Source organism: Vigna angularis, chromosome 8 (genome assembly GCF_016808095.1).
Source record: "Vigna angularis cultivar LongXiaoDou No.4 chromosome 8, ASM1680809v1, whole genome shotgun sequence".
Lineage (NCBI taxonomy): Eukaryota > Viridiplantae > Streptophyta > Magnoliopsida > Fabales > Fabaceae > Vigna > Vigna angularis.
In genome coordinates, this window is record NC_068977.1 from 32916495 (window position 1) to 32988583 (window position 72089).

A 72089-nucleotide genomic window follows, 5' to 3' on the forward strand; every position below is an offset into this window, starting at 1 on the left:
ACAGTTTAATGTAGGAACAAATAAAACATCAGGAATCGATAAGGAGGGTGAGGGGGATATAGTACCTATACCTTCAATAGGAGATGAGACCCCATTGGCATTAATAATAACAGTTTTAGAACAATTAGAGGAAAAATTAGTAAATATATGAGGATCACAAGTCATATGATCAGTAGCACCCGAATCAATTATCCAATCATTATCCTTAGTAACAACAGAAAGATTAAGGGCAGAGTTAGATATACCTAACTTGGTCACAAATCCGACAGCCGTAGAAATATAACTCTTGGAAGCAGCGGAAGTTCCAGAATCATGTTTCTCCGATTGATTGTCATTGGAAGAAGCCATCAGAAATATTTAATGAAAAAAAGCATTGATTCCTATATGTTAGAGGATATCAGTGTTGGCTCTGATACCATAATAAAAGACTTAAAGAATAATTATGATGTATTATTTCAAAGAGTAGAGTACCATATATATACATTTAAGGATCCTATAATCTTTCATCTATTAAAGGAAGGTGCACAAATTTGCACAAATTATAATAATATCTAAATTATAACTAACACAATATTTGATTGCCTAATATCCTTTAATAGAATATTTGGCATATCTTAACATGAATAACTTGCCCAATGTGCATTGCTAGACTGGTATGATCAATTCATCGACAACTCATTTAATCAAAATATTCATAAATTCATCTAAAAATCATTATATTATATTTTTGGTATTATTTAAATGATTTGATTATCATATAAATGCTTTAATAATAAAATACATAATCAAATAATTTGAAACTAAAATTAAATATTATTATATAAAATAAATTGTAAACATTATTCAATACAATTAATTGTGCAGTATAAGAAATTACATTGTCTAATAATAAAAATTAAAAAAAAAACTTGTTCAACAACAATCATCAAATTTTGTTTTTCTTTATTATCTTTATCATTTAATACACTTTGTTGATCGATATTTACGAGCATTAATTTCAAAAACTTTAACTGGACAAGGACAGAAACCTGTAACTCTTGGGTTCCTAAAGCATATAAGTCAATGAATTTAAACTTGATATTTCTTTTGATTAAAATGATGATATTGTTGTGGATTCATAGGATTCAATATTTTCCTACGTACAACTTTTAATAAAAAAAACTAGTGAAATTGTCTAACATATTTTTACTAGCTATAATAAAATAGAAGAAATATAACAAATTGAATGAAGATGAGAATTATACAAAGTAAAAGGAAATTAATGTTGGTAGTACTCAATAGAAAGCATGCATGAATGATAAATATATATGTTCAATGCATAAATATATATATATATATATATATATATATATATATATAAACTTATATATTTATATCATATTATATGGATTTTTTTTCATACTTTAAATATAAGGAAAGTTTTATAAGAAATAGTATCAATTTTTTTTTCTCAACGAAGCACATATAAAGATATCGATAACACACATACTATGGGATCAATGCCTTTAATAGTCAATAATGTAAATCAAATTAATTAAGTGCATCAAAACGTGGTTTAGGTTAAAATATAATACTTTAAACATGTATTATTATCCTATGTTCATTGCACGCGTTGATTAAAAAAACTAAAATTGTTCAAAGTTTAAAATGTGCGTAGAAGAAATTGTAAAAGTTTATGGTCCCTTTTAGATTCGTTGATTAGCACAAAGTTTTTATTTTATAATATGGTTCGTGGAGGATGAAAGAGCTTGTATAAATCCTTGCAGGCTTATTATTATTATTTTATCTTAAATATATATAATGATATATTATATACTATGTCACTTTCGAATCATCACTTAGTGATCATCAAATCAAAATGGTTTTAATGTAATTTTATATATCACCTTATCTTTGGGTAATATATGATATTATCACTGTTGATAAAATTTGGTTTAATACTCTATTTTGTCCCCAATTTTGCTAAATTAGTCCATCCTTTAAAAAGTGCGTCAATTACGTCCTTACTTAATAAAATTTATATCAATGAAATCCCTTCCGTTAAATCCGTACAAACGGCGTTAATTATTTTTCTTTCTCTTCTACTTCAATAATTAACGTCGTTTGTACGGATTTAACGGAAGGGATTTCATTGATATAAATTTTATTAAGTAAGGACGTAATTGACGCACTTTTTAAAGGATGGACTAATTTGACATTTTCGAGCGAAACTGGGACAAAATAGGGTATTAAGCCATAAAATTATATAACAAAAAGTTAAGTCATATTATAGTATGAATCGTCACATAGATAAATAAAAAAAAAAACAAATTATGTGAAGGAACTAATATAAAAATGTTGTTTAGCAGAACAAAATCACTTTGAATCAACACAGATGATGACTCAAGAACAAACTTGTGAGTAAGCAGAAACGTAAGACTATTTATATAGTGATGAGTAATTTATAAAAAATGAGATATATTATAGTAGGTTGAGGTGTCATAACGAAATAAAAAATAGTATTATTCTGTATTGTGTTACTTATTTACTAATCTAATTATTTTCATTTTTATTTATTTATTGATTTACTTTTAAAATTCATTTTTCTAATAGTGCAATAGTGTTTAAGAATTTGTTTAGAAGTCAATGAAATAAAATGGATTTTTTTATATATAAAATAAAGTTTATGGTAACGTTAATTAATCAGCAAAGATATGATAGTAGATATTTTTTTATGTTAAACTATGGTATAAAAAAACAAGAGTTCAAGACTAGTGCTTATAATAATACATAGATTACTGTTACTGAAAAAATTATAATTTATATATGATTATATGTCACGATTATTATCAAAGGAATCATAGTTTATTTTTGAAAAAATCGTAATTTATTTATGATTATATGTTACGATTATTATTAAAGGAATCATAATTTATTCATGATTATAATTTACAATTATTAGTGAAACTGTAGCCTCTGACTATGAATAGTTTATAATGTTTTGATGAACCGTAATTATATATGGATTTTTTTAAATAAATGTTTTTTATATTGTAATAACTCTACATTATTAAACAGCTTTAAAAATTAAACAACGAGCATCAAATACATTGTTCAACAAAAAATGAAAAATATAACAATCCAATTTTCCCCATTTGTACTTGTTTCAGTATAATTGTTGGGATCAAGATGTGAACTTTGTTGATGATGTGTTATCTCTCCTATACGGCTCGCAGCCTTGCTCACACTTCTCGCACCGTGTAATATGTCCTCTTCAATGGAAATGGGGGTACCTATGAAGATACTCTGATGCCAAAGTCAGATATGAGTGGTAGAACTTTTGTTCTTTAATCAGTGAATTTCTCGTAATGTAATCTCTTTTTCTTATAGTGAAAACATACATTTTTCTCTTAGGTTCTCCTGTATTTAACCTGAAAGTAAAATAACTGATTACCTTAAAATCTGGTTAGTTGGTAAATCCAGTTACTTGCACGTGATCCACGTAGCCTTGATATTTGGTTAGTTGGTTCCGTAACCTACGTTATTACTGTTAGATATTGTTGACCATTTCTTCTCTAATTGGACCATTTGGACTATTGATCCAATTTATTTAAGTGTTGGGCTAATTGGCCCAACCTCATTTAACATAATCGAGCATTCGCTGATCCTGGCTTGTGTCGCTTAACCTTTGACAACCGTTCTGAGCGTTCGCTGGTCTTGACTTGATTTAGTTGACTGAGTGTCATATGTCGCTTGACTTTAGACGAGCGCTTTGGCCTGCTTATGGAGGTTTTACGTGCGTTGTCAATTATAAGATAATTGACGAGCGCTTGGTATAGTGGATAGCTGGCGAGTCGTCTCTATAGTTGGTAGGGCGATCGGTCGATCAATTGTGGTACCCTTCTTCATGTTCTTAAGGATGTGTCTGATATGTTCTGCCAATTTCGGAATGAAGCGTGACAACGCAGTCATTTGACCTACTAGACGTTGTATCTCCTTCAGATTACTTGGGCTTTGCATTTTTAGGACTGCCCGACGTTTATCGGAATTGGCCTCAATTCCTCTGCATGTTAGCATAAAACCCAAAAACTTTCCTACCGGAACCCCAAAAGTGCATTTTGACGGGTTTAATCGCATATTATACCGTCGTACCTAAAGGAAAACTTCTGCTAGATCTTTGAGATGCTGCTCTACAGACTAACTTCTGACTACCTTGTTGTCCATGTACACCTCCATACATTTCCCGATTTGGTGATAGAAGACCTTATCCATAAGACGTTGAAAAGTGATGCCTACATTTTTCAGGCCGAACGACATTACCTCATAACAGTAATTGGCGCGCTCGGTAATGAAGGTTGTTTTCTCCTGATTTAGTAGATACATGGGGATTTGGTTGTATCCTGAATATGCATCGAGGAAACTTAACATTGTATGCCCCGAAGCTCCGTCCATTAACCGATCAATGCTCGGAAGAGGGTAAGAATCTTTAGGGCATGCCTTATTGAGGTCTGTGAAGTCGACACACATTCTCCACTGTCCCTTCGAATTTTTAACCAAAACTACGTTCGACAACCACGTTGTGTAGGTTACCTCTTTGATGAACCGAGCGTTCAGTAGCTTGGTGACCTCTGTTTGTACGTCGTCTCGTTTTTCTTCTTTGAATCTTCGCTTCTTTTGAGAGACTGGGCGTGCTTCTTTAAAAATGGATAACATGTGGGTCATTACTTCGGGATGGATTCTCGGCATATCCGCTGCTACCCAAGAGAATAAGTCAGCGTTGGCTTTCAACATCTTTGCCAGATCATGTTCATAGTTCGGCTCCAGGTTACCACAGATGGTCGTGGTCTGTGACACATCTGCTCCCAACAGGAATGTTTTGACATCGCCTTGCAGTTGGATGCGGTAGTCTACGTTGGTTCTGGGGTCCAAGTCGATCGCTGTTGTTTCCGCCCCTCTGGTTCTTCTTAGTGGAACGAAGGGTGTGACTTTTAGACCAGCAACATAACATTGCCGAGTTGTTCATTGATCTACCCTTATTGTATAAACAATACCTCTTTCGGATGGGAACTTCATAGCTAAATGAGGAGTGGAGACGATGGCTCCGAAGACGTTCAAATAAGGTCGTCCTAGTAGTGCGTTGTATGAAGTGTTCGCCTCTACAAGTAAGAATCTTACCCTTAGCTCTCTTGTTTCTCTGTCAGTTCTGAGTCAAGTCCTTAAATCGAGATATCCTCGCGTGCCTACTCTTTCTCTTGCGAACCCTACAATCTGCTCATTGAAAGGGGTTATCAAATCTTCGGATAAATCCATTTTAAGGAATGTGGTCAAGTACAAGATGTTGACTGAACTGCCTTGATTGATGAGCACTTTATTGACATCGTATCGTATTATCTCGGCGGTGACGACCATGGGATCATCGTGATCAAGATCGGGAGCGTGGAAATCCGCATTTGTGAAGTTAATGTTGGGCATAGACTGAGGTTGCCGATCTACCATGTGCACAGTCTTTAAACTTCTCAAATGTCTTTTCCGGGCGGAAGCTGATGTCCCTCCTTCCGCGAAGCCTCCAGATATGGTGTCGATTCGTTCTCAGGCTGACCTTTCTCGTTCTGGGTCTCGAGTTCGGCTTCGGGAGCGTCGTCTTTGTTGATTGTCTCTACGGGATGGGTGCTCAGGACTTCTACGTGAAGTTCCTCTCCTGATAGGTGTTGTTGCCTTGGGCGTTTCCCCCTTTACATATTTTTGGAGTTATCCTGCACGGACGAGTCTTTCTATTTCATCTTTTACTATGTTACACTCTTTTGTGTCGTGACCATGATTTAGGTGAAGACGACAGGCTTTACTTTCATCAGCATTGTTTGGAGAAGATTTTCTTTGAACTATAAGGAGTTCAGCATGCAGGGCCTCTTCAAGTACCTTTGCTCTGGGCACGTTAAGAGCAGTATAGCGATCATATTTGGGTGTCCAAACTGACTCCTTTCGAGGAGGCTTGTCACCTTTGTGGTCACTAGACGACCACTTCATTTATTTCTTGTTACCGTTATTAGGGCTCTCTTGTTGTTGTTTTCTCCTTGAGTTTCTGAGATCCTCAATGCGTATGAATTTAGCGATCGTTTCCTGGAGTTCTTCCATGGATTTTGGCAGCTCGGCATACAACTGTTCAACAAAATACCCCGGTCTTAAACACGAAGGCAAATTGCTTATTATGAATGTATGATTCACGTCTTTCACGCGTCTTGCCGCCTGTTATACCTCTGCATAAAGGCTCTCAAGGTTTCATCCTTCTCTTGTTTAGTATTCACCAGCTCGGCTGGTGTCATCTCCTGTCTTCTGTTGGTGGCATACTGTCTTCTGAATAGGGTTTCCACCGTGGCGAAACAATCCACCGAGTTTGGGGGAAGGGTATGATACCATTCCAATGCTTCGTCTTTCAGAGACAAAGAAAAAACTCGACAAATGATTGGGTCACTATCCGTATAGAATGCCATAACATCTATGAAGTTTCTGAGATGGTTATCTGGATTTGCTGAGTCGTCATATCTTTCTAATGTAGGAGGGGGTTTCTCCGGCATAATGGTTTGCATGATGGCTTCCGTAAACGGAAGTAGGTTGGTCAGCCGAAGAGAAGTGGGTCCCCTCCTTCCTCCCCCACCAGGTTCGGATTGTTCGGGGCTACCTTCATTCTTATCCTGTCTGTTTGAGGCGGACACCTTTGGCGGAGGTCGTTGGGCTCTCAACGCTGCAAGTTCCTCCGCTTGTTTGCGTTGAATCTCCTGCTGCTCTCGTATGGTTTTTGCCTGTGCTTCTATTTGGGCTTGTAACTCCCTAATCAAATCTTGGGTGTTGTTCTCTTCCATAGCTTTTGTGGTCTTCTTTGGGTGTATCAAATCTCGGCCCACGGTGGGCGCCAAAATGTTTCAGTATAATTGTTGGGACCGAGATGCAAACCTTATTGAGGATGTGTTATCTCTCCTATACGCCTTGCAGCCTTGCTCACACTTTTCGCACCGTGTAATATGTCCTCTTCAATGGGAATGGGAGGTACCTGCGAAGATACTCCGATGTCAAAGTCAGATATGAGTGGTAGAACTTTTGTTCTTTAATCAATGAATTTCTCGTAATGTAATCTCTTTTTCTTAGAGTGAAAACGTATATTTTTCTCTTAGGCTCTCATGTATTTAACCTGAAAGTAAAATAACTTATTACCTTAAAATCCGGGTAATTGGTAAATCCAGTTACTTGCCCGTGATCCACGTAGCCTTGATATTTGGTTAGTTGGTTCCGTAACCTGCGTTATTACGATTAGATATTCTTGACCATTTCTTCTCTAATTGGACCATTTGTACTATTGATCCAATTTATTTAAGAGTTGGGCTAATTGGCCCAACCTCATTTAACGTAATCGAGTGTTCTCTGATCCTGGCTTGTGTCGCTTAACCTTTGACAACCGTTCTGAGCGTCTGCTGGTCTTGACTTGATTTAGTTGACTGAGTGTCATATGTCGCTTGACTTTTGACGAGCATTTTGGCCTGCTTATGGAGGTTTGATGTGCGCTGTCAATTATAAGATAATTGACGAGCGCTTGGTATAGTAGATAGCTGGCGAGTCGTCTCTATAGTTGGTAGGGCGATCGGTCGATCAATTGTGATTGATAACTGCTCGATTTAAATATCATATTATACATTATTATTTTTGAAAATTTCACTAATATAACTTGATTTTTGAGTTAAATTTTGTTGTGTTAACTTCTATTATTATTGTATATTTGTTTATAGAGTATGTACATTGCATATATTTGTCACATATTTTGTTTTGACACAGATTTTGTTTTGACAAGATTTGGTGGCAAGATTTGTTGTTGACCTTGAATGAAGATGTGTTAAAGTGCAAAGTTGTTGAAAGTTGTATTTCCCTTCCAGTGGCTAACTCCTGTCCCAAAATTTTCAAAATCCCACCATCTATTATCACTTTTTTACATTTTTTTAATTATTTTTTCCCATTTTTTCTACATTCCAGAGATTTATTTAACTTAACTATACTATTCAAAAAATTATAAATTTTTTCTGGCGTTTTCTAACATTAAATAATGATTTTTCATGTTTTTACATTTTATGTTTTTCATACTTTCATGTATACAACATTTGGATTTTAGAATTTAAGATTGTATTACATATTACATTTTATGTTTTTCATACGTTTTTTATACAAGTTTTAGAATTTGTTGAAGAGTAAATTCACAAATTTATACAAATGTGTTAAATTCAAGTATTACTCTCTTTGGTCTCTTATATATATATATATATATATATATATATATATATATATATATATATATATATATATATATATATATATATATATATATTAGTTTATTAGTTGGATGTAAAAATAACACAGGGCTGGTGGTTGAAAAGCACAATAAACCCATTTCTCCTTTAAAGTTAAACTAATGCGGTAACTCACGTTCTGCTTGGTTATTAAAATTACAATTATTAATTTCATACATATATATTAGGTAGGTACTATGATTTTTTCATGATGAATTTTTTAATTCATTTATCTATTTTTTAATTATTGTAAAATATACTACTTCCACGTTGATGAATGAAAATGATGTTTTCAATTGAAAAATTATCAGATTAGTGGGAGCATGACTTCAAATCCAACTAACACAAATTTATTATTATTATAGTTGTCACAATTAGTACAAAACTATCAATTAAAAACTTTAAAGAATGGTCGTATTTAGGGTTTGATTATTCATTAATTAGGTCTAATTATTCCAACACTACTGTTTTTCTCAGTCTTTCTAATAATCCAAGAAAAAGGTAGGTACACTATTTCTTCGCGGTCTTTCTTAATTCTGAGTTAATTTAGAAAAATTGAATTAATTTTTAATGGGTTTTTTTCTATGACTGGGTTAGTTTCGTGTGAACTACTGAGTTACCAACTTTTACCAATCAAATTGGAATGCATGCATAAGCAAACAAGAGAGTGGAATATCATTATTTATGATAAAATTATTTACAAGATTATCGTAGGTACACCAACTTTAGTACAATGTTACACCGACACAATACCAAAATGTTCTATTATTATTATTATTATTCTGTGTTAGGTTTTTTCTAAACATTAAATTAAAACAAAACCCATTATGGTTTCCCTCAACATGGAAACAAAGTAAAATCTTTTAAAAAAAATTAGGGACTTATTTGATTTTTCTTTTTTCTTTTTTTTAGAAGCTAAAAGAGAAAGTGAGAAGATATTTAAAGAACACGAGGAAGAGAAAGAGAAGAGAGTTTATACAGAGAGGTAGCACCAGTAGTAAAATTAGGGGTGTAAAAATTAAAAATAGAGATGCAATATGATGGATCTTTGGGGCTTTTTCAGAAAAGACAAAATTATTACTTCAACTTGAGCGTTATTCCATTCACCATCACACATTGCTCTCCACACCTCTACATTCCTCTTTTGTTCCTATAAAATATTTAATTTATGATGATTAAAACATATTTATTTTAAACGGATATTGGTATCCATATAATACTTAAACGAATCTCAAAATTCATGGACAAATATCGACATCCGTTAAGATAAACAGATATTGACATCCGTAGAATTTTCGTTTACACTGTCACTGTCGGCCAATGGAAACTTACCATTGAGATTGCAGTTGTATAACACTGGTTTTCAGTAAGTGACTGAACTTGTGTGATCGAATGTGATTCCTCAATTTCTTTATTAGTCAGATTAAATTCTTCGACAAACTGACCGAGCAGTGAATGTTGTATATGGGCAGAAGGTTTTTCTGCTCCACTGTCCATAGAATCTTTGGTGTGTGAAATGAAATCTTCACATACTTCAGAAAATTCATTCTGATCAACCACGTCATCATGATTTGCCTCCAAACTCTTGTACTCACAAAGCATTTCTTCAATTTTATAATATGTACTCGTGCTAGTTTGTTGGTCAATGTTTCTCGTGACATCACCATGAACATGATGTTGAATAGAAGCATCCTAGAAGCACCATCACCTCGAAGCTGCAACTCGGAAATGGTACATCTGTTATTAGTTGATACATGAATCTAAATCTACTTTCACCATTGGAAATAGTTGGGCTATAAAGTGGAGAAGAGAAGCAGAACCCACCATGAATCAAGTAGCATCACGAACTCACCGCCAACCAAACACTAGCACGAATCAAGCAAAGGAGAAGAATACAAACCAAACAAAGGAGAAGGAACCTTGACGAAAATGAAAAATTGGAGAAAGAGAATAAGAGGAGAAAAAGAGAGGAAGAGAGAAAGTAAGAGTGTAGGGGTGTGGGGTGTGATGTGGGGCTGAGTGAATAAAAATAAAAAATTAGGGTTTTAAATAAACGTTAAAAAAGATAAAATGTAAAAGTGAAAAAAAGTATTTTTGGAATTAAAAAGTTAGAAGGTGTGGGAAGAAGTGTGTCATGGTGGAGAGAGTAACATTCTTTCAACTTCTTCTTTAATAGCAGCTGTCAAAAGCTAGTTATTTCCCGCACCGCTATTTTTCTTCTTATTCCTCTTCATTATAGTTTAATAGTGGAAATGACATTTTAAAATATTTACACTTTTTAAAAATTATTTTTCAATATATAAAAAATTCCAAATTTTAGATTTTAGAAAAACACGTTTCAGATAGATTTTAAAATTATTATTCGAAATTGATTTTTAATTATTTTGAAATAATTATTTTAAAATATCTTCTAATAGATCTATTCGTTATACAACAACGTTTTCAAGAAAATCTAAAATGTATTCTAGAATCTTTATTTTAGAAATACAAAAAAAAAATTAATTTTTTCATATAATAGACTAGAAAGGTAACAAAAAAATAAAAAACAACAATGGGAGAATCTGGAAACACCTTCATGGGCAATGTTTTTCAGCACCTCCATAAGTTTCTCTCTACACCCTGCATAATTTTTGTTATGTAGTAAGGATATTTATGTAATAACATAAATATCTTAGATATTTTAGACAGTTAAAATATCAGTCAAAGCCACTAACCACACTTTTAGGTAAGGTGGTTATTTTTATTCTTTATAAATACAGTGACAGGACCCAAGTCCAGGTACGTTCTCTTTAGGCTCTAGAGATCCTGAATAATATTTCAGAGCAGTATCCAATTACTCTCTTCTGAGTTTCAGCTCCATAACTCATATCTGACTTGAACGTCGGAGTATCTTTGCAGGTACCTCCCCCTCCTTTGGTGAATACGAAGGACAACAGTTGAAGAAATGCAAGCATCCCAGACATCCAGGAGCAACAGAGACACACAGGAAAATGTATACCGAAACATTTTGGCGCCCACCGTGGGGCCGAGTGCCAACCCAAAGAAGCCACGAGAGGAGCCTCGGCCTTGACGAATCCCTTCTTCAGATAAAGCTACTGCCGCATCACTGCCAGGAATCTCCTCCGCGAGCCATCGACGCCACCACGAGCACCTCTACGAAAACGCTGATCCTACGACAGGGGTGGAGACCACCGAACTGATACATCTCAACAGAAACAACCCATACCAGCACCTCCATTGACGCCACTCCTCAGATCCCAAAGCGCGCAATCAAACCAAACCCAGATCACGAGTTTCACAAGCTCGTTCATCATCTTCTTCGGAGACCTTCATTCATATCTGCAAAGAGGAAACGGTGCAAATCAGAACTCATTCATTTCCGCCTTCACCACGGAAAGATCATCCTTGCTCCCTCACCCTTTAATCATCAGCTATTTTTCCATAACTACTTTGAAATCCCAAATCTGTGAACCCCTCACGCGGGTCTCGTAACAGAAGCCACCAAACTCATCTTCCATCAGCAATCATGCACCTATGCCGTCATCACCATCTCCATGCCTTCATCTTCTTCCTCACCAAACAACACCCACGTCTACTGGAACACCCTTCCGTCAATCTCCTTAGAATTTAAGGATACAGAGGTACACCAGAAATTCCTCATTTCCCAATTACATTAGAAATCGGAGAAGAACAGGAACCCTAAACCCAAAACTCCATGTCGCCGCCGTCCCTTCCAATCACAGCGTCGCTGTCCTCGCCATCAGAAATCGAAAACCCCAAGATCAGAATCGAGACTGAGAACAGAAAAACCCCAAACCGGGCTCTGTCCAGACCACGCATCACCGTCGTGATTCAAGAGTCACTGTCGCGCTCTTATCCTCTCCGGTATCGCAGCGGTGGCACCTCCGTCATGTCCAAACTCCATCAGGTGCGGCTCAAGCGACAACCACATCAGGGCCGTCGCCATCAGAATGCCACTGCAAAGCCGCCAGTTCATCCCAAGCCTGGGGACTCCATTGTCTTCGATCACCTCGGATCGCGGCAGCCTCCGGATCAGCCGCTCCGCAATAGGGCTGATTCTAGGGTTTTTTGGGCAGAAGGGATTCTAGGGAGACCCATTCTCCACGTCTTCCGCAAGACTCGCTCCACCCACGCGTCATTCAGTTTGGCCTCCACGTCATCCAACCCAACTTCTATCCCTCAAATACTCCAACATTCGGCCTCGACGTTCTTGCTCGCACGCTCGACGGTCGGCCTCGACGTTCCTGCTCGCACGCTCGACAATCAGTGTGTGCGGGCGCCCAACAGCCGACGTTCGGCCTCGACGTTCTTGCTCGCACGCTCGACGTTCGGCCTCGACGTTCCTGCTCGCACGCTCGACAATCAGTGTGTGCGAGCGCCCAACAGCCAACGTTCGGCCTCGACGTTCCTGCTCCTACCCTCGACGTTCGGCCTCGACGTTCTTGCTCGCACGCTCGACGTTCGGCCTCGACGTTCCTGCTCGCACGCTCGACAATCAGTGTGTGCGAGCGCCCAACAGCCAACGTTCGGACTCGACGTTCAGAACCGAACGCTGGAAAATCAGTATGTACGAGCGTCCAAACAGCCAACGTTCGGCCTTGACGTTCAAGGAGACGAACGCTCGACAATCCCTGTGGACGAGCGTTCCAGCTATCAGCCGTTCGTCCTCGCCCTTCGGATTCGAACGCTCGACACCGAACGTGGACGAGCGTTCAAAACAATGGACCACTCGGCCTCGCATATACTCGAACGCTCGACCATCAGTGTGACCGAGCGTCCAACAAGCCGGGCGTTCGTCCTCGCCCTTCCGATGGAGCGCTCGACAATGCCTGTGAACGTGCGTTCAGCCTCGCCCATGGGATTCGAACGCTCGACAATCAATATGTGGACGAGCGTTCGTCAATCCATTTCAACGAGCGCTCGTCAGTTCTTTTCAACGAGCGCTCGTCCATCCGTTTCAACGAGCCCTCGCCCAACCACTTCAACAACGTTCGTCCCCTCAATTCTCAACGTTCCTTCACTCCGTCACCAACGTTCGGCCATCCATGGCCTCAACCATTCGGCCATTCGTTTCAATAGCGTTCGGCCAACAATGCTCTCTCGTTGACGTTCGGCCTAGAGCGTTCGGAACTTCTCTCATCATTGACGTTCGGTTCCAAGCGTTCGGCATAAGCTTTGCATAGAGCGTTCGTCCCTTCGCGTGATCATCAAAGTGCGGCCTAGAGGGTTCATCACTTTGCTTATTATCAACGTTCGGCCACTACCACTCGACCATTCGTCAATACGAGCGCTCCCGCATTCGGCCTCAACGTTCAACAGTCCATTACAAACGAGCGTTCAAGAAGCGCCCGCCAAAGCCTGCGTACGAGCGTCCTTGTTGTTTGCCGTTCGCCCTCACCATTTGGATCCGAACGTTCGACAAGCCATGTGACGAGCGTTCGTCCTCGCACTCAGACTTTAACGCTCGACAACGTTCGGATCCCAAGCGTTCGTCCACTCGATTGCACAACGTTCGCTCAATAACGTTCGTCGGATAATGGAGTGTCGGCCACCCGCTCAATATCGTTCGTCCACTCGAATCCGCCAGCGTTCGCTCATTCTACTACAACTGATGTTCGCACATTGGTCCTCAATGACGTTCGGCCATCCATGGCCTCAACCATTCAGCCATTCGCTCATCATTGTGAACGAGCGTCCAAACACTTGGCCTCACACTCGGCCTCTCGACATCTACAGCTCGACTATCTACGGCACGTCCTATTAACGTTCGGCCACCAGGTTTGCAACTTGATCAAAATCCATATGCCTACATGCTTAATATTATTTCTTACAGTGCAGATAAACATATCTTGTACATAAAAGCGGACACTTGAAAGCCGATCATCCTGAAGCACTTCTAAACCCAGCAGATGTTCGCCCAAGAACACCCACGTGCATAAAGGGATACACTCCCGCTGGCCGATGTTCGCCCTAGAACACCCAGCTGCATCGAGCAACACGTGCATAAAGGGATACACTCCCGCTGGCCGATGTTCGCCCTAGAACACCCAGCTGCATCGAGCAACACGTGCATAAAGGGATACACTCCCGCTGGCCGATGTTCGCCCTAGAACACCCAGGTGCATCGAACAAAGGGACACACTCAACGCTCGACATTCAATGGTTAACGAGCGCCCACTCAGTCAGCGTTCGGCCTCAACGCTCAACAAACAATTATCAACGAGCGTCCACTCGGTCAGTCGTTCGGCCTCAACGCTCGACATTCGATTATCAACGAACGTCCACTCAGTCAGTCGTTCGGCTTCAACGCTCGACATTCAATTGTCAGCGAGCGTCCAATCAGTCAGTCGTTCGGCCTCAACGCTCAACATTCAATTGTCAAAGAGCGTCCTCATGATCGGCCTCGCATGCCACTCGGCCTCCACCGCTCGGTCCTACGTATCCTCACGTTCGGCCTCACTTGCTCCAGCTTTTTGCCGTTTGGCTTCGCCTCCTTTTGGTCCATCAAATTCAACCACTCGGTCACGATCAATCCACACATGAGCAATGACCAGGAACACGCTCTCTAATTACAGCAAAGACAGCCTCCCTCAAACTCATAAGTCCTATAGCTACCACGTCAACGGTTAACTCGGACTTGGGGGGCATGTTATGTAGTAAGGATATTTATGTAATAACATAAATATCTTAGATATTTTAGACAGTTAAAATATCAGTCAAAGCCACTAACCACACTTTTAGGTAAGGTGGTTATTTTTATTCTTTATAAATACAGTGACAGGACCCAAGTCCAGGTACGTTCTCTTTAGGCTCTAGAGATCCTGAATAATATTTCAGAGCAGTATCCAATTACTCTCTTCTGAGTTTCAGCTCCATAACTCATATCTGACTTGAACGTCGGAGTATCTTTGCAGGTACCTCCCCCTCCTTTGGTGAATACGAAGGACAACAGTTGAAGAAATGCAAGCATCCCAGACATCCAGGAGCAACAGAGACACACAGGAAAATGTATACCGAAACAATTTTGTTTTCCTTTTTTGAATTGTGTAATCTGAAAATAAAAAATTATTTTCAAATCATACAGTCCTAGAAACAAAAAATGAATTCTTCTTTTTTGTCTAGTCTGGGAGTCAAAAATGAATTTCAGATTGTGTAATTCAAAAGTAAGTTTTGACTTATAGATTGTATAGTTATTTTTTTAAGAAAAAAGCGGTTTTTAGATTATACAATCTGAAATTTATTTTTAACTTACAAATTATATAATTTTAAAAATATCTTTTCAGGAATAAAAAATGACTTCTAATCATGAAATTCATTTTTTTCTTACATTGCATAGTAAGTTATTGAATTATGAATTGCACAAATTGAAGAAAGAAAAATGGATTTTTTTTTATATTGGGTGCAGAAAGAAAGTTATGGAGGTACAGGAACGAAATGGCCCCTTTCTGTTGGACTAATTAAGAGCCCACATTGTGGTGATATACGGTGTGAGCCCAATGTATTGATCAAACATTGCTTGTAGTTTGAGTTTTGGGTGTGTTGTCATCAAATGTTGACAAAAAATAAATAAACAAACAAATCAATATCAATATTTTGTTACATTTCTCTTGTCACGTGAGACAGATGAAAGGAATAAAAAAATAGCGTAGGTAAAAAAATAAAAATAAAAATAAAAATAACAGGAGAAAAATAAAATAAAATAAACTAGAATAGAAAAAAATAGTAACTTTATTGCTTTTGGTGAGTGTGTAACTTTTTCCCATGCAGAAAGAATATCCATCCATGTTCCTTCCCCACAAAATCAATGAATCCAAACTACAGTGTTATTAGTTTTATGCAATATATAATATTTTGCTAACAAAATTTTCCCCCAAAATCCTTATAATATTCTTTCACAGTCATTCTCACATGTTAGTCCAATTCTATGAAGGAATTGAATATGGTTTCTCCCAAACTTATCCGATACAATAAACCAAATGCTAGAAACGAAACAAGAGATTCATAATTGCACGTTCTCTTTTGTTGTCTCCAGCTCATAGAATATCATATCAGATTCAGAATTTCAGATTCTCCCTTTATTCTTCCTATTCATCACCTTCTCCTTCCCCGAGCTGCTGTAGAAAGTTGTGATTTTTACTTTACAGATGGCATCTTTGAGCATGACCCAGATCAGAGCTGGGAATTGGGCATCTGGGTTTGGCTTGAATCGGGCTGGGAAGGTTCAGGTTGGTCCCAGCAGCAGAGTTGGATTTAAGGTGTTTGCTTCAGAGACTCAGGCTACAGAGCCTGATCTTAGCGTCACTGTCAATGGGTTGCACATGCCCAACCCCTTTGTTATTGGGTCAGGTCCTCCAGGAACCAATTACACTGTCATGAAGAGGGCCTTTGATGAAGGTTGGGGTGCTGTGATTGCCAAAACTGTAAGCCTTTTTTACTTACGGCCTCCTTTTCTGCATTAGATTAGTTTGTGTGTTTAAAGTGTTGTTTGGTTTCTTGGTTTGTAAATTGTAATTTTTGAATTAAGGCTTGAAATCGGAGAGTTTGTGTTTTGCTGTCTGAAAGACCAATCTTTTGATCTTATGTTCTGCAAAAATTGGATTATGCCATCACGTTTAGTTATTAGTTATTAGCTTCCGTTGGTTGTCCTGTTATCAAGTTATTATAATCTTCATGATTTGTTATAGGTGAAACTTGTTGATGTTCCTGGTAGATCATCGATTTTTCTCTTGAATCTTCAATTGTTGTTGATTCTGTATTTAGGTGTATTTTATAGTTATGCTTTTGGTTTCTTTCTTTCTCAAGGGTGTAGTGTAGCTGTAGATAACATAATTTTAGTGACTATAGTGATAGAGATGCTAGCGTGGGAAGTGCGTATGGTGCTAAAATAAACTTTTATTTGTTTGGCATATTGTATGGAAGGAATATTGACAAGTACCGCACAATCCGTCTTCATAGCTTACTATTTTGGCTGTTGAAAGTATGAACATTTTGTACTTCAAGACTGTCTACAGGTGAGTTGCTGTATGAACAACTCATTAATAGGCTTTCAAAACATCAGAAGTATTAAACTTCAAAATGTTTTCTTTTTGGTTAATCCTTTGGCTTCCATTGGATAGAATTGATCTAATCATAAAGCAGTCAAGTTTCTACTTTCTCGATTTTTTTACATTTCTTTTAGATCTGTTTTAATTGTTTTATGGGAAAGTAAACTTTAATAATCTGTAAAATATAATGAATTAATGCAATGAGTTTATCATCATAACTCACAATGTGAATACATTCCATGATACAACATTTTGTTTTTGATAGCTTTCTAATTTGTTGCCATAGAGTGTAAGTTTCCTGTGAAATTGCTTTCTGTCTATCAAATTTAACCAATTCCTCTTGAAGTGTTCCTTTTCCGTTGAACCATAAAATTTATCTAAAAGAATTAGGAAATTGAATTCATGACCAACAGAATTACCATTATCAGATGATTGTAAATTGATGGTGATTTACTGTCATGAATTGATAAAGCTCCTGTGGTACTGTATTTCACAGAATCAGAAAGGATCATCAGCCATATCTGGACATGGCATGCTTACATATTACTTTTTGAGATGTGCTTGATGCCAAATATTTTAATGCTATATTTTCTTACGTGATTGTTAGAATCAACAGATATGCAGAAGGTAGAACTGCCCTTTCTGTAAAAAATGTGAAGTGGCTGGTTCTTACTTTCTCAATGAATCCAATGACTTGTTTTTATGTTTATTTTCTTTTTTGTGTGTTAAATTTTGCATATACATTTTCTTTATAAGCCCACTCTGTAACAAAACTCCGTACCTCTGTCAAATATGAACACAATTATGTAATGTTCCCTTTCTACACTATTTTGAAAGATTTGATATTCTTTTCTTCTTGCTAGGTCTCACTTGATGCAGCAAAAGTTATAAATGTAACTCCTAGATATGCCCGTTTACGGGCAGGTGCAAATGGCTCTGCAAAAGGAGAAATTATTGGGTGGGAGAACATAGAACTTATCAGTGATAGGCCACTTGAAACCATGTTGAAAGAATTCAAGCAATTGAAAGAAGAGTATCCAGACAGAATTCTGATTGCTTCAATCATGGAGGAGTACAATAAGGCTGCTTGGGAGGAGCTTATCGATCGAGTCGAGCAAACTGGAGTTGTAAGATGTGTTTCATGACTGAGTTTGTGACACTTGATGTTTTTCCAACTTGAAATGTCTGGTGGCTGACCTCTCTGATATTGCTGCTATAGGATGCAATCGAAATAAATTTCTCATGTCCTCACGGTATGCCAGAACGCAAAATGGGTGCTGCTGTTGGCCAAGATTGTGCTCTTCTGGAAGAGGTTTGTGGATGGATAAATGCTAAAGCCACAATTCCTGTTTGGGCTAAGATGACTCCCAATATAACTGATATTTCACAGGTTGGCTTTGGATCTTGTCCTTTTGTTATATGTATACTCTTAACTATAATACTATATTCTCATGTTTAAGTGAAAACCTGAATACCTATCAAATTTGTGAATTACCATTGAAATTTTGTATTGTTTGTTTTTCTTGATGTTCTAATACTTCATGATACTTTACTGATACTTATCAATGAAGTATCTCTAATCTATAGAGCAGTAATACTTTATGATGACGATAATTTATAATTTTTTTTGTTAACATTTATTACATTTCATTTTAGTTTGTATTCCCAATAACAATCATATATTTATAAGTTTTTAAGAATTTTGTATATTTTTCAATATGCATATATCATGTGTCGTATCTTATTATTTTCACAATAAGTGTATGGATGTATCGGATACTAGTCTTATCCGTGTATCATATTGGAATAATAGATCCATTGCACCATGCACTATGCACATTATAGCCATGACTACCATGCTAATAATTTTGGGGTTGATTTTTCTTATAGCCAGCAAGGGTTTCTCTAAGTTCAGGATGTGAGGGAGTATCTGCCATAAATACAATCATGAGTGTCATGGGAATCAATCTCAATACATTACGTCCAGAGCCTTGTGTTGAGGGGTTTGCAATCTCACTTACCACAAATTCATAGTTTTGCCTTGGTTTTTCAACCATCTCATGGACCTAATCTGTCTAAATTTCGCTGTTAGGTACTCAACTCCTGGGGGGTATTCTGCAAAGGCAGTCCATCCCATAGCACTTGGGAAGGTGATGACAATTGCAAAGATGATGAAGTCAGAGTTTGACAGTGAGAACTATTCACTTTCTGCCATTGGTGGTGTTGAGACAGGCGGAGATGCAGCTGAATTTATTCTTCTTGGGGCAAACACTGTTCAGGTACAATCAACAAACACTGTTTTAGGTCTAGTGGCAAACACTCACAATAGGTTTCTCCTTGTTTAGTGGAAAACACGAGTTCCAAATAAGTTCATGTTAAACATCGTTGTCATTACATTAAGATTTTATGAAAAAAAAAGGAAAAAATAACATGAGAGGACCACGCAAACACATGATAAAATTACATCGCACATGTAGGCAAAAACAAATATCTATCATGAAAAAAACCCATGATTTCCTTCAGGAGAATCATTCCATACTTTGATCTCAATATACCAGGAAAAAGACAAATCCAAGCACACTATATAGATGTTTTCTTTTATGTGGATTAATTTAAATACATTAACAATGTAAAAGTTGTTTACATTATCATCCAATTATAGATTACCATGTATTCTCTTCATTTAATTGTAGGTGTGCACTGGGGTTATGATGCATGGCTATGGTCTTGTGAAGAAACTATGTCTTGAGCTTAAAGACTTCATGAAAAAGCACAATTTCACAACAATAGAAAACTTCAGAGGGTACAGTTTTGATCTGATATGGTTTCCCTCTTCCAATATCCTAAAAAACAGAAAAAAAAATGCATGTTTGACTTTTTACCATGAAAAATGCATATTCTAATTTTATTTAAAATCACAGGGTTTCTCTTGAGTACTTTACTACTCACACTGAGTTGGTGAGAAGGCAGCAAGAAGCAATTCAGAAGAGGAAAGCCATAAAGAAAGGCTTGCAATCTGACAAAGACTGGACTGGAGATGGTTTTGTGAACGAAAGTGAAAGTATGGTATCTAACTGAAATCTTCAGCCAAATCAAGCATCATGCAACCTTTCTTTTACAATTTTTCATTATCATGCAAATGAGGAGGTGAAGCACATTATCCTTTGTTATTAATCATGGATATTTATCTTTCCAAGAACATTAGAATGTATTATGTCAGAAAATAAAGGAAGTATTTTTAACAAAATTCTGGGAAGATTATCATAAACCTTTACTTGGGTCAGCATTCTCTTGCCAACATACATTATCTTTATGTTACTTTGGTATACTCTAATAGAATGAAGTGCTAAAAAATAGCTGTCCACTTTTAATATTGACTGTGACATGAGAAAATATAATCTGGCTAAATTCTTCAGATATATATTTTATATAAATGAGAACAATATTCTTCAAACTTTGAGCTCAAACAGTTCAGTTCTAAGCATTTATGTATCCTTAGGCCTGTTCAAGTTTTTCTTTTCAATTTTAAAAAATAAATTTCAATTTTTCATAGTCTGCACAGGGAACAATGGTGTAGCAATTGACCAGTCAATTCAAATAATGATTACTCTTCATTTTAGGGGGAAAAAGTGCGAAGATGTTTCTATTCTTACTCAACCTTATGATGTTCTCTAACATGAGGACAATGCTGCATTCCATAATTCTGCTATCTTTTGTTATAACATTTTTAGACAATTTGCTTAGAAATATTGGATTTAAGATGACATTTTTACCAATTATATAACTATCATTATTAATTTAAATCTTAATCTTTTATTTTTCCAGCGATATACTATAATTCTTTAATATTATATTTTACAAGAAATATATCAAATTATATATTTTAGAGTATAATTTTAAATTGATTATGTTGTGTTATAAAAGGGGCACGTTGATAATTTCTTATAGAGAAAAAAATTATCGGTAAAGAAAGAAAAATCCTTTTTTTTATTCTTAGGACCAGAATAGTGTTTTGTTTTCTCCTCTGTTGTTTTTCTAACATAAAGAAAGAAAAAGGTAAGAAGAGTATGTTTTAACTTGATTATTTTTGCTTTTCGGCTTCTTGTTTGTCTTATATGTTTTCCTTTTTCTATTATTTTTTTTGTAGATGCTTGGTTTTCTTTTATAGTGTAAATAATAAATAAATTGTAAAATAGAAGAAGATTTTGAATTTTGTTTTGAACCATTTAAAAACAAAAAAAAAGTTGAGATTTTTAATTTCAATTTTTTTTTCACTATAATTTAATAAGCTATAATTCTTTTTATGTTAACATTCAATTCAAGTATCATTTCACAAGCAAATAAATTCTAAATATTCTTTGTTATGAAACTTCTCCAAACATTAACCAATATCATTGCTAAATTTGTCAAGATAAGACTTAATACCTCTATTGACAAATTTACAACAGCTAAGCATAAGATTTACATTCAGGGTTTTTTCAGAATGTAAATAGTTTGAGTCAACAAAGCCGAAAGTATAAAAGCAAATAGTAAAAAAGGTTCCAAGAAAACTCTATCTTGTACACATATCTTTTTAAGAGACTTATTTGTGATTAGGTTCAAAATTCTTTGATTTGATTACTCTTAGAGAGAGAAATAATCATTAAAACATTACATATAGCATTAATTTCAATAGAAAAAAAAATTAATACATGCCCAATTAAAAGTATACAATGTTGTGAGAATTTCAAATTTAATTAAGTCTATATTTTATAGTTTAAGTTTATAAAATCAATTTTATACTCTTTACTCCATAATATCATCATTTTCACAGTACACCCACATTTATTAAAAGGACTTGTTGTGATAAATTAAAGTTTTAATGTTACCAGAAGTCCTTCTTTTTGTCCAAAATCTTAAATAGATCTCTTCTCTTTTCGGCGTATCAATTGGGTCCTTTTTATTGTTAATTTGATTCAATTAGAGGTCTGCCGTCAAATTCAGCAAACGGCAGTTTAATAATTGGTAAGGTGGCATGCTCCCTTAAATGTGTATTGACATGTGGCATTAAAATTGATTTTTGTTTTAAAAAAAATTAAGAAGAGAGGTGATACTAGATGGAGTGAAGGGCAAAGGTGGAAAAATTAAAACTTTTTAGGGCTTCTGTGAGCAGGCAAGCTTGAAACTCACAGAAGCAGCAGCTGACTTCCATCTCTTGCAGACAGAAGTATGGCGGAAGAAGGAGGAAGTTGGTAGCCATGAAAGCACCCTCTCTAAGAGATTTTCATTAAGGTCATCCAAAGAAAAGTCATTCAAGTGAGTCTTCATTTTTTGGAGACTTTCTTTTCCAACTGTGTTCCATTGGCCAAAAATTTGGAGTAAACAACTGCAGAAACAACCAAAGTGTTAAGACGTTATCAAAAAATCAATATTTTCACTTTAATAGCTTTTATCAATCATAAACACCAATTAATGTGAATTAAGACTTTCAACTTAAATGGGTAACAACAAAAGTTGTTTATCTGCACCCAAAAAGATCATTCTTGAATTTCTCCAACCCCTGAATTTGCAAGGCTCATTCTTGAATTTTGATAAGTTGAAACCCGTCCCGCACCCGCTCCACTCATAAAAAGAAAAAACCTCACAAGCTATACTTTAGAAATAAACATGAAACCAGAGACTTCAAAATCCAAAGAAATTTTCCTCTTTTCCCTTTCCGACTAACCCTATTAGCAGAAATCCACGTACAAGAAAAGAAAATGGTAGAAAGAATCACTCTAGACATTAGAAGAAAGAGTGAGTAAGCAGCAAAGAGCAGAAGAATAATAATGACAGAAGAACAAAAAATCAAGGGTTTTCTCCTTCTACCACCGCATATGCAATGGGCAATCGAACATACAACGCGATTTTTCCCCTTCACACGAACCGTACTAATAACAACCTTTCCCCCAATATTTTCCCCCAATTAAAGGTGACAACCCTAAAAATTTTTAATTTTTCCACCATATCCTCGTTGTCGGAATCCAACACAACCGACCCGGAGCTCCTCTTCAAGCTCTCGCTACGCGTCGCCATTGACGAGCTCTCCAAGCTCTCCAACTTCCCTTCCAAGCTCCGTGCCAATGCAGAACACGATGCGCATCTGCAGAAGGCGATCAACGTCTGCAGTTCCGTCATCGGTGACGCGCTAGACTGCCTCAACGACTCCATCTCCGCGCTCGGAACCGTCACCGAAAGGGTTGTTTCTTCGACGAGCGTCAACGACGTGGAGACGTAGCTTAGCGCGATGCTCACTAAAATTTTTTAATTTTTCCACCTTTGCCCTTCACTCCATCTGATATCACCTCTCTCCTTAATTTTTTTTTAAAACAAAAATCAATTTTAATGCCACATGTCATTACACATTTAAGTGAGCATGCCACGTTACCCATTATTAAACGGCCGTTTGCTGAATTTGACGACAGACCTCTAATTGAATCAAATTAACAATAAAAAGGACCCAATTAATACGCCGAAAAGAAAAAAAATATCTATTTAAGATTTTGGACAAAAAGAAGAACTTCTGATAACATTAAACCTAAATTAAATTATGTTGAGTAGGTAATATTTCTATGATTAACACATGAGACATTAAATAATTTATTCTCAATATTTTAGTCCATTTTTTTTACTTTAATCGCTTTTGAATTTTTGCATTGTCAACAGAGGCACAATATGGATTGGTCTAGATCACGTACATGATAATTCTAATTAGTATTTTTCTTTAAGTTTAATCAGTTATTTAGTCTCAATTTTGGTTAAATAGGTTTCTGTTTCTTTTTCAATTAATTTTTAATTTTTTTTAAAATTGATTTAATTAGGTTCTTTCTCTTGGTAACGTGTCAACGATATTAAAAATACGTTACATATTAGTTTATAGTCTTTAATTTTTATTTTTTACATTGTGTAATCTAACCTTCCATTTAACAGTGTAAAATTACTAAACAAAACATCATAGATATGATAATTATTAAGAAAAAATTAGGATACAAATATTATATTACGGTTATACAAGTATGTACTACATATAAATAGTCATATAACTAAACTAATGAAATCAAAGTTTTCCAAAAAGAAGAATATTACACACAACAAAATCACCCTAAAACTATATAACTATATAGTTGCATCACCACTTAACTGTCTAGCAGTTAAGTCCAAACCCACTTAACTGTCTCGCAGTTAAGTCCTCTGTTTTTCCTTTCTTCTCTCATAGATCCTCCATTCTCTAACATCTTCAGTTGTGTATTTTGGACTCCTACTGGCTATTGTAGGTCACATTTGTATTAGTTGATAACTCAGCAGCTCCAGCATCTTGACAACATGTGCAGACTTCAAATGGTCAATCAACTTCTACCACAATATGTCAGCAGTTTCAACTTTCTCAACCTTGGTTAAGCTCTTCTCAACAGCTTGCTTCTCCTGCACAACATCAATTTTAGCAATTTTAACTATACAAGACGTGTAGACTTCATTCAGCATCTTACTTAAGCTCAAACCCATGGTTTATTTGGTTCACTACACAAGATTTGCTCATTTCTACGAATTGACTAATTAGAGCAGCTTCTTTCACTTCTATACGTCAAAACAACTCAGCACAAGTGTGAATCAATGTCCTTTTGGGCTTCCATCAGCTGTCATAGCATTTGGAGATCAATTCCAAAAAGTCAACTTTGGGTGAACTCTCTGGTCAACTCTGCATAATTGCCAAGCTAATTCTGAGTTGTATGTGCTGACTAGTTTTGATCACCATTTCATTCTTGACCTTATTTCATTTAGCTGCACTACAATTACAAAAACACAAGTTAGAATTACCATGCTATTCAAAACTACCTAAACTAGACTAGGCTAAGTCACTAAGTTAATCTTGCTAAGAACTAAAAACCAGAACTGCACCTACAATTCTCCTATCCTAAACCTGAATTATGACCCAACACAACTATACAAGTAACTTTAATCTATACAGGACTATTTAAGCAATCTAGTCTAAGCTACACTAGTCTACTCTTAGTTATGAATTATTACTAAATCCATTTACCAAACTAGGTTACTATCTTTTAACTAAATTCCTATTTAATTCTATCTTCTAAAAATGTAATCAAACTAAGAAACTAATATCTAAACTAAAATTCCACAATCCCAGGCTACTCTAGAACTAATTCTAAGACTAACACTAAAATTGCACTACAATTGCCTAATTAAGCTAAATTTATAAAACTAACCTGAAATGCTTCCTAAACTAAATCTAATCTAAAAACTAAAAATTAACAACTTAAATCTACCCAAAACAATGCAACTAGTCAAGAAAAAATTTAAGAATATGGGACTTATCAGTAGGAGAAGAACGCCAAACTATAAAGCAACTTAGAAGATCCAACCTAGGACACGCAAACAGGACAGGGATTCCACAAGCAATCTTATGCCCTGCTTGTAGTTTTTTTGGGTCAAAAGTTAATGCAAGCTTGGTAACTGAGCAAGTTACGAAGGGTCAAGTCAGCAACTGAATCAACACTAAATATGGTGTCTTTGAAGCTATTAAAGAAGCATTTAAATTAAAAAAAAAAGATTGGTGGTACATGATTCTATTAATCACAATTTCACAACCCACTCAGGCGACTAAATGTCTGAGAAGACACTTTAATCTTTTCTGAGTTACAAAATAAAGATGCCAATGAATTCCAGACAGAAGTTTCAGGAAGCTTTCCCTGGCTCATCATGTCCTCTAACCACATAACTGCTTCATATTGCCTACCTAAGGAGCAAAGACCCTTAATGACAGAATTGTAACTGTTGGTACTGGGCCAGTATGACTTAATTGACATTTTCTCCAGAAGTTGGCTTGCCTCCACATACCTTTTCTCACCACAAAGCATTTCCAGCAACATGCCGTAAGTATCTCTGTCACCTGCACTACCTACCTTGTTCGACATCTTGTTCAAGCTCTCGAGTACAGTCATAGAATTTCCAACATTGTATAGGCTTTTCAAGAGAATGTTGTACACTCTAGCAGTTGGTAGACAATTAACTTTCACCATGTCTTCCTCAATTACCTTGATTGCTTCGTTCACCTTACTAACCTTGCACAATGCAGCTACTTTTGCCTCTAAGATAGAATGTGTTGGTCTAAAGCCTCTGTCTTGCATTTCCATGATGACCTTATCAGCCTCATCTATCTTACCTTCGGTGTACAGATCAACAGACATGGCATTATAACTAGCCAAACTAGGAATTGAGCCTTTGATTAAAGCTTCATGAATCACATGTTTAGCACTTTCTATATGTTTGCCATCCAAGAACCGGCCAAGATCAGGATGGTTATAACATCGCTTCGGAGCCTTCAGTCCTTTCCTCAAAATTTTACCTAGAATTTCCACAGCTTCTTCAAGTTTTCCAGCATCACATAAAGCATCCAAAAGAGTTCTATAGACTACAATATCCTCACCATTACCTTTCTGTGAGATCCTCCAAAACATTGAATACAACAAATGGGTGGCCTCATGTAACCTCCTGTCTTGGCACAATCCCTTCATCAAAATTGCATAGCTGTCCCTATTAGGGTAGCAACTTTGATAATCCATCTCTTGGAATAACTGCAGTGCCAAATCAGAGCGACTCTTCTGGCAAAGAGCATACATAAGCAAGTTCAATGCTCGAACCCGAGACCTCACTTCCCAACCACAAGAGCTCTCAACAAAGAGATGGTGGGCCATTTCAAGCCGGTTCTCATTCACCATTATCTGCAAAATGGTGTTGAAGGATTCTGTCCAATTAACACAGTTAAACTGAGGAATTGTTTTGTACAGAGACATTGCTTCATCTACCTGGCCAGCATTGGCATATGTCTTAATAACAGACACAAAAACAGAATCCTTGCATTCACATGAATCCTCTCTCATCTGCTCAATCACATCCCTCATCTCAGTCAGCCTCCCTGATGTTCCAAGGATGTTGATCATGGTGGCATAAACAGGACCATTGTGGCAGTAATTGGGGTACCTGGATTTGGCTTCATTGAAAATGTGAAGAGCCTTTATTGGGTTTTTCTGGGTTCTTATAATCTGAGAGAGATAGGTTGGTGTCAACCGTCTTGGCCATCTTATGCTCATGGAATCGGGACACAAACCCAAATGAGTCTAAAACTATTCTCGCTATTTGTCTATATGTTACAATCTGAATGGCAATCAACTCTGCCCAGATTTCGGATATCAAAACATAACCTGAAAATAAAATTAAGAGTGCCCACACATCTAGTTAGCAAACTCTTCTTACAGGTGATAAATTCAGCATCACAAAAAAAATTGTAAATTAAATTAACTTGTCAAAGACAAAACAACAATAAAGTTCAAAGGCAACAATAATAATAATAACATCAGAATACATGTACAGGTAAGAGCGGCTTTTTTTTTTAAAATGAAAGGCACATTACAAAACCACATCACCCAACAGACCTAACAAATTTCAGCAAATGCAAATGGTAGACAAATGTCACAGCTCAAACGAAATCAAATTAAGACAATAAAGCATATTACATCATTCCACCACAATTAAAAACATACTAAGTATGATTCAGACAACCAGTAATCGGAATCCAATGTTCTTCATTCAAACCAGAAACACCAGCTCTTGCCGGACCTAGACATAATCGCACCTAGAAATCGAGACCTCACATTCCATTACAGGGACAAACAGAACGCACCAAAATCCAAAACCACCATCAAATAGGAACCCAACAAACAAAACGAAAGGTGCTCTGCTCTCTCTTGAAACAGTTAATCAATTCGAACCCAAATCACACAGATAACAAAATGAAACAGAGAGGGAGGGGGAGAACCTCGTCGGCGTCGACAACGACGGGGGTTTTGCAGCGGCGGTTGGCTGGGAGGGAGGGAAGGAGGAGGAGACGCTTCGGACGACGGCGTTGGAAAGGTCGTTGCCTTAAGCTAGTATTTTGATAAAATTGAGATCAGATCAAAATTCGGCTCCCAAAGACCAAGTTATGACTTGAAATAAATGGTATTTATATAAATAGTAAAGTTAAATATGTTTTTGGTTTTTTATTATATAAAATTAAAAATTAGATCCTAATTATTTAAAAAAAAAACTATTTTAATCCCTCAAATATAAGGGTGATAAATGATAAGCCAAAATGTTACTGCTAAAGAGCAACTAATAAGCTTGCATCTTTTGTATATAACCTTCTTACATATAAATATAAATATAAATATAAATATATATATATATATATATATATATATATATATATATATATATATATATATATATATATATATATATATATATATATATAATTGTACTGTAAATGAAAACCAATCAAATAAAACTATTAAACAGAAACAATCGACTAATAGGTTGATGTCCGCAACTAAATATATAAGGATACATGCAAGTGATTCATGAGATATATCACCATATCATGTAAGAACTAACTTTAATTTCCTTCCAATATTTGCATTGTTAACAGAGATACAACATGATTAGTCTAGATCCGTCCTTAACAATTCTAATTAGTATTTTTTATTATTATTATAAGTGTTATCTAAGTACAATTTTCCCACATATAGTTCCTATATTAGTTAAACATAAATCTTTCAACAATTATGAGAATATTTTAAATTAATTAATAAAAATTTAAAGTTCATTTAATGTAATTAAGTTTGCTTTTGCTAGTAAAGAAAATCATTTTAATTTATGATCACTTCTTATGCCTAAGCTAGTCTACTTAAAACAGCTTTGAGTTTAGCCATCTGCATTTTTTCCCCTAAAATGAAATCAAGAAAAAGATTTTCCTTGTCTCCAAATATACCAAAAAAATTTATGGTTGTCATTTATTTATCTATAAAGCTATGTTGGTTTAACCTAAAGTATTTGACTGAATTCTCTTTAAAGTTTTGGATTGTATTATTTCTTATTTATAAACTATTATAACTATCGAAACTTGAAGAAATATAATATTTAAACTCTTTCTGGTCTTTTGGGATATGAATATTGTCACTACTTATATATAGGGTCTATGTGATGAAAAAATGTTACACATTTAAGAAGTTTTTTCTTTTCCTTTCTGGCTTTCAAACAGCTTGGTAATTTAATTGAATTAGTTCATTTGTTTAAATGTTTGGTCATCTCCAAACTCCAAAATCATAAAATTACTAATATTTGAAATAGTGATTACTCTTCATTTTAGGGGGAAAAAGTGCGAAGATGTTTCTATTCTTACTCAACCTTATGATGTTCTCTAACATGAGGACAATGCTGCATTCCATAATTCTGCTATCTTTTGTTATAACATTTTTAGACAATTTGCTTAGAAATATTGGATTTAAGATGACATTTTTACCAATTATATAACTATCATTATTAATTTAAATCTTAATCTTTTATTTTTCCAGCGATATACTGTAATTCTTTAATATTATATTTTACAAGAAATATATCAAATTATATATTTTAGAGTATAATTTTAAATTGATTATGTTGTGTTATAAAAGGGGCACGTTGATAATTTCTTATAGAGAAAAAAATTATCGGTAAAGAAAGAAAAATCCTTTTTTTTATTCTTAGGACCAGAATAGTGTTTTGTTTTCTCCTCTGTTGTTTTTCTAACATAAAGAAAGAAAAAGGTAAGAAGAGTATGTTTTAACTTGATTATTTTTGCTTTTCGGCTTCTTGTTTGTCTTATATGTTTTCCTTTTTCTATTATTTTTTTTGTAGATGCTTGGTTTTCTTTTATAGTGTAAATAATAAATAAATTGTAAAATAGAAGAAGATTTTGAATTTTGTTTTGAACCATTTAAAAACAAAAAAAAAAGTTGAGATTTTTAATTTCAATTTTTTTTTCACTATAATTTAATAAGCTATAATTCTTTTTATGTTAACATTCAATTCAAGTATCATTTCACAAGCAAATAAATTCTAAATATTCTTTGTTATGAAACTTCTCCAAACATTAACCAATATCATTGCTAAATTTGTCAAGATAAGACTTAATACCTCTATTGACAAATTTACAACAGCTAAGCATAAGATTTACATTCAGGGTTTTTTCAGAATGTAAATAGTTTGAGTCAACAAAGCCGAAAGTATAAAAGCAAATAGTAAAAAAGGTTCCAAGAAAACTCTATCTTGTACACATATCTTTTTAAGAGACTTATTTGTGATTAGGTTCAAAATTCTTTGATTTGATTACTCTTAGAGAGAGAAATAATCATTAAAACATTACATATAGCATTAATTTCAATAGAAAAAAAAATTAATACATGCCCAATTAAAAGTATACAATGTTGTGAGAATTTCAAATTTAATTAAGTCTATATTTTATAGTTTAAGTTTATAAAATCAATTTTATACTCTTTACTCCATAATATCATCATTTTCACAGTACACGCACCTTTATTAAAAGGACTTGTTGTGATAAATTAAAGTTTTAATGTTACCAGAAGTCCTTCTTTTTGTCCAAAATCTTAAATAGATCTCTTCTCTTTTCGGCGTATCAATTGGGTCCTTTTTATTGTTAATTTGATTCAATTAGAGGTCTGCCGTCAAATTCAGCAAACGGCAGTTTAATAATTGGTAAGGTGGCATGCTCCCTTAAATGTGTATTGACATGTGGCATTAAAATTGATTTTTGTTTTAAAAAAAATTAAGAAGAGAGGTGATACTAGATGGAGTGAAGGGCAAAGGTGGAAAAATTAAAACTTTTTAGGGCTTCTGTGAGCAGGCAAGCTTGAAACTCACAGAAGCAGCAGCTGACTTCCATCTCTTGCAGACAGAAGTATGGCGGAAGAAGGAGGAAGTTGGTAGCCATGAAAGCACCCTCTCTAAGAGATCTTCATTAAGGTCATCCAGAGAAAAGTCATTCAAGTGAGTCTTCATTTTTTGGAGACTTTCTTTTCCAACTGTGTTCCATTGGCCAAAAATTTGGAGTAAACAACTGCAGAAACAACCAAAGTGTTAAGACGTTATCAAAAAATCAATCTTTTCACTTTAATAGCTTTTATCAATCATAAACACCAATTAATGTGAATTAAGACTTTCAACTTAAATGGGTAACAGCAAAAGTTGTTTATCTGCACCCAAAAAGATCAAAACTTTCCCTATCTTTCTCCAACCCCTGAATTTGCAAGGCTCATTCTTGAATTTTGATAAGTTGAAACCCATCCTGCACCTGCTCCACTCATAAAAAGAAAAAACCTCACAAGCTATACTTTAGAAATAAACATGAAACCAGAGACTTCAAAATCCAAAGAAATTTTCCTCTTTTCCCTTTCCGACTAACCCTATTAGCAGAAATCCACGTACAAGAAAAGAAAATGGTAGAAAGAATCACTCTAGACATTAGAAGAAAGAGTGAGTAAGCAGCAAAGAGCAGAAGAATAATAATGACAGAAGAACAAAAAATCAAGGGTTTTCTCCTTCTACCACCGCATATGTAATGGGCAATCGAACATACAACGCGATTTTTCCCCTTCACACGAACCGTACTAATAACAACCTTTCCCCCAATATTTTCCCCCAATTAAAGGTGACAACCCTAAAAATTTTTAATTTTTCCACCATATCCTCGTTGCCGGAATCCAACACAACCGACCCGGAGCTCCTCTTCAAGCTCTCGCTATGCGTCGCCATTGACGAGCTCTCCAAGCTCTCCAACTTCCCTTCCAAGCTCCGTGCCAATGCAGAACACGATGCGCATCTGCAGAAGGCGATCAACGTCTGCAGTTCCGTCATCGGTGACGCGCTAGACTGCCTCAACGACTCCATCTCCGCGCTCGGAACCGTCACCGAAAGGGTTGTTTCTTCGACGAGCGTCAACGACGTGGAGACGTAGCTTAGCGCGATGCTCACTAAAATTTTTTAATTTTTCCACCTTTGCCCTTCACTCCATCTGATATCACCTCTCTCCTTAATTTTTTTTTAAAACAAAAATCGATTTTAATGCCACATGTCATTACACATTTAAGTGAGCATGTCACGTTACCCATTATTAAACGGCCGTTTGCTGAATTTGACGGCAGACCTCTAATTGAATCAAATTAACAATAAAAAGGACCCAATTAATACGCTGAAAAGAAAAAATATCTATTTAAGATTTTGGACAAAAAGAAGAACTTCTGATAACATTAAACCTAAATTAAATTATGTTGAGTAGGTAATATTTCTATGATTAACACATGAGACATTAAATAATTTATTCTCAATATTTTAGTCCATTTTTTTTTACTTTAATCGCTTTTGAATTTTTGCATTGTCAACAGAGGCACAATATGGATTGGTCTAGATCACGTACATGATAATTCTAATTAGTATTTTTCTTTAAGTTTAATCAGTTATTTAGTCTCAATTTTGGTTAAATAGGTTTCTGTTTCTTTTTCAATTAATTTTTAATTTTTTTTAAAATTGATTTAATTAGGTTCTTTCTCTTGGTAACGTGTCAACGATATTAAAAATACGTTACATATTAGTTTATAGTCTTTAATTTTTATTTTTTACATTGTGTAATCTAACCTTCCATTTAACAGTGTAAAATTACTAAACAAAACATCATAGATATGATAATTATTAAGAAAAAAATTAGGATACAAATATTATATTACGGTTATACAAGTATGTACTACATATAAATAGTCATATAACTAAACTAATGAAATCAAAGTTTTCCAAAAAGAAGAATATTACACACAACAAAATCACCCTAAAACTATATAACTATATAGTTGCATCACCCTTATCTTACACTGGATCACCGTTATCTTACACTGGATTAATTGCTATATCATTATTTGCTCATATTATTAAAATAATCATTATAAATAAAGAGATAAAAAAATCGACACCACGTGAACCCATGGAGTTCTTCTCCAGGTCTTGGAGTCTTTCTGGCTCGGAAATCTCAAAGGCTCCCATACAATGTGCATTATTTCCAAGTATTCTCTCTCTTGGAACAAGCCTCTCCCTCCATCGACGAAAACCGATCAAAGATCGAGACTTTCCTATCCCTGCTTCACAAAACCCCAGAAATTACAGAACCCCTAAAGTACAAGAAGTCGGAAGAAAAATTAGGGTTCCCAGGAGAACGAACTTATGTTCTTCCACCAGTTCTTTATGTCTTTCTCTTTCTTGCGATCAAATCTTAATTTCATAATGACGATGAATGGAAGAGCACAACTAGTGAAATGCAACCAGGGCACGACTGTGGTTGATGATAGTTTTTTAAAATTTAAAATAATTAAATTACAGGTAACTGTCATTAAAAATTACACAGTAAGTAATCTTAGATACAAAGTTCGTTGAATTTAATATAAGGTTAAAATTGACTCAATTTTAAAAAAAATAACGTAATTAAAATAAAAAAAAAATACAAAAATCTATTTGAGACGATTCTGTCTCAATAACATAGATCTCGTTAAACCTTTTTTTATTATAAGTTTTATGTAGTACATTTCCCACATACATATAGTTCCAATATTAGTTAATTTAATCTTAAATTCTTTAATAATTACAATAATATTTCTAATTAAATAATAAAACTACTAATATTTGAAATAGTGCTAATTAACACTTTTGGAGTTATAATAATTGGGAACTAGATAAACAAATGACAATATTACCAAGGTTATAATTTAGTATAGGTGTAATTATAACTGATTTGAAGAAATAATCTCTTGGTTCTTGTAAAAACTGTTTTTATTTTTAAAGAAGTTGTTATTTTTCAAAAAATAATAATAATAATTATCACCAGACATATCATTAGTAAATTAATTAGTTTTCTTTATAGCCCTAGTTATAAATTAATAAACTAAAATAATAAAAAAAAGGATAAAAAAAACTCAGCAATATTTTTCATGGTAATTTCTAACAATGAATAACTGTTGTTTAATTGATTTACACTTTGGTTAAGATACTCGTTAAAACAACATTATGGTCGTGTATACTAATGTTATGATCTGAATTGTTGCAATTTTTTTTAATAAAAATTCTTTACTAAAGTAAATGTCTCATCGGGTATAGACGAACCTTGATATCTCTAAACTAGATTCATATTTTTATGGAAAATCTAAAAAGAAATAAACCGACACTAGATTCTAATAAACCTCAATAATATCTATACATAATAATAACTGTTAGTTTATATATTTATGTGAGGTAGAGTTTAATTAAGCAGGGATATGATAATAATGGAAGGCTTAATTAATAAGGTAGCTATATATATAGGTGGGAAATATATAATAATATAAAAGTGTGATGCATGCATGAAAAAGTAAATTGTTGCTAATTTATTGAGAATTTGCAGTGACTAGAAGAAGCAGAAGGTGGTGCAGGCTCAGAAGAAGGTGCAGGCAAAGTTGGGTTAGTGATCTCTCTAAGTTGAGAATGCATGTTGTTTATGAAAGCCATGGACTTCTGTTGTGGTTCCACCATTGCTTCTTTAAGCTTCCCAAGTGCCAAGCAATATGCTTCCTGCATCCATCAACATTTTACACACTCAGAGTTGGTAATGAGCAATGCTTACCTAAAGTGTATATATATATTGTATCTAAAGTGTTTGAAGAATGATAAAAGTTTGGAGAAGTATATGTAGGTTGAAGTGTGGGGTCTAATATGTCTCCTAAAAATGAGCAATTCAAAGAGATGGTGTGCAGTCCATTCAAAGGAGTATAACAAAGTGATACTACTTGTGTCATAAAGTTTTTTCACAAACTCATCCCAGAACTTTTCTCACTATTATTTAATGCAACCATTGCATTCCACATTTATGATATGTTGGATTATCAACACTCTTCGGATACTGCTACCTTCACCTACCATTTTCTCTATTCAAAGTTTTACCATTAGACCTAACACCTTCAAAAAGTTTAATCATTACTTTCATCTTGTGTAAAAATTACTGGTTTTAATCTTATATTCATCCATTTTTCATCATTTCTTTCTATTAACTAATACTGTAAAGGTAAGTACATATAAAATCTAAGCCCGAAACATAGACAGGTGTGGAGAATTCAAGGAAAATAAAATCTTTACGACAAGTTTTGATGAGAAAAATATAAGTGGTGGTTATGACAATTATACGGTGAGTAATAACCATACTCTAATGAGCTTTGCGGCCTAAAGTAAATGTGAAAAGATAGCATCTGAACACTAGCTAGCACAAACACAGAGAGAGATAGGAAAAAGTGTCACAGTCATGGAATTGGAACAAAAAACTATGAGCATTTCTGAGAGTAGTATCTTTCAAGCAGGAAGCACATGCTTTAGGCAACCATGAAGTGTCCATCAAAATTAACATAATTCAGTTCCCACATGATGTGTTAGGTTATATATTTGACTGACTTTTCGTACGGTACTTCATCATCATATCCCATAAAAGCATTCATTCATACATACATACATTGATGTTTGTGTAAACCAAGCCAAACAGGTGAGGAAGTGAGAGAGTGTGTTGTGTTAGTCTTACCATGAAGAGATCGAGCTCAGATTGGCTGAACATGCCCAAGTTTTGCTTCTCTGTTGCTTGCATCTGATCTATCTTCAGCTCTCTCTGCAGGTTGGAAATGTCACCGACCTGAACAAAAGTTCTAAAACCATTATCTTTAAAGGTTCGTGCTTAAATTAAAAGAACGAAGATCCTTTGATCTTCCTGATATCTTTTGTACACAATGTGCAGCAACAAGTTAATCGGTCCACTGTTTATCAATCGGTAAAGCGGTTGATGATAAGAAAAACTTCACTTTCAAGAAAGGTCAGTATTCGTTTCAAATGATGCGGACAAGCTTTTGGTTTTCTATGTGAACTACTTCACCCACCAACACACACAAAAAGACATGCATAACCAACGACTCACACATAATCTACCCACTTATCACCGATAAATGTTTAAATCTGCTGGGTTTGGATTTGGGGAGTAAACTTACTTTTTCCACTTTTTATCGGACCTTTAAATCATTCATATAATCACAACTTTTAAGATACAATTTAATTATAAAATTAACCAGTTTGGCCAAACCGGAGTTGAACTTCAGCCTGCAGATATATATATACGAATCTGCTCCATTCACTATGTTATATTGGAAGAAAAGAACTCGATCCGAAAGATAATCCTTGGTCATTTATCATGATCCAAGAAGGGATGAAAGAGTCCTTCGAAAGGGCAAGAGAAAACAGTTCCCTCTTAAACACTGACTCACATTCGAATGGAAAAAAAAAAGCATATCGTTTGGAATCACATCTTACAGTTTGATACAATTACTTTTCTGAGAAATCAAGCATGATATATGGCATACAGTGATGAAACACAAAGTGGAGGTTGAAAACAGTAAACAGAATTAGTAAGAAGGAAGGAGTTGAAAGGAAAAGAGAGAAGGAACCTTCAAACAGTCGAGGTGAGCTTCAACCAGCAGTCCATAGAGAGGGTGGCTGGAGATTCTTCTCTTGAGGATCTCATTGTTTTCTTCTTCTTCTTCTTCTTCCTCGTCATCGTCTTCTTGTTGTAGTTGGTGTTGGTGTTCGTAGGTCTCAATAGTAGTGTTAGGCCTCTCAGATTCCATGTCTATTTTTGAGCAGGAGAAGTGAACCTTTGATATGCCAGATATTGAAGTGCTACAGCTAGCTGATAATAATGTGTACTACTTGTACAATTATTATAATTATTATTATATAAAGCATAAAAATGATAATATATAGAGAGAGAGAAGTGAAAAATGAAATGGTAGTACTGTCTATATATGGTGGTGGATGAAGATAATGAGGTAAGTGAGATTGAGATGCTCCCACTTTTGGAAGTAAGGGAAGGAAAAGAAAGAGGGAATTGCATGCATACGTGGTGAAGAGAAAAGGAAAGAGAGAGAGAGAAGAAGAAGAGAAAGAGTGTGTGAGTGAGGCCTTTTTGCTTCCTTCTGTTAGCATTGTCTTTTTGCAGTGATGAAAGCAACGGTTCAAAGTTTTATCGATCAATGGGGTGGCTTTGTTTTGTTGGTACAGTGATGGAGTTTTGTGTCTTTTTCTTTTTCCACTTTTTTACTAAGTCAGTCATATTCATTCTCTCCACAACCGAAACAGCCAAAACCGAAACTGTTCACTTTCGTTTCTTCTTCCTATCACTTTGCTTCTCATTCCTCTTTCTGTTACTGTTCTGTGGTCCTTACTACTAAAGGACATTTGTTTACTATATTTTTGGAAAAGTGACAATTTTCTGCCCAAAACCATTATATATTCCATGTGCTTCCCCTACCTTCAATTTCTCCCTCCTTTCAACATCCTAACATACCATTTTATTCATGTTTCCTTCCCTACCAGACAACACTCATATAGCCAAAATAAACACACAATATATTCAATTTTAAAACAACATTTCTAGAAAACGTTTTGAAAATCCTATGTCGCTTTATTTTGTTCATTTATTTTTAATAACAACATCAATGTAATTTTAACAACCAGTGATTTTGTGACTTAGAATATACTGTGCCTCACCTGAATTGATAATAGCGTTTGATTATGCTACCAGATCAGCTAGCAGACAAAATCAATAACTTAATTAAGGTTTGATCTTGTTGGTCTGACTTTTCGGAAAAGCATGGCAATTGATTATGCCACGAAATCATTTTTGGATACAATTATGTTCACACAAGCTGATCCTGAGATCTATGTTTCTACTTTTCATCCATTGCACCCAAACTTTAGGAACAAACATTATAAATATTCCACTCTTTCAAGTTTCATTATTTTAAATACTGCTAATTTAATAGTAATGTCATTTTTCTTAATTTGTTAAAACTCCGCTAGCAAACAAGGTAGAAAGAGTGCATATCTTTAGATCTTTTGTTTTTTTTTTGCCGAAAATATAATATGATTCAATATTAAATCCTCTTGTACGATCAAAGTTAAAGCTTAATTGAATCTTGTAAACTATGATTTTAGTCTTCATAGTTTCAATTATATGAATTAAATTTTTTATATTATTAGTATAAAAAAGGTTTTTAACTCGTTTCCTAGACTTCGGTTTCAACAAAATCGAAGCATAAAAAGATGTAGTAGCAATTTTTCAATTTTCATGAATATATAGGTCTCGATTTATCAAAAATTGAAGTCATATGATGTTTTTGACCTGAGTTAAATTAAAACCGAACCCTAAAAGGGTGCTAGATATCCACATCTTTTCAATTTAATGTATGAGCGTCTATGATACCGGTTATTTACATAATCGCTCTCATAGGAGTCATGTGAAATTGATATAAAAACATCTTGAATTCAAATATAACTCAAATACATCTTGATATAAAGAAAGCTTATTAAATTTAAGAATTGGAAAACAATGAAATCTTTTTAAAAATTATTTTCCTTACAAGTGGTGATACTGATGTTTTTTTATGGTAGAATGATTTACTAGGAAGAGATTATATAAATGAATTTGAGTCCAATTCACATAAAAAAAATTGATATCACTTTCACTCCAAACTTATTATTTGATTGTTTTCGATTATCTTCTTCTCAAGAGCGAATCCCTCTTTCATATGGAGTGTTTTTCTTCAAGTGTATATTTAATATCATTTTTTTTTCTTTTGAAGAAAGGATTAATTAGGAAGATATTTATTCAATTAAGAAATTGAAAGCACTTTTAATATAAAAAATATAAAATAATTTATTAATGAATGTTCTTTCTTATATTTTATATAACTTTGTTATTTTTATCTAATACTTAGATTCACTTTTAAATTATTTTCAATCGATATTATCTTATATTTATGTATTTTTATTAAGTAAACTTTGTATTTATAATTAGTTTTAAATATGGATTTACACATTATGTGTTTGTTTGTATTTTTTTTACGTTAATTAATATATTATATTAAAAGATATTTAAAAGTTGAGAAAAGAAATAATTTTAAAAATACAAAAGTTATAAAATGAAAAAAAATGTGATAAAGCAAACAATCTAATAATATAAATGTTAAAGAATTAAAAAAATGTAAAAAATAATCTGTTTAAAAATATAAATGAGCTAAAATTTGTACTTAGAATGTCTCATAATATAACTCAAATATAAATCATCAAAATTAAGTTAGGAGATTTAAGTGTGAATTTGAATTCTATATTAAAAAATAGTTAAACAAAATATAGAAAGAAAAAAAAATATAAATTTATCATCTTACATTCACTGATAACTCGTTATTATTATTATTTTGTAATTTGTGGAGTGACCTAACAAAAGCATGTACTATAAGGAGAGTGGCTTGAAAGAGTTAATAAAAAAATTATTGAAAAAATGAATTAAAAGAATTAGAACCTAACGAATTTAAATTATAGAAAATTAAGAAAAGAAAATGTGAAATTGAAGAAGAGCTTTGGAATGGGTGCCAAGGAATGATCATTGTCATGGGCCATGTACGATACCTTTCCATGGTTTCAGTGTGTTGAGCGCCAAATTTTTATCATTCACTGTTTCATTATTACTAAAAAAGAAGCAAAAGATTCACCTCCCACTCCTTTTTTTTTTCATTTCTTGTTTTTATTTCTTCCTCTTGGTAAAATCAAATTTATAAATGCATCCATGATTCTATATTTAATTATTTGTATTTCTACAATGAACTTTATTTATCCAAAATTAAAATGTAACACTAAATAAACATAGGTTTTAAAAAAAATTGTCTTATTGTCCAGTGGACACCCACACAAAAAAATATGTAGGAATTGTTTTAGTACTTAAAAGATATTTTCCTTTTCTTTTTTAAATTTAAATAAAATTATTTAACTTATATACAACTTTAATTTTAAAGTATAATTCAAATAATATAAATAAATTTATTTTTTACTAAATAAATTCATATAAGTTTCCTTAAATTACAAAACTCATTTTATAAAATAATTTTGATATCACAAATTTAAATAAATAATAATTTTATGCGATTAAAACAATTTGTGGGTGATTAATATTTTTTTATCTTGATAATTTTATTTTGATTATTTAATTTAAAAAATATCCGAGACATGTTTTGATCCAAATTTTATTGAGAAAGAACAATTTGTCCCCCTTTTCAGGAATTTATAGCTTTTTCAGAAATATTTATGGTCCACTGTTTTCTTCAGTCATACAAAGTATCTATCTTCATTCACAAATTTCTCTATTTCTTTACCGCTTTAGAATTATAAAGTTTAGGTATGTTTTAATTCATTTTAACTCTTCAATCTTGTGTTCTTTTTTTCTTATTAAAGATGTACATTAAAATCAAGATAAATACAAATGAAAATAATAATAATAATAATACGAGTAAAATAATAATAAAAGAAGAAGACAAATAATAACTCTATTTATAATATTTTTTTCAATTTCAGTAAAACAAATTTATTAGCTTAAAAAAGGTAACAAATTGGTTAAAATGGTCACTAACATATATAGCATATAATTTGCATGGATAATGATACTTTGACGACATTCTTTTGACAACATTTTAACATTATCTATGTGTCATTATGTTATTGGTCCATGTTGGTGTTTATGTTGATTATTATTGACTGTGAAGTAATTTTGAACCAATCACAAAATAATACGTAGATGATGTTAAAATATTGTCAAAAAAATATTGTCAAAGTATCATCAACTCAAACATTCATGAACACTAACAATGTTGTTATATATGAGACAGAAATTGCACCAACAACCTTTATATTGAAAATTGATCCATAATTTTTTGCATTGAACCTCACTCTTAATTTTTTCATGCTATCGAGGTTCCATTGTAGTTCGTAAATACATTAATCAGGTCTACCTAGCAAAAGTGAGGATTAACATTCTCATTAAAAGTTAACTCAAAAAGATAACTCGTTTTTATATTTACAGATATAAAGTTAACCTAGTAATGAGAAATTAAAAGAGATGATGAAAGAAATTGTAAGTACAACTTCTTCTTCCTCTAACATTTAACAAATTTAAGGTTGATTTGAATAGTTTACAGAAAAGAACAAAATAGATTATAGATTCAAGTTATACACAATCATAAGACCGTTTGGGCAATAAGGTATGTCTGTTATTGTCAATGGAAGTGAAATTGAATTATTTGTATTTTTGTTTTGTTTTTGTTGTAATTTCTATTATTAGATACGAATACTTTTGATGAAAATTTAATATTGATTAAAAATAATAAAGTCAATTTATAGAATATGAATGAATATAAATTTTGATTTATAAACTTATTTTTTGAAAATAAATTAGATATAAACTCGTATTCTAAATATAATATCATTATATATTAAATAATTATTGAACCATCCAAAAAAATTTAATCCATGTAAAGAGAATTATTCTGTGTTTATATGGTCCTAACTAATTCAACTTATGTTACAAATGAAATTATATGAAATTTAGGAGATGATGATGCATCCTGAAACTCACAAAAATGTAAAATAGAAATCATGGTCTATAGAACTCCAATTAAAAAAAAATCAAGTCTTAAATCACCTCAGAAAATAAGATTTTTTTTTATATAAAATCAAAATGTTTAAGAAACAACCTTAATAAATAAAGATTTTCACTAAGCTTAAATAATTAAACATTTCACTACTTCATTCATTTCAAAACTATTTATTATATATTTTTTTAAAAACATAACTAAGTTTCTAAATCTTTTATAGAAAGTTTAATGTGTATAAATATTATATTCTCGTTCCAAACAAACAATAATATAAGGAACACATATTTTATACGAGCATCTAACATCCACATCCACATATTCGATCATATATGTCTATATAACTGCACCTCCATTAGATTAAGCAGTATGTAAAAGATTTTTGAACAAATTTACAGCTTGTCATGGACAAATTTGATTAATTTATTTGTATAACGTGTTAAGGTAACTTTCTTGTTCATTTCTTTCTCTGGATCCCCTCTCCTTCTTCATCAAATGCATGTAAATTGGTACCAGTAAACGGTTTCAATGTTGGGAGATGCACAAGAATATATACACACAAAAAATAATTGTTGGAAAGATTCGATATACACATATCTCTATATCAGTTAAGATATTGTCCATTTTGAACTAAGTTCTCACGAATTTGTTTTTAATATCATTCTAAAAAATTTTTTACTAATAAAAATATCTATATATATATAAACTCATATCTAATTTTTTTTATTCTATACAAGACTTTGTTTGTATCCAATAATAACAATATACAGAGCGATTCCATACATCTCAACAAAACTGAAATCTCAGCATTGATTACTTACTAGTGATGCATGTGAAGTGTAATGATTCGACCACCATCTATTGAAACTCAATCATATTATATGTGTGTGCATGGAAACTCAATCATTCTATTATCTCTATCATTCAATTCACAACAAACTACATGTAGAGCAGTGTCTGCACAGAGTATTTGATTCAGTAATCTAGCCAACATAACTTTATTTCTACTTATAGCATTTTTTCATTAATTCTACAATCCACCAAATAAAGAAATAATATATATGTTGTTTATAGTTTTAAGATTACAACTATATTAATTTCATGTTTTCTTTTTATAGAATAAGATACTCTTAAAAGTACAATTTTTATCATTCTCTAAATCAAAGATTCCTCCTGTCACATCACTTTCAATTTGTGAACTCAAGTTAAGTGGCCTTTTTAATGTATTATATATGAACTGGTTAACAATTTTCAAAAGATTTTAAATTAAAAGAATTTAGTTGATCTTTAAATTAAACAAAAAAAAACGTAATTGCTATCTGAAATTAATTTATATACCAACTTGACAGAGCTTCAATAAATCTGTTATTTGTGAATGTTTAAAAAACTAGGAATTTAATTTAAAAAAAACTAAATAATCAATTACTGAACTAAGAAGTAGTTTAAATTTTTTAAATAGTCCAAATACTTATTGAATAAATCCAAATATTTATACAGTTTTTGAATTTCTAATACTACTAGCCATGTTGAAGAGCAAGGTGTAAAGATATTTCAATAAATTATAATGTAGATGAGTACAAAGTATTGATAATTCAATTGCCAAAAGATCTCTGCTGCTACTTTGTCTCAGGCCCTTTACATGTCTTATCCAAGAGTTTGGCTGCATCACATGCCATTCAGCAATCATGCTGTCTACTTGAATAACATTTTTATATTCATATATATATATATATATATATATATATATATTTATTTATTTATGTGTAAGAAGGCTATATACAACTGATCCAAGCTTATTGGTTGATCTTTAGCAGTAACATTTTGGCTGATCATTGAACAGAGGGATAATTTTTTTTAAAGTTAATTAGTTCATGGATGAGTTAAATCATTTTAAAAAAGAAACGAGAAAAAAAAAGTTCTGCATAATTTTCTTTCAAAATGTTTATTTCATTTTTTGTTTATAAATATTATCTGGAAATTAATTCAAATGAACTCAAGAAATATATACTATAGTGATTTTTGAGTTCATATGCATATCCATGTTTTAAGTCCAAAAGAAAATAAATTGTGTGCGTGTTTACCTAGCTGCTTAATCCATCTTACTTTTAAATGAAAACTATTTTCTTTTCATGTAGCAATTTTCTTAAAAATTTGATGATGGAAAGGGTATCTTCATGACATATTGTTCGTAAAGTTTTTATATATAGTGACTGGTTACTAATAATATATATAACTTCGTGTTTTGAGATAATATTTTTAGAATTAATTATAATATTTCAGGTATTATTTACTCTAAAGTATGTAATTGCTGTGTCATGAATATCTTTAAAATGTGTATTAAATAATTAAAGAGGACATATATATTTAAATTATTTTTTATTTTGATTTTTAAAGATATAAAACTATTGAATGTATTAAAAGAAAACCTATATGTTTAACCTGTTTGTTCTTCTACCTGATAACTCTGCCACCTGTGGCAGATAACAGGACCAATTTCTTAGTTCTCTATTCAATAAGGACCAATAATTGAGACTATATTGAATAACCCTAGAAAGTTATATGCTGCAAAAGTTTACATAAAATTCAACAAAGATAGAAACTGTTAGTTTCTTTAATCACATGAAATTTAACCTTTCATAAAATACATGATTAAGTTTGCTAATTCTTTTACTTTACCTTTTTATTATATGAGTTTAATATTTTGATTGAGTTGTTCTTTGAAACTTTTAGGCCATATCACTACCACTTCAACTTTATGGTTGCACAATGAATCCCAACATAAATTCAATTGAAAGTGTATCTTCTCTTTTATTACTATAAGATAAATGTTGTAAGATAAACGATGGTGATGATCAATTATATTATATTAAATAGAAATAAAAATATAGAGCATAATGTAAATATAAAGATTAATTATAATTCATTATTTTAAAGATTTAATTAAAGAATGATGTCTATTTCTTTTATGATTAGACTCAGATTTAATTGATGTTATATATCTTCCATAGACTTAAGAGTAAATTTCTATCATAACATAGTATATAATTAACATATTTATTTTATTTTTGTGAAAACAAACAAAAAGAGTAGCATATTTTATTTTTCAGTAATAACTAGTTTTAAATCTATGTTGGAGTTGATGTTTGTTATAAGAGAATTAAAGATTAAATAAAAAACAATAAATATATAAAAAGGTAAATTACATTTTTGTCCTTTAAATATTTTTGTTGATTTATATACCTTATTCTTTTCATAATACACCAAAATTATGTGTACGAAGCAGGACCCTGTGAGCAGGCAGAGTTAATTCAGATCGTACATCCAGTGCACCAATGGAGCTTTGCTCATTTGCAGATTCAAATTGAAATCCTATGGACCCAACTTCGTGTTCTTCACCAGTATATTATAATATCATTAATTATTGTTATCATTTAAATTGTTTATTATATAGGGAATTAAATATTTATAACTTGTAGTATCTTTTTCATATTAAAGAATGATTGATTCAAAAGATAATTAATATAAGCTGAAATAGTAAAAAAACATGGGTTTTATTTCAAGTATAAAACATTTGACCTTAAAATATCTGTTGTTGAAAAGTCAGAAACCCTAGTTAGAGTGGTTAAAGAAAAGGAATGAGCAAGTATAGTTGTAAGATGAGAATGCTACCTGCTGAGAGTTGAGACACTGTTGATAGATCCTTAAAGCCGTCAAAGAGAAACCACAAACAGTCTCATCCAACACTGGCAAATGCTGTATATTGTGTTTGTGTACATGGTTCTATAACGAGTTTAAAGATAGTATAAAATGACGAATTAATTATAATAAGTAATATTTAAGACTGACTTTTGAAATTGTTTAAGCGATATTCAATATAGGTTCATATCTTTTCACGATGAGACTAAATGTAATATATTTAATTTCAAGAGATAATTTTTAAATATAAAACCATCACATAATTTTAAGGTTAAATTGATTGTGTTAAATTTTGATATATTTTAGTCTTTAAAACTAAGAAATGAATTAATATAATCTTTTAATGCAATGATATTATTTTTTTTACGTATTTTACTGTATTTTTTATTGATATTTGAACTTAAATGTAAACAACGTTGTTTGATATATTACAAATTTAATGTATTTGAGTTATGTGGATTATATATATTTATTTTTAAAGGTTTGAAAGGTTAAAATGTATTAAAATTTGAAATGATTTCTCATCAAATATAGGAATTAAAAATATATTTAACTGATATTTTTAATATAATAATAAATCTAAGTGTTATCTTAATGGACTTAAAATCAAACAAAATCATAGTTGACCATGTATGATTAATGAAAAATTTGTTGTGTATATTTCTTAAATTGAGAAGCAATCCCTTTTCAGATAATTTAGGTAAAAGGTTAATTAGCAATTTGATTTTTATATTTAGCTCATTGATTTGTTTTGAGATATCTAACTTTTACTCAAATAGTTTCTATTTTTTTTAAATACTCAATGTGGTTCATCCATTAAATTAATGTTAATGTCATTTAGAAGATACTATGTGTCAAAATTGAAGTCTTGATACAAGACGTGTCTGTTAAAATTAAAGAAGTTTTAATGTAAAAAATCATTCAAATTTTGACATGAAAAAAATCACCTATTTTTTTTTACACGTAGAAAACCTATATTTTAACACATAACACATTTCAAATAACACTAATATCAATTTAACATAAATCACATTGAGTCTAAGAAAGATAATAACTCAATCGAATCTTTTAAAAAACTTAAGATTTAAATTTAGTCTTTTAGAAAAAGTAGAATGAGTAGAAATGAAAACAAAATTAAAGACCTATAGACTAAATTACTAATTAAATAATAAATGAATTAAATATAAAACAAGAAGAAAGGCAAATGATATTTTGAATAGGACTTAGTTAATATAGAATAAGTCTTAGTGATATAAATCGGTTCAAAAGGCTTTTTAAAAGTCATATTTTAGCCTGCACGTGGTAGTTTGGCATAGTCTTATGTTCGTGAAAATTACTTATATGTAAACATTTTATTCTTTCCAACAACATATGTGATATTATTTGGTTACAACATAGTTAAAAGTGACTCATAAACGACAATATTCACTATACAGACATATGTACATACATACATGACCATTTTCTTCTCTGCTTGCTGCTTTTTGCATGCATCATGTTTGCTACTGTTCCTCACCACGTTTTGTTCATCATATCTCTCTACAAGTATGAATAAAATAAAAGTAGCATGGATTAATACATGTTATTAATTAAATATTTTATGCAAGTTCAGATTTTCTTGAAACTGCTGCTTCTCATAGTAATCTTCTGGCATTTAGAGATTAGTCGAGAAGTTACAATTGAAATTTTCTGCAATTGCAGCCTATGAGGTAAAATTGTAATTTTTAAAAAGTGTATCTATTAATAATCTTAGCATTTTATTGGTGTTTGATTGATATATTATACTGAATGTGTCTCCTTTCTTTAACGTTTTGAGAAAAATAAAATTTGAGATTACAAAAGAATGTTGGAAATGTTACATCTTGTGGAAAAAAGAATGATAGAAAGTTGGAAAAATCTCTTTAACAATTTTTTTTGACAACTTTTCTACAACAATATATGTGGTAACTTGTGTTTGGTCTGTTTCAAATATACAAACTAATAAAACAGTGACGCATAACAAATCGGTATTCTTAAAATATATTATTTTCTATTCCTTTAGGCAATTTTGCATAGAGGTTGTTGAAAGATTATTAAACCATCATTAACTACAAGTTTAAGTGCATAAGAGTTTTTCTAAGAAGATTATCATTTTAATAAATAAGAATGGTTGGAGGAAATTTAGGTTCATAAACCTGTACACAGATAATAAAAGATAGTTAAATATGTTTTTGATTTTTTAATTTTTTAGAAAAATTGATTTTTTTTAAATTTTGATTCAATTTAGACTCCAAACTTAAAAAAAAGACATAAATTAGTCATTTTAGTTAAATTTTATTACTTTTATTTGACGTTTCAAACATATTTTATAATAATATTTAAGTTGTTTATCTTATTTGATATATTTTTCTTCAATATTAGTTAAAAAACACATTTAAAAAATTAAATAAATTTAATAAAATTTAATTAAGAATTAAATTCCCACATTTATAAAATTAAGAGATTCAATTTGACTAAAGTAAAAAAAAGAAGACTAATATCAATTTTTACTAAAAGTTAAAAAATAAAAACATATTTAATGTAACATCCCAAAATATATAGTATAGACTATATTAAAGAGAAGCTATATACATGATAAAGTAGTTCGGTTATCCACTTAGAGTATAAAGTGATATCTTTACAGTCATTCAAAAACAACTATAAATTTAAAACTTTATATACAAACTGAAAACAACGACCCTCCTCTCCGCACAATGATGCCCGGGGCTATAAGGACCCCCACAATGAAAACAACGACCCTTCTCTCGCCTCTTGAGATATTCCGGATATGGTAGAGTTCGCACTCCGTGACTCGGCCCGCCTCCGCCTGTATTGCTTTCTACCTTTGAACTGGCGATTCTGGTCGTCTCATCTTTCTTTGGACCGAGACCTCTACTGTTTCTCCCCTGCCTCTCCGATGACCTGCGATAGGTCTCCGTTCGCGCTATAGTGCCCATGTTGGCCGCATATTTCCCCCAATTTTATCCTCCTTTCATCGTTCCACCACCGCCTGACATCCTCGCCACTAATCCCGATTGCTCTACGTCTCGTGCCCTTTCCATCGCAGTTAACAGATCGCACGGATCGAAAGGTCTAACGAGATCCCTTAGTTCTTCTTGTAATCCAGCGAAGAAATATCCGAGAAATTGTTCCTCCGTCACGCCAGCCGCCTGAGCCACCAGGACTTCGAATTCCTGTACATATTCTTCCACCGCTCCTCTTTGTCGCACTGTTGCCAATTTTTCGAAGATTGTTCCCCGATGTCTACCTCCAAACCTCCTGACCATCGCCTCCGTCAATGTTGCCCAGGTAGGATTCTTCACCTTCTTCCGCCAAAAGCGAAACCAATAATTCGCTCCTCCCTCCATACAGATGTACATCAGCTTCATCTTCTCCCTTTCTGTCACATTTTGTAAAGCAAAGAATTTCTCTGCCCTACCGATCCATCCCATCAGATCGATCCCTTCGAAAGTGGGTAATTCCACTCTCTTCATCCAACTATTTTGAATGTTGCGTTCTTCCTCTGATTCTTCATCTGATTCATCCTCCTCCATATCCCTACCTCCATTAACCGAATGACTGCCTTTAGAACTCCTCCTCTGGTTCCCTCTTCTCCCACAGTCACGATTCACATTTTGTCTCCCACGGTCGCGATTCACGTTTCGAGCCATTCCCCTCATCTCTGCTCGAATTTCCTCCAACGTCGCTTCCATGGCATCAAATCTTCCCTCCAATGCACTCACCATGTTCTCCATCTCGTCTCTCCTTCGATCTGGATTCGGCAGGTCGGACCAATATTGTTGGACTTCTTAATTCAAGAAGTCAAGAAAGGAAATAAACCACACCAACAGATTATACTTCTCTGAATATATTTCTCTTATTTAATGAACCAAGAATACAATTGTATAGTAATCCCTCCTAAGGAAGCCAGATCTCCCTCCAATGGACTAATGTTCCAGTCAACAACAATTACTAAACTCATGCCCCCCGCCCTTTTCCACTAATTATTATTTATACTTCCCTTTCCCTCTGACAAACTTCTAACAAAAACTCCCTCCTAATTTCTAACAAACATTCTCTCCTTCACGTCTTTATTTCTCCTTACATATACTTTTATTCCCCTATCAAAAAATCTCTTGTGCCTTCTCAAGTCTTCCCCCTCTGCACATTCCATCAATATGTTCCAGGTATAGATATTAGGCTGAATTCCCTTTTCCATCATTGTCTTGAATAATTCAAATGCCTTGTCTACATGATATTTTTTGCACAAAGCATCTATCAAGCAACTGTAAGTGATTACATGCTGTTATTGATTTCTATCATGAATCTCATCAATAAGATCACAAACATGAGCTATTCTCCCAGATTTGCATAAACCATCAATCAGAGAAATGTAAGTTACTCTATCAGGAACCATATTCCTCTCATGCATTTCCCGAATGAGATTCATGGCCTCATCCACTCTTTTACGTTTACATAATCCATTAATTATAATGTTGTAGCTCCAAACATCAGGAGTTACTTCCATCTGGGTCATAGCATTGAATACAAAGCTTGCATTTTCCCCTCATTATCTAAGTAATACCCATCCATCAAAGTGTTAAGAGTAACAATATTTGGTTTCACACAATCTTTTATCATCAGACCTAGCACATTCTTAACTTCTTTTATCTTTCCTTCCTTACATAAAGCATCAATAATTATATTATAGATATAAACATTAGGACTGATTTTATTTGATATCATTTTATTTACCAAATCATAAGCCTCTTTGGCAAGATTATCTTTGAACAGAGAGTCAATGATAGTAGCATACATTACCACACTAGACTTACCTAATCCACCATCTATGGTTCTGAGGAACTTGATGGCACCTCCGGTTTCTCCTATCTTGCACAAACCATTGATCAAAATTCCATAACTAACCTTGTTAAGCCGAAATCCTTGTGCCACCACCTTGTCATGAAAGTTGAAGGCTTTCTTGACCTCACCCTTAAGACAGACGTTTCCTGAGGGTATTTAAGGTTATGATATCGGGATGATAACCAAGTTTGAGAATTTTGGCAAATACAGAGAAGGGGAAGGTCATTTGATGTAATTGACAGAAACAATTGATGAGGATGTTGAGAATGACAAGATTACTCTGAATTCCCTTGAGCTCCATTTGCTTAAAAAGGGAAATAGATGTAGAATAATGTTTCATCCTTGTAAGAGATCCTAAAATCTGCCCAAATTCGTAGATGGAAGGAACAGAAGGCATATGAAACTGGAGGACGGCATCGTGAACATTGTCACGGTAGAGTGAATGAGGATGAGAATGATAGTGTAAGTGAAAGGAAGAGAAGGAAGAAGGGCTGGGAAGAAAAGGAAGAAACTTGAAAAATAGAAGAAGAATGACAAATCCCTAATGTTGTTCCTAAAATTGACATTGTGATGTTAAGGAACTTTTAGAAAAAAAAATGAAGATTTTAAGAAAGTAATTGTAAGTGAGTGATATAATTAAATCTATTGAGTAATAAAAACATAATAACTTTTAAAAAAATGTATGTATGTGAATTTAGAAAAATAAAAATAAAAATAAATAAATATTTTAAAAACACATATTATCATCTTACAACAACTTAAAAAACCTACAAAATTATTTTATTTACTTGTCAAATTATTAACTATCCAAAATATTAAAATTTCAAAAATTATACCACTTACTTATATTTAAACTAATTATTATTACTAAATAACAATATATTATTAACTTTAATATTACATCAAACTATCATAAATTTAAAATTTTATTCAAATAATTTCTCTTAAATCATCTTGTTCTTTATTTTTATTTTTCTAATTTTTCACTCCTAACTTACTTTTAAATAAATTACTATTACTACATAACACTATATTTGTCAATTTTAATTTTATATTAAACCATCATAATTTTAAACTTTTATTCAAATATTTTCATTAAAGCATCTTATTCTTTAGTTTTAGTTTTCTAATTTTTTACTCCTAATTTATTTCAAAATAAATTACTATTACTAAATAAATATACATTTACCAATTTTAACTTTAAAAAACTAATCATAATTATAAAGTATTGTTTTTATATTTTTCTTAAATCCCATTATTTTTATTTTTTTTTCTAAATTTTCTTCTTCCTATTTAAAAATAATGCAAGATAAAAAAAAATAGAAAACTTAGTTAAGAATTTGATTTCTAAAAAAACGAATTTTGATAAAATTGTGATCAATTAAAACTCAGAATTTGAAAAAAAGAAAAAGTGTACTATCCCTATAAATATACTAAGCACATGCTAGGCAACAAAATTGAGGAAAAGTGCTATGACAGTCAAAAATTCGTGAGTGTCCCTCTAAACACGCAATAGAAGACTTATTGTTATTGGTTTGGTGTTTGGTATTGACTTTTTTGATTCAACTTTGGCAACCAAAAAACTTAGTATAAAAATTATTTCTCCTCCTCAGAACCTCTTAATGGTCATTTAATTAATAGATTAATTAATTATTAAATTGGTGTTCGGCCTCGCCTCCTGCGCCGTCGAAATGATGCACACCGCCGCTGCCCCCTGCGATCTGGATCGATTCGGCGTCGTTTTTAGGTCCAGTCACCGTCACTCTGACTGCGTTACCTTCGCTGCCAACAAGTAATCCTTTGTCTATTTTCTAGGGATTTTACTTTCCTCATTTGTTTTTCTTTCCACGGCAGATTCCAAATCACATCTCTCACTCCATTCACTGATTTGCTTTGTCTGTCACATATGTATGCGATTTCACTTTAATGTTATAAAAAAATCCGCCATGGCGGAGTTCTGGCTTGCCGCCACAACATGGCGATGCCGGTTTTTCATGGCAGCCACAACATGCCGTGCGGCTGCTTCCCTGCTTCCGCCGCCGTTGCGGCTGTTGCGGCTGCCGCCACAAACTGCATGTTAATCCTAACGCGTTATGAGTCACAAGTTACTTTCATATGTTTAGATAAAACTGTGTATAAGTTCTTCCAAATGTCTCCATGTAAGTTCTGGTTTGAGCATTAGCCAGCTTGCTATACCACTTGTAAGACTCTACTATATTTATTTCAATTGTCTAAATGTTTTCTTGAGGTATAAATTACTCTCTACAATCTTGAAGAACATACATCATAATGTTGGCAGCTCCGTCTACTATAATGCCTCATCCACTTGGATGGGATTTTTCTGTAATAGATGTTCATGAAGCTTATATAATTGATTTTCATGCCTTTTTTCTATCTACTCTTCTATGTGAAATTCCATGTTTTCTGGTGTTATTATTATTATTTCCTTTGAATTTTATTCTTGTTTGGTCTTTGACATGGCAAAACTAAGTTAATTTAAATTACAATGTTCTATCTGATGCTGAATTTATCACCCCTAAGGAGAGTTTGCTAACTAAATGCTTGGTCACTCTTAATTTTCAGGATACGTTCTGATATCCGAAATCCTGGCTGTGTTGATTGCCATTCAAACTGTAACAAGTCTCCATCTCAAGTGTCTTTGTTTTTGTGTTCTGACTCTACCAAGAGAAGAAATAGCCTGCTTGGTGGACCGCTTTGTGTGAACCCCTCTGGCAGGAGAAACCTAGTTGGTCGAGCCTCTTATTCTGTGGAGACAGGTGCTTATGATGTGGCTGCCTTAGAATCTCCTACGCATGTTGCAGAAGAAAAAGTTGGCGTGCTACTTCTCAATCTAGGAGGACCAGAGACATTGAATGACGTTCAACCTTTTCTGTTTAATCTTTTTGCTGATCCTGTATGTTAAGTTTGTTTGTGTTTTTTCTACGGTTGGTTATTTTATTCTGTTTGTGTAAATTCCATATTAACCCTACTACATTCGTATGATTTCAATGATGTGTGCTTCTTGTATTGTGACAGGATATCATTCGTCTTCCAAGATTGTTTAGGTTTCTCCAGCGACCATTAGCAAAATTGATTTCTGTGCTTCGAGCTCCTAAATCCAAGGAAGGGTATGCTGCTATTGGTGGTGGCTCTCCTTTACGCAAAATTACAGATGACCAGGTAGAGTTCAATTTTTTTGTTTTCCCACTATATGCTGCGTTGTGTTTTTCTGCAACAATGAAAGTTATGTCTGTTGGTAATTTTTCTGGAACTAATGAAGCTTTTATGGTTAATTGTGCTTGTGCAGGCACTTGCAATCAAAAAGGCTTTGGAAGCAAAGGGCCTCTCTTCAAATGTATACGTGGGGATGCGATACTGGTATCCATTCACCGAAGAAGCAATTCAGCAAGTAAGTTCTCGTGTGTGTTTTTTTTCCTTCCTGCATTCTTCTCTCACTCATCCATTTTCTCTTTTCATAATTAAATGACATACTGGACAATTAAATTATGAATTAGATTATTTATTTATTCTGGGCTCCACTGGCTCACCTTTGACTTGAGTATAAAATCAAAGCTTGTCTTGCATGACAGATTAAGAGGGACAGAATAACAAGGCTTGTGGTACTACCTCTTTATCCCCAATTTTCTATATCCACAACTGGATCAAGCGTCCGTGTTCTTGAGCAAGTATTCAGGTACTGCTTCTTGGCACTTCATGATGAATGCCCTTAGGTGATTCAAGGATTATTCTTTTATCAACTGATATCATTTAATTCAGGGAGGACGCCTATTTGTCTACTCTTCCTGTTTCCATTATAAACTCTTGGTATCAACGAGAAGGTTACATCAAGTCAATGGCTAACTTAATTGAGAAAGAGCTCCAGAGCTTCTCTGAACCAAGAGAGGTAGATTATTATTGTGTTGAATGCTTTCCAAAGGCCTTTTACATAAATCGAAGGCTGTGTGATGTATTTTACTGCAGTTTGAACCGTGGCATTTTTCTGTGTAGGCGATGATATTTTTCAGTGCCCACGGTGTACCTGTCAGTTACGTTGAGGAAGCTGGGGATCCATACCGAGATCAAATGGAGGACTGCATTTTCTTGATTATGCAAGAGTTGAAAGCTAGAGGAATTAATAATGAGCATACTCTTGCTTATCAGGTTTGTTTTGATTTTGAATCCTTGAACCCAACTTTTTCTGGCATCTTGAGTTAAATGGAGATTTCATATTTAAATCCTGGCTTGTGTTATTACTTTCTGTGGTGTACCTTTTATTTTTCTGTTATCATACGTTTTTGTTGGATGAATTTCCAGAGTCGAGTGGGTCCTGTACAGTGGCTGAAACCATACACGGACGAAGTTCTTGTTGAGCTTGGCCAGAAAGGTATAAAGAGTCTTTTAGCTGTTCCGGTGAGGTACGTTATTATTGGTCTTATACGCTTGTAGATTTAAATTGTAGACGGTAGCTTATGCGTTTTACAGTATGTTACTCGTTACAATACTGTAGAAAGTTGTGAATATACCTGAAAGTAAAAGTAATCCCGTTTTATTGTATCTCAGCTTTGTGAGTGAGCATATTGAGACCCTTGAAGAAATTGACATGGAGTACAAGGAACTGGCTCTTGAATCTGGCATCAAGAATTGGGCACGTGTACCTGCCCTTGGTCTTACCCCTTCTTTCATTACAGATTTGGCCGATGCAGTAATAGAAGCTCTCCCATCAGCAAAAGCAATGTATTCACGGATAAGCACTTCTGAAGATGCTGATCATGACCCTGTCAAATATTTCATCAAGTTATTCTTTGGCTCATTCTTGGCATTCATCTTGTTCTTGTCACCCAAAATGATCACGGCATTCAGGAATCATGTTATTTAGAAGGAATAGAATCTGCTAGCCGAATTCTATACGCAACCATACAGAGATGAATCTATTGTTAGCAAACATAGTATACTTGAATTTTTTTTGCTTGAGTTCCCCTCATTCCAACCTCTTCTGTATACACCACACAACTATTGATGAAGCGAATTTTCTCATAATGGAAACTTGCACCTTGTCTTAAGAATATTCCAAGAATAATTGTCACAGGTATCTGTTTTAGAGCAAAGAAGCATTCACTCGATCTCGGATATTAGACCCTCAACAAGTTATTGAATTTTGTATATTGTTTAAACCTTGTCTACATTTCAAATTTTGCACAAACTGTTTGATCAATTACTTTGTATTCAGTTTAATGTCAGATTTATGTCTCTGCTTATTCACATATCGCGTTTATAAATTATAAACAGTATATAATCCTCTTTGAGAAAAATAGTAGCTAAATATTTTGAATAAATTTTACTAATACTGTTTTTTGAGAAAATTAAATATTAAATATCAACAGTAATAAAATTCATAACCTAACTCACGATTTTCCTTTTACACCATGGAAATGATATTTTAACTGCTGTTGAAAGCCAGTATAATACATAAATTTTAGATTATGTACCAATCAATAACAATTAAGTAATAAATTCTACAATTAATTGACATCAACACCTCTTGAGATTAGCAATTAATAGTGTAACATTATTTTCTGAAGGGTGTGGCAAACCTTGCAGTTAGAGTTGGAAGAGACACAGAGAAACAAGGGAAAGGTTACTTTGAGGACAGAAGGCCTGCTTCTAACATGGATCCTTATGTTGTCACCTCCATGATTGAAAAGGCCACCATCCAATGGAAACCATAAACACATGTTTAGACTACTCAAATTTGTGTTTTCAATACCAATTGATCCACGGAATTGTTTTCTGAAGTCTTTTAAGCCTCACTGTGTCCTCTGTATGTTTGAGAATGACTTCGCCATTAATAACAGAATTGATTCTTTGTAGCAATGAAAAAGTAAAGTACAAAATAAAAAATTTTCAACTCTTTACATCCAATTCGTAGCAAGACAAACATCAATTGCAGAAAGGTCACACTTCATTGATCAAACAGACACAACACATATACAAACCATTCAAGTACATTGTAGCAAGACATAAATGTAACTAAATACAGAAATGAACTTCAGCTTTTATCACATCAACAAGCCTCTAAATATCATTTCATGAAGAAATGTCTCTGCCTTATCATCCTCATCCTTTCCAAAAAAAGTCCTAATCATTATTTTGAATGTTACTGCATTAGGTAAGCAACCATTGTCTTCCATTTTGGCCCATAAGGTCAATGCTTCATCAAGTAAACCTTTTTTACAAAGACCATTTATCATAATATTATAACTACATTCGTTTAAAGGATAGCCTTTAATTAAAAGTTCTTGAAAAGTCTCTTGTGCCTCCTCAAGTCTTCCTCCTCTGCACATTCCATCAATAAGTGTGTTCCAGATGTACATATTTGGCAGAATTCCCTTTTCCATCATTGTCTTGAATAACTCAAATGTCTGGTCTAGATGATAATTTTTACAGAAAGCATGTACCAAGCAATTGTAAGTGATTACATTCAGTTGTTGATTTCTATCATGCATCTCATCAATAAGATCCCAAACATCAGCTATTCTTCCAGATTTGCATAAACCATCTATAAGAGTAGTGTAAGTCACTGTATCAGGAATCATGTTCCTCTTATGCATTTTCTGAAAGAGATTCATGGCCTCATCCACTCTTTTACTCTTACATAATCCATTAATCATGATAGTGTAGCTGTAAACATTAGGAGTTACTCCAATTTGGGTCATAACATTAAATATGTGTTTAGCACTTTGCACCTGGTTAACTAAATACCCATCCATCAAAGTGCTAAAGATAACAATGCCAGGTTTCACACAAGCTTTTACCATCACACCTAGCACATTCTTAGCTTCTTTTATATTTCCTTCCTTCCAACAGGTATATCAATAGAAACTGTAAAATTCAGTGTTTATGCAGGAATTAACATTAGTGACATCAATGGAGAGGTTATGCCAGACCAGGTACAATCAGAAATTTAAATACTTAAATGGTAGTGACTGATAATAGTGTTATCAAAGCATTTCCATGGTGTGATTTAATGAACAAACTTATCTTCTTTGGAAAACTAATGAGTCTTCTGTTTATTACCACAATGTAATTGGCTTTTATTGAAAATTAAAAATATTTAATAATTTTATGCTTATTTAATAATCTAGTGGGAATTCCAAGTTGGTCCTTCTGTTGGAATCTCATGCTGGAGATGAAGTGTTATATATTTGAGTTATTATTGTTTGAAATGTATGATTTTCTGAGAGATGTAATGAATGGTGAGTACAGCACCAAGTCCGTGAGAGAAGAGGGTGGTTATGAGGTGATTAAGAAGGCCATTGAAAACCTTGGATTGAGACACAAAGAGCACGTTGCAGCATATGGAAAAGGTAATGAGAGACGTCTAACAGGAAGACATGAAACTGCAGACATCAACACCTTCTCTTGGGTAAGTCATCATCTTTTCTTATCTTATAATGTTTTTTGAGATCGGCAACTAATAGTGTAACATTTTTTTTTTCTGAAGGGTGTGGCAAACCGTGGAAGCAGTAAGAGTTGGAAGAGACACACAGAAACAAGGATCCTTATGTAGTCACCTCCATGATTGCAGAGACCACAATCCTCTGGAAACCATGAACACGTGTTTAGACCACTCAAAGTTGTGTTTCCAATACCATTTGATCCACAATTTAGTTATGTCTTCAAGGAATTGTTGTTTACTGACGTTTTTTAAGCCTCACTGTGTGCTTTGTATGTTTGAGAATGACTTCACCAATTAATAACAAGAATTGATTCTTCAGTTCATACTTTAGACATGTATTCTTATATTACATTAGTTATTTTATTCTAAAAAATTTAGTGAGGTATAAAAAATTAGACCAATTACAATGTTCTTATCAAAATGCCATTAGCCTTTGACCTATATAGATGAATTGGGCATGGTACATAAAAAAAGTTAAACAAGATTAAAATTGTATATTGAATTATGTTGAAATATAATGTCTTTATTATTATTAATATTTATGTTAGGGTTTTGTTAGGTGCTTTCCGCCTTTTTACTTTTCAGAACTATTGTCTCCTATAAATACACTAGTAAGTTGTATTAGATTTACTAACTGAAAAATAAGACTTTTCAGCTCCTCTAACTCTTCAAGTCATCTCATTGAAACTGCACGCTCCCTGATGTTGAATACTAATGTTCTTGTTTATAATTAGGGTGATGCAGTCTTCACTGCCTGTTTTTTGATCAATAGGATGCCTTCTTTCTCTCTTGAGAATGAAGTCCCTCACTCTGTCATTTTTCCAAATGACCCTCTATACCATGTCTCTCCTTGTATATTTGGGTGTACTTGTTTTGTTCATAATGTTTCTCCAGGTCTTGATAAATTCTCTGCAAAAGCGATTAAGTGTGTCATTTTGGGATACTCTTGCCTTTAGAAAGGGTATAAATGTTATTCTCCCTCAACAAAGAGGTATTATATGTCTACTAATGTCATGTTCTTTGAGGATACATCTTTTTTCTTGTCCTCCATGGAGGATCGTTCATCTATTCAACAAATGTTTCCTCTACCATCATGTGATCTCTTGGTTACTCCTACTTCTTTACCTCAAACTCAAAATGTAAATGACATTGTTCCTCCACCTCTTCTCACATATCAGCATCGTACACAATCTCAAACTCAGAACACTGAAGATCCTCGAGACTCAGATCCTCCTCCATCAGATTCCCAAACCATGGATCCTTCATCCTCCTCACCCTTTCTTGACTCAGATAATAATTGGCCTATTGTCCTTCGGAAAGGTATTCGCTCTACTTGTAATCCTTATTCTGTTTATAATTTTTTGAGTTATCCTCGTCTGTCTCCTCCATGTTTCTCTTTTGTTTCCTCCTTATCTTCCATTAAGGTTCCTAATAATGTTCATGAGGCACTTGGTCATCTTGGATGACAAGCCATGATTGATGAAATGCAGACACTTGAACACAATGACACTTGGGACCTTGTTCCTCTTCCTCCTGGTAAGAAGCTCGTTGGTTGTAGATGAGTCTATGTTATTAAGGTTGGTCCTACTAATGCAATCGATCGTCTCAAAGCTCGTCTGGTAGCTAAGGGATATACTCAAGTCTATGGCTTCGACTATTGTGATACATTTTCTCCTATGGCTAAAACCAGTATTGTTCGTATTTTGCTTGCTATGGCTGCCATTCGTCAATGGCCCCTTTACCAATTGGACATTAAAAATGCCTTTCTCTTCATGGTGATCTAGAAGAAGAGATACATGGAGCAACCTCCTGGGTTTGTTGCTTAGGGGAGTCTGGGTTAGTTTGTGAATTACATCGTTCCTTCTATGGCTTGAAGCAATCACCTCGAGCTTGGTTTGATAAATTTAGTCGAGTTGTGCAGAGTTTTGAATTGAAACGATGTGAGACAGATCATTCAGTATTTTATGGTCACTCTTCTCCTGATAAATGTGTGTATCTTATGGTTTATGTTGATGATATTTTCATTACAGGAAATGATATCACTAGAATTGCTCAATTAAATAATCATTTGTTCAACCACTTTTAGTCCAAAGTTCTGGGTCGGATAAAATATTTCCTTGGTATTGAAGTTGGACAATCAAGGGAAGGTGTCATAATTTCACAAAGAAAATATGCTCTTGATATTTTGGAGGAAACATGCCTGACAAATTGCAAGCCCATTGATAGTCCTATGGACTCAAATCAAAAGTTAATGAGAGACCAAGGTGAACTTTTCTCAGACTTAGAGAGATATAGAAGACTAGTTGGAAAACTCATCTATCTTACCATAACAAGACCTGATCTTTCTTATCCGGTGGGAGTTGTGAGTCAATTTATGCAAAAATCCACATGTTGATCATTGGAATGCAGTGATCGCATTCTCATATATGTAAAAGGGAACCCAGGACAAGGATTGTTGTATGAGGACAAGGATTGTTGTATGAGGACAAGGGAAATGCTCGAGTTGAAGGATATTGTGATGCAAATTGGACTGGTTGTCCAATTGACAGAAGATCTACTATGGGATATTGTGTTTTACTTTGAGGGAACCTTGTATCTCGGAAAAGTAAGAAAATGTTATTGCTCAATCTAGTGCTGAAGCTGAATATCGATCTATGGTTTTAACTGTGTTGCCGGTTCTGCTGTGTAGAAGGTGGTTGAACTGGTCCAGCATTTAAACATTGCCTCAAGGATGGTGGTATATACTTCTGCTTTGAATTTTGATTTTGATGAACTTGTTGTCGTGATAGGTTATTCTGAAACTGTCGTTGCTACTGAACTGGACCATATGTCAGGTAAGGGTGGTCTCTCCATCCAGCATTGTAAATGTTAGGGAAAGGGTTATAAGGCTGCTGGTTTTGACTCTGATTCTCTTACGGCTGCTGTTGAGGTTGATAATTTCTATGGTTTTGAAACAGTCCCGCTACCTCCTCCATTTCAGGATTTGTATCTTCTAGCAACCGAGTACATTGATTTGTACAATGGTCTTACCCCTTCCTTCATTACAGATTTGGCCGATGCAGTAATAGAAGCTCTCCCATCAGCAAAAGCAATGTATTCACGGATAAGCACTTCTGAAGATGCTGATCATGACCCTGTCAAATATTTCATCAAGTTATTCTTTGGCTCATTCTTGGCATTCATCTTGTTCTTGTCACCCAAAATGATCACGGCATTCAGGAACCATGTTATTTAGAAGGATCAGAATCTGCTAGCCGAATTCGATACGCAAGCATACAGAGATGAATCTATTGTTAGCAAATACAGTATACTTAATTTTTTTTTTTGCTTGAGTTCCCCTCATTCCAACCTCTTCTGTATACACCACACAACTATTGATGAAGCGAATTTTCTCATAATGGAAACTTGCACCTCGTCTCATAACAATGGAGTAATAAATTCTACAATTAATTGACATCAACACCTCTTGGATAAGTCATCATCTTTTGGTATCTTATAATGTTTTTTGAGATTAGCAATTAATGATATAACATTTTTTTTCTGAAGGATGTGGCAAACCGTGGAAGCTCGGTTAGAGTTGGAAGAGACACATAGAAACAAGGTTACTTTGAGGACAGAAGGCCTGCTTCTAACATGGATCCTTATGTTGTCACCTCCATGATTGCAGAGACCACCTTCCTCTGGAAACCATGAACACGTGTTTAGACCACTCAAAGTTGTATTTTCAATACCATTTGATCCACAATTTGGATAAGAATTTTGCCTAAAAGGAATGATTGACTTTAAAGATAATTTCTCTCTAATTTTCTCAAAATACTCTTAAGACAATCATAAGTAATGTGAAAAGGCATAAGTTTCTTCTTATGATTAAAGACTATATCCTAAAAGTAGGGATTAACTTTAAAAAAGACATTTTCTTCAGTTCCATTGAAAAACTCTTTTAAAATATAAAAAAGAAATGTAGAAGGTATAAGATTTATCTTATAATTAAAACCTATATTCAAAAGGAAGGAGATTGATTTTAAAATATATAAAAATATATAAAAGTACACGAGTAACGATAAAGTAATTTATTTTTACTTTTGTAACATTCCAGAAATACAGTATGAACCATATAATAGAGTAATTACATTTATCAATAATTCAGATCAGTCTTACACTAGAGTAGAGCGAACGCTCATGGCCGAACGGCCTTACATAAAAGATTTATAAAAGTAACTAAACAGGTTAAGAAAGTTTAACCGAACGGTTTACAAAACTCATACCGAACGATCAAAATGAAATCAAAAGGGAAGGTGATCGAACGACCACCTTTCTATACTAAACTACTGACAGAACGTCCTATTGTTTGGTCTTCACTTCTACCTCTACCAAATTTTCTTCTTCCCGCGCTTCTTCCAGCAGCTCGTCTCCTTCTGCTCACATCCACGCGGATGATCATTGCAATGACAAGGACGGACGTACGAAACAAGACATGACAAGAAAAAAACAGGGTAAGCTTATGTAATTTAATTCATGCATAAACATACATTTCAACCAATTCAACACACAAGGTACATTTCATCATACATATCATACGAAGCCTATTACTAGACTGACTGTCCGGACTGTATGAAATCTGTGTAGCTACAGGCGTTCGTGCACCCGGGTGATGTAGTAACTAGGATGCCCTCAACAGCTGCCACCCGAGGTTAGCCCTATATGTCCAAAGTAACCCTAAGGACTAGGACCTCCTGCCGTTCCCACACATGACCTACCCTCCTCTACGTGAAGACGAGTACTCACGGAACATCAGGATGAACAGCCAGCTTAGCTTACCCACAGCCATACTTTACAAATTCCAATATTCACACATGAGTCGTTCCTCCCCGGAACGCTCGTCCATAATCCACAACATTTCCATATCATATTTTCTTCATCTTTCATTAATAATCATCTCATTTAGCCAACTCGTACAAAGATTCATGAGATTTATAAATAGCGAACGTTCAACCCGAACTCAGAACTAGACCAAACATGTAGAGTGAGACCGAGAGATCTCAAGGTTAAGAGTGGATTTAATGTCAAGGAGTTGATATCGGGTTGAGAAAGATAACGAGTACAACCATAAATCACCAGAAACTAATGGAACGAACGTCAATTACAACATTGAGCCAATTAGGTGAACTGACTCTTGAGAATTTCAATTAAACATCAAAAAGACCAGACCAAGAACGAAGACTCCAGAATGAAACCAATGAATAAGGATATTTCAAGACATTCGAAACTAATACTTATAATGATTCACATGAAGAAACCGAACACTTGTGAATACTTAGATCAATTGAATTTAGTATTAAGAAATCCCAATGCCAGTCAAAGACTGAACACTATAGTGAACGAGCCCTAGAGAGCTTGAACGAACGCTCATATTAGGAAGTTTAACTTAAGGAGATAGAACGGGTGCCTAGTGTAAAACCAAACACGTGTTTAGGACGAACACTTGGTATGAGACCAAATGCTACTAAACTGAAAGAAGAGGCTTGATAATTGTACCTAGATACTATTGGGATAGTGTTTACGAATAACTACAATATACAATTACATATATATACTTAAATTTATAACAGGACACCAAGTCATAGCTATACTTGGCCGAACGCTCAAGCATAGTGATTCGAAATGCAGACGCTCTTCCTCAAATAGGATTCTTCCCAAATGAAAGAATCCACTACTAACCAAATTTACTAGAAAACCGAACGGTCAAGGACCGTTCAGTAACGAACGTACACTTTCTTAAGGGAAATCATATCAGGATCATTTATATTCCAACTCATTTATTAACATATAGTTTCACAACTTTATACATTCATATTTCATACCCTCCAAACATAGGGATTTCATATATTTCATACATCATAACATAACTCAGTCATTTTTCATTTCCACTCATTAAATAAACAAACGTTCATGTACTATAATCATATCAATCATCATGCATCCAATTCATTCAGTCAACTAACAAACGTTCATACATTACAACCGCATACAAATTAAATTAAATAAACTTCCCTTACCTCTAGCATGAGCGATCGTCCTAGAGGCAGAAGTATGGTTCGTTGTCTACAAATATTTCTACTCTCAACGCTCAACAACTCTTCGAACTAAATCAAACCACAGAAAACCAAAAATGGTTCAGACAAGATGACAGCATGCAATTAGAACTTGATTTGCATGTACCAGAGAACGAACGGCTAAGGACTAGGAAACTTACCAGTTCAGAACTCAAAACTGATCGGTTCAAACTGAAGCTTGGGACGCCGGAAGTGCTTTACGATGCCTGAACGGTGATCGGAGAAGAGAAATGGTGAGTTTTGATAGAGAGAAGGGAGAGCTTTTTAGAGAGAAGGAGGAGAATTTGAGAAAAATCAGATTTTGGAGAAGAAGATGCATGCAGAGAGTGTAACGCGATTTTTAGAAAATTTTGTTTTGTTAAAACCGAACGTCCGCTCCTTTGCTGACACCTACATTTCACTAACTGATTTCTGATCTCGCTGCTTGACACCTGGTGTCCGTTCAGAAGGGTTTTGGGTACGTTTTTAATGAGGTCTGACAACTTTTATTTGATACACAATAAAAAAACATAAATTAATCATAAAAAAATAATTTTTTGTAATTTTAAAAAAATAAAAAGAAAAAAGAAAATAATGTCAAATAAATATAAGTGTAAAAGTATATTTTTTTAATTATAAATATTAAGAAAAGATAAATGATTATATTAAATGTTTATTCTTTGGATTTAGATTTTGTGATAAGTTCACCGCCATAAATTGCAGAGTCTAGAGAAAACCAGTTGCGGCTTTATGTAACTAAATGTTTCATATAGCCAATACCCAATATCTCATGCAATTATTCTCAGTATTCCATACTATACTATATCACCTATTTTAATTTTATCTTTGCTAAAAAAAAGAAATATACATATTTTAATATCATACAAATATAAATTACGTTTCATAGTTTTGTAAGTAAAATAATAAAAAAAGTTGTTACTAATGTCCACTTCCTCCGTATAAAAGATTGTTGAACCAAATCTTTGTCTTAATCAGCCAAAATTATCTGCATCGTACCAATGCTAACTTCGAATATTAAATTAACATGTTTTATATATTATCATCTCATTATCTTAATATAAAATTTTAATTTTATCGTCTTGATACATTCAACTAGCGGTTACCACACTCGCAATACTTTTATATTCACCGACAAATTATAATTTCTGAGTATTATAATTATTCAATATAATAATAATTATTATTATACTTCAGTAACAATGATTGCATCTCATAAATATTACTTAAAATGTTTCTTCATGATAGTTATTTAACTTCATAAAGATATAGATATAGATATAGGATTCAATTTCTAAGCATTATTGTTATAAAAATTACCGATATTATTATTATTTTAATGAAACTAATTAATTATACCAATTTATAAGATGAATATTATAAAATTTGGTAAATTGGTAATATATAACAGATTATAATTATATATCAATATAAAATTCGTCCACACTCCCTGCGTGTCTAGAATTTATTCAAAAATATACTTTAATCTCCTATGTAGTGAACTTCGACATTGTTAATGATAGTTTTAAAATTATTTTATAAAATTATACCTAAAATGATATAAAAATATCCATTGGAAAATATATTTAAGTTAATAAAATAAAGTCCATTCCTATTATTTTATTCATTTAAATGAAATTAATGCTGCGTAGATAATTGTGAAATATTATTAATGCTTAAACATAAATAGTATCTTTCAATTCCTTTTCATTCTCCTTCTCATAATATCAACGATCCACAAATTGTTCGCACATGACATAGAATTTATCTCTTCTTAAATTAAAACGTATTAGATTTATTTTTAATAAAATAAATAAATGAATAAATTTATGATATATATATACATATATATATATACACACACACTAAATTATAAACAGTATATAATCATCTTTTAAGAAAAATAGTAGCTAAATACTTTGAATAATTTTTACTAATACTGTATTTCTCAGAAATTAAATATTAAATATCAACGGTAATAAATTCTAACCTAACTCACGATTTTCCTTTTACACCATGGAAATTATTGTTTTACTGCTGTTGAAAGCAAGTATAATATATAAATTTTAGATTATGTACCAAGCAAAAACAATTGAGTAATAAATCTTATATAATTAATTGGACACCTAATGTCTCAAAAACAGAAATTTGGATTGACTACCGAAAATAATGCAGTTGAAACTGATTTTTCAATTAGAACAATTTAAATTTTTTCATGAGGAGGAAGAGAAAGAAAAAAAATTGTCTATTTATATACGGATACCATAGTATGATGTAATCTCTTTCTATTACTTTTTTTTCTAAAAAGTGAATATTTTTAATTTATTCTTCTCATCAAATTACAATATTAGATATGATGTTTACACTATTAATATTTCATGACGTACATTTTCTTAGTCATAGATTTAATTAATTATATTTATTTTATACTTTAGCTAATAATATAATGGTTTTAACACATTTAATTATTTATTATATATATGTATATCCCAAATTGTTAATCATTTCTATAAACTCAAAATTGACATTATATATCTTAAGTATATTCAAACGATCCCTTCTATTGATTACATTTGCATACACAACTAAAAGAATTTTTCACTAATTGCAACTAAACCTGATCATTATCACTAATGTTGAAAATTATCACAAATGCTGAGAAAATCAAATGACATGGACTCATCATAAAATGTTTTGTATGAAAGTTACGTGAAGGTAACCTATACACATCTATTTTCAATGAGTCATTTGTCTCAATGATATCAATATAATAACCTTAATGTACAAAATGTAATATCTGAATAAAATCTATGTATATAAAACTAAATATGTTTCAAAAGACAATGTATGCATAAAATCAAACATAGAACACAAAACACATAAGAGTGATTAACTTCCACAAAACCAAAGATTCCTCAAACAACAAAACAGTCATATAAGCAACATGTTCATGAAAGATCTTCGGTGGAAATCCCTTAATAAGATGATCTATTATCATAAAGTTTGTCCCTAAGTGTTATATGGAAATATGTTCATTTTATACCATTTCTTTAACAATCAGGAACTTGATGTTAATGTATTTTGACTTGCTTGAGCTTCTATTGTTGTTAGAATACAATACAAAACGTTGTTAGAGTATAACTTAAGTTATCTTTCAATTCTCTCCACAATGTGTAATCTTGTGACAAAATTTCTCAATCATATTCTTTAATTTGATGTCTCAGCATGCCACAAATTCTGTAGCCACGCTAGATGAAACAATAAGGATTTGCTTAATGTTAAGTTAAAAAATCGAACCACCAACTAACATGAAAATGTAACTTAAAAGTGAATTTTAAACTATCTTGACATTCCATAAAGTTTACGTCAGAATATCCAATAACCTCTAATTGGTCATACCTTTTTTATATTAGCATATACTATTTTGTTCTCTCGAAATATATCAAACTATTTTGGTTACTATCTAATAATTTATTTCTAGATTGTTTAAATATTTGTCTAATACTTTACTTATATATATGTTATCCCAAGACGTACATACTTATATATGCATTAAACTTTCTACAACCAAAATATAAGAAATCTTCAATATTTATTAAGTTTCTCAATTTTCTTTGTTTCTTAATTTCAGTATTTGTTTTACTTTATTTTCAATACTATAAATTTAATTTAAATTTTATTATTTTAAAATTTTATCAATAGTAAAAAATATATATTATTATAGTATAAATTATTTTTCATATATATATATATTATAAAACATTTATTTATAAAAAAATTAATTATATAGAATAAGTATTTTTTTTATCACTTTTACCTTTTATATTTTTCAAGAATAATTTATTTAATTTGTTTTACCAAAAAAAAAAGTATCTTTACGTTTTGTTTCATTTACGTTTTTCAAGGAAATAAACTATTATGGGATTTAGCAACTACACTTTTAATTAATGAATAAAGTCACCATTATTAACTTATAATCAATTAATTAAGATACAAGAATAAATCAACTCACTAGTAATTTTTGGTACACAAATAGTAAATAAACTTATTTAAATTAAAAAAATCGCAAAAAATGATGAAGTTTTGACAAAAATAAATTATCGATATAAATAACAACTTGTGCACGTAATTTCTGTATTAACGAGGAGCGGTTGGTGGAATAGTAATATACTTTATATATTCATAGTACAAATAATCATTAGTGTTGTTATAATCAAATCTACTGAAAGTACGTAGTTAGCACGCAAGCCTTTCTTAATTTCATAATATAGTAATCAAACTTTAGCCGCAAAACATGCTCACTAGTTTTTATTCAACAATATTCACCCACTTTTTATTATTTTTTCTTAATCTTTTATTCTCTTCATTCTCACTCTAAAAATATATTTTCAAGTTTTTCAGTTACACAGTAATCAATTAGTTAGTTAATTAATTAATTAAAGTGTGACTATTTTTTTATTCAGGGTTTTAAAATTCAACCTCTTGGAAGAAAAAGGGTCTCCAAGCACATTCAAACACGTCTATGCAACAAGAATCTTAGGTTTATTCTTAACATCAGTGACTCATTATTATAGTTATTTATAAAGAGACTCTAACTCCAAACAGAGTCCTTCATTCACTTCACCCTATCAAAGCTTCACCTTTTGGTATCTTCTACAATATCCTTTCATAGTCATCTTTTTCTTCTTTATCACCATGTCTTTGCTTTCAGATCTCATCAACCTCAACCTCTCAGAATCCACAGAAAAGATCATTGCTGAGTACATATGGTGAGCCTCTGTCTCAAACACCACAAAAAATGAACTATCATATCACCTGAGCCATGTGCAAGAAACAGGGGACTCTGTTTTTTCTTTTTCCTTTTTAAATCTATGAACAAATGGTGTTATTGTTACACTAATGTAATAATCAACCAACCCCTTTTGTGGTATGTTTTATGTTGAGTACTACTTCCTTTCCCATGTTGTTCCATCAAACACAAATAAGAAAAAGATGGTTTTTTGTAATAGATGATGCTAGAATCTTGTTCTTGGGTTTGATCTAGTTGATGATGTAGCGAAGGAGAGTTGTTTAATTATTTATGTATGATTTTAAACAGGGTTGGTGGATCTGGTATGGACCTCAGAAGTAAAGCCAGAGTAATTGGTTTTTTCTTTTTCTTTTTCTTCATCTCAAGTGATAATTAATAAATTAATTTGGTAAACTTTTCCATGTTCACTATTTTAAATTTGTGACCTTTTTGTTGTTGTGGTTTGTGAACAAACAGACTCTTCCTGGACCAGTGGATGACCCTGCAAAACTTCCAAAATGGAACTATGATGGGTCTAGCACAGATCAAGCTCCTGGGGATGATAGTGAAGTCATCTTATAGTATGATTTAATCCCCTTATGGAATTTTATGTATTTAATGATATTCTTTTTCATAAAATAATTGATGGTTGGTGTTTTCTTTGATGAAGTCCACAAGCTATTTTCAAGGACCCCTTTAGGAGAGGCAACAATATTCTTGTAAGTTTTCAAATTTGAACAATTGGCTTATAATAATAATAAAGCAAGAACTTTTTTTTCTTGGTTAATCAAATTGTATACTTTTTTGTGGGTCAATGTTTCACACTTGAATAAAATCTATAGGTGATTTGTGATGTTTACACCCCAGCTGGTGAGCCGCTTCAAACCAACAAGAGGTATGATGCTGCCAAAATTTTTAGCCACCCTGATGTTGTTGCTGAGGTACCATGGTAAGTATTTTTTCCAACATTTTATTTAGATTATTCAATTTTTCAACAAATAATTAGTTTCTATAAAAAAAACACTTTTTTATTCTACTTTTTTTAAATGAAATTATTATGATTTACCCTTTCATGAATATATACATTCACAGGTATGGAATTGAACAAGAATACACCTTATTGCAGAAAGATGTGAATTGGCCACTTGGGTGGCCACTTGGTGGATTTCCTGGACCACAGGTATGAAATGTTCCCTTCAATAACATAGTACCATTTAATCACAAACATTAATATATTGTAATTTAATTTCAGGATAATCACTTCCCTTTAAGATGTTATTTTAAGTCTTACGGATAAGATCAATTTATAATATATTGGATACAAATCATATCTGGTTTTGTAGGATTGAGTTAAGTTTAAAATTTAGATTTTAATACGATTATTCTTTCGAGAATTTTTTTTTTGTGGCCTATATTTGTCGATGTCGTCAATGACACCATTGTTTACCACTACTAGAGTTTCAGTTTCGACTGAAGATCATCGTGTCGTCAACAATGCCTTAATAGAAATTCTTACGCGCTTTCAATGTCTTTTGAAGTTGTGATTGTGCGTGAGTGCACGTTCGGTCTCTTCTTAAGAAGCTATTCGAGCATTAAGATTACTTTTTTTCCTCTTTCAAGTGTCTTGATTGAAGAATCTTGAAGTTTTAAGGTTTTTTTCTCCTGTTCGTCCATCACTTCTTCAACTGCTGTCTATTATAACCTTTCTTTTGTTACCATTGTGTTTGACTCATTCATATATACTTTATCTCCCGTGATAAAAATAGTTTTTGTTAGTTTATTTATAATAGTTGTGACTCTTCAACAATGATCTTTTTATTCACTAAATGTCAACAATGCATTCTTCAACCGTGATTTGTAAGAAAATATTTATATGGAGCAACTTCCCAGATTTGTTGTTCAGGGGAGTTTTCAGGGTCAATATTTCGTTTTCTATGTCGTCTTCGCAAATTATTAACGATTTGGTGTAATTCAAGTGCAGAAGCATATATTTTCACTCTGTCTTTATTGATTATATTAGTAACAAATTTGACACATATGATTTATATGCACCATCTTCAAGGGATTGGAAGTATTAGATATATTATCTTTATTTCATTTTTATTTTTTATCTTTAGTTAGTTTGTTATTATTTCTTACTTGTATTTTAGATTTAGCTCACATTTCTTCTATTATGGATAGAGGACACATGAGAGATTAATCTCATACATAGTTTTTATATGGGTTAAAATTCTATCCTAACGAGATTTGTGTTTATTGAGTATATCATTTTACCTGGTATCAAATCACTATTGGAATTAATGTCTAGTCCTATGCTCAAGATCTATATATCTCAACTTAAGGAGGTATATTGAAGTCTCACATTGACTATATATAAGACCAGTTTATAAGTTGAGTTAAGCTTAAAGTCTATCTCTTCACACTTTTTAACTAGTATTTCACTTTACGCTAGATCTATTTTCTTTTTTCATTTTCAAGGAGTGTTTTTTATGTTACCATTGTTTTGTGTAACTTTCACAAATTTGGTTGTACTATATATTGTAATAATTGAAACTCAATGATTGATTTCATACACGCCTTTGTCTTATTGTTTGCATTAGATATTTTTGGTTGGTTTTTCTTGTCACACAATTACTTTGAACAAAGACAAAAGTCATAAAACTTTTATTCTTAAAAAAGAAAATCCTATTTGTATTTTCTTTTCTTATTCATATTCACTTAATTTTTTTTAATTTCTTTTTGTCAAATTTGCTCTTCAAGTTGTTTATGATCACTGCATTTGATGTTATAAATCAAAGTCAAATAATGTGAATTGGTTCTTTGTCAAAATATGCGAAAATGTCTCAATTGTTGTGCATGAACAATGGGTAAAATTAATGTTAATGAAAAATAATCAATTATTGTTTGAATTAATCTATTCATTTCTCTTCTCTTTTCTTCTTAATGCTAACTCAATCAATGTTTAACTTGAACAGGGACCATACTACTGTGGAGTTGGTGCTGACAAAGCCTATGGTCGTGATATTGTAGATGCACATTACAAAGCTTGTGTTTATGCAGGAATTAACATTAGTGGCATCAATGGAGAGGTTATGCCAGGCCAGGTACAATCAGAAATTTAAATACTTAAATGGTAGTGACTGATAATAGTGTTATCAAAGCATTTCCATGGTGTGATTTAATGAACAAACTTATCTTCTTTGGAAAACTAATGAGTCTTCTATTTATTACTACAATGTAATTGACTTTTATTGAAAATTAAAAATATTTATTAATTTTATGCTTATTTTGTAGTGGGAATTCCAAATTGGTCCTTCTGTTGGAATCTCTGCTGGAGATGAAGTCTGGGCTGCTC

General features: G+C 33.0%; 6 protein-coding genes and 1 pseudogene across 11 annotated transcripts in view; 4 read left to right on the plus strand and 3 right to left on the minus strand.

Moving 5' to 3' along the window:
* The first annotated feature begins 16207 nt into the window (after positions 1-16207).
* LOC108346000 (dihydropyrimidine dehydrogenase (NADP(+)), chloroplastic) lies at positions 16208-20618 on the plus strand. Its single transcript, XM_017584901.2, has 7 exons — positions 16208-16747; positions 18235-18498; positions 18591-18761; positions 19262-19374; positions 19464-19650; positions 20065-20174; positions 20293-20618. The coding sequence occupies exons 1-7, from the start codon at positions 16472-16474 to the stop codon at positions 20447-20449; spliced, it is 1278 nt and encodes a 425-aa protein (XP_017440390.1). The 5' UTR covers positions 16208-16471; the 3' UTR covers positions 20450-20618.
* Positions 20619-24348: 3730 nt separating this feature from the next.
* Positions 24349-28394, minus strand: LOC108344016 (pentatricopeptide repeat-containing protein At1g05600). Of its 3 annotated transcripts, none has more exons than XM_052867015.1 (3): positions 28221-28394; positions 26243-27606; positions 24349-24811 (listed from the first exon to the last, which is right to left on the minus strand). In XM_052867015.1, the coding sequence occupies exons 2-3, from the start codon at positions 27493-27495 to the stop codon at positions 24784-24786; spliced, it is 1281 nt and encodes a 426-aa protein (XP_052722975.1). In that variant the 5' UTR covers positions 27496-27606; positions 28221-28394; the 3' UTR covers positions 24349-24783. The 3 variants fall into 3 exon arrangements, with proteins under 3 accessions (XP_052722975.1, XP_052722976.1, XP_052722974.1); XM_052867016.1 differs by having other exon boundaries at positions 24349-25173; XM_052867014.1 differs by lacking the exon at positions 24349-24811 and having other exon boundaries at positions 25915-27606; positions 28221-28393.
* Positions 28395-34549: 6155 nt separating this feature from the next.
* LOC128193594 (homeobox protein knotted-1-like 1) lies at positions 34550-37195 on the minus strand. 2 transcript variants are annotated; one of them, XM_052867422.1, is made up of 3 exons: positions 36769-37195; positions 35859-35942; positions 34550-34864 (listed from the first exon to the last, which is right to left on the minus strand). In XM_052867422.1, exons 1-3 carry the CDS (start codon positions 36946-36948, stop codon positions 34676-34678), a joined length of 453 nt encoding a protein of 150 aa, XP_052723382.1. In that variant the 5' UTR covers positions 36949-37195; the 3' UTR covers positions 34550-34675. The 2 variants fall into 2 exon arrangements, with proteins under 2 accessions (XP_052723382.1, XP_052723381.1); XM_052867421.1 differs by having other exon boundaries at positions 35859-35966; positions 36769-37182.
* Positions 37196-48058: 10863 nt separating this feature from the next.
* Positions 48059-50909, minus strand: LOC108345470 (putative pentatricopeptide repeat-containing protein At1g12700, mitochondrial; annotated as a pseudogene).
* Positions 50910-51943: 1034 nt separating this feature from the next.
* Positions 51944-55439, plus strand: LOC108345469 (ferrochelatase-1, chloroplastic/mitochondrial). The gene is made up of 9 exons (XM_017584058.2): positions 51944-52171; positions 52963-53293; positions 53416-53559; positions 53687-53788; positions 53970-54073; positions 54157-54283; positions 54388-54540; positions 54694-54794; positions 54940-55439. The coding sequence occupies exons 1-9, from the start codon at positions 52071-52073 to the stop codon at positions 55253-55255; spliced, it is 1479 nt and encodes a 492-aa protein (XP_017439547.1). The 5' UTR covers positions 51944-52070; the 3' UTR covers positions 55256-55439.
* A 944-nt stretch (positions 55440-56383) lies between these two features.
* On the plus strand, positions 56384-58121 carry LOC108345472 (glutamine synthetase PR-2-like). 2 transcript variants are annotated; one of them, XM_052867376.1, is made up of 3 exons: positions 56384-57326; positions 57643-57802; positions 57881-58121. In XM_052867376.1, exons 1-3 carry the CDS (start codon positions 57277-57279, stop codon positions 57944-57946), a joined length of 276 nt encoding a protein of 91 aa, XP_052723336.1. In that variant the 5' UTR covers positions 56384-57276; the 3' UTR covers positions 57947-58121. The 2 variants fall into 2 exon arrangements, with proteins under 2 accessions (XP_052723336.1, XP_052723335.1); XM_052867375.1 differs by lacking the exon at positions 56384-57326 and having other exon boundaries at positions 57337-57802.
* A 10393-nt stretch (positions 58122-68514) lies between these two features.
* The window catches only part of LOC108345471 (glutamine synthetase PR-2), a 4676-nt gene continuing 1101 nt past the window's right edge, over positions 68515-72089 (plus strand). Inside the window, exons 1-9 of one of the 2 annotated variants that reach the window (XM_052867374.1) lie at positions 68547-68591; positions 68657-68714; positions 69044-69083; positions 69212-69315; positions 69405-69453; positions 69577-69683; positions 69827-69914; positions 71710-71838; positions 72029-72089. The exon at positions 72029-72089 is cut by the window's right edge and continues 14 nt beyond it. In XM_052867374.1, the coding sequence (XP_052723334.1) occupies positions 69060-69083; positions 69212-69315; positions 69405-69453; positions 69577-69683; positions 69827-69914; positions 71710-71838; positions 72029-72089 (562 nt within the window). In that variant the 5' untranslated portion in view covers positions 68547-68591; positions 68657-68714; positions 69044-69059. Of the gene's footprint in view, positions 68715-69043; positions 69084-69211; positions 69316-69404; positions 69454-69576; positions 69684-69826; positions 69915-71709; positions 71839-72028 lie in introns of both variants that reach the window. The other variant, XM_017584060.2, reaches the window with a different exon arrangement.

Bases quoted from the DNA above. Each gene is read 5' to 3' on its own strand.
- LOC108345472 (XM_052867375.1), top strand. From the start codon at position 57,557: ATGCTGGAGATGAAGTGTTATATATTTGAGTTATTATTGTTTGAAATG. The intron at 57,803-57,880 runs GTAAGTCATCAT...TTTTTTCTGAAG, and splicing joins ACATCAACACCTTCTCTTGG to GGTGTGGCAAACCGTGGAAG.
- LOC108345469 (XM_017584058.2), top strand. From the start codon at position 52,071: ATGATGCACACCGCCGCTGCCCCCTGCGATCTGGATCGATTCGGCGTC. The intron at 53,294-53,415 runs GTATGTTAAGTT...GTATTGTGACAG, and splicing joins TTAATCTTTTTGCTGATCCT to GATATCATTCGTCTTCCAAG. The intron at 53,789-53,969 runs GTAAGTTCTCGT...CTTGCATGACAG, and splicing joins CCGAAGAAGCAATTCAGCAA to ATTAAGAGGGACAGAATAAC.
- LOC128193594 (XM_052867421.1), bottom strand. From the start codon at position 36,948: ATGGAATCTGAGAGGCCTAACACTACTATTGAGACCTACGAACACCAA. The intron at 35,967-36,768 runs GTTCCTTCTCTC...ACTTTTGTTCAG, and splicing joins CTCACCTCGACTGTTTGAAG to GTCGGTGACATTTCCAACCT. The intron at 34,865-35,858 runs GTAAGACTAACA...TGATGGATGCAG, and splicing joins CTGAGCTCGATCTCTTCATG to GAAGCATATTGCTTGGCACT.
- LOC108346000 (XM_017584901.2), top strand. From the start codon at position 16,472: ATGGCATCTTTGAGCATGACCCAGATCAGAGCTGGGAATTGGGCATCT. The intron at 18,499-18,590 runs GTAAGATGTGTT...TTGCTGCTATAG, and splicing joins GAGTCGAGCAAACTGGAGTT to GATGCAATCGAAATAAATTT. The intron at 19,375-19,463 runs GTTTGCAATCTC...TTTCGCTGTTAG, and splicing joins CCAGAGCCTTGTGTTGAGGG to GTACTCAACTCCTGGGGGGT.
- LOC108344016 (XM_052867014.1), bottom strand. From the start codon at position 27,495: ATGAGCATAAGATGGCCAAGACGGTTGACACCAACCTATCTCTCTCAG.